The 72,089-nt window shown below is 43.9% G+C and overlaps 1 protein-coding gene across 1 annotated transcript; it reads right to left on the bottom strand.

Annotated features, from left to right (window-relative positions):
- Positions 1-42,161: 42,161 nt before the first annotated feature.
- On the bottom strand, positions 42,162-46,198 carry LOC127303348 (disease resistance protein RGA5-like). Its single transcript, XM_051334090.1, has 2 exons — positions 45,351-46,198; positions 42,162-44,154 (listed from the first exon to the last, which is right to left on the bottom strand). The coding sequence occupies exons 1-2, from the start codon at positions 46,196-46,198 to the stop codon at positions 42,162-42,164; spliced, it is 2,841 nt and encodes a 946-aa protein (XP_051190050.1).
- Between the last annotated feature and the right edge of the window lie 25,891 nt (positions 46,199-72,089).

Genomic DNA, 72,089 nt, shown 5'->3' with positions numbered 1-72,089 from the left:
TTGACAAGTTAATCCTTTGTCAATTGGCGCCGTCTGTGGGGATTAGAGGCTGCAAGGATCTGATCTCGATGGCACGTTCAAGATCTTCGACTTCATCAACAGCAAGCAACGCGATGGATCGAGGTAACAAGGGAAAAACTGATCTATTCAATTTTATTCCTCACCCGCCCTCCCGTATGGATGCATGTGCCTATCTGGAGGAGCCCATCGTCATGACGTTCGGAGAATTCCAATTTGGCGTCAACAAGGAAGGATCCTACCGTCTCGAAGTTCCGATCTCGTCGGAATTTTCAGCGGTCGACTCCAACTTTTCGTCGACTGACGAGGAGTTTTCGTCGACATACTTCGTCGACAACAAGGCAAGCGGAAAGCTCGCCAAGATCTTCAGCAACACATCCTTCGAGTCATCTGCGGACTCCTTTATAAGCAGCGACTCCGACAGCGTCGACAGCTTCAACTTCATCGACAAGTCTGCTGCCATCGGAAAGGTCTTCACCACTCTATATGATGGTGTCACCAGTATCGACAAAAACCAATGCACAAAATACCATCAGATCTATGTGGTAGAAGGGGCAGGCACATCAGACCCGCCAACATCAGAGGCTTTCGACGAATTGGGAAATCCATACGTCGATCCCGCTGATCTCAGACATGGTCTAGGCACCAAATATCCTGGATCCACAACTCGCGCAAGAGTACAGCTCCCGCAAAGTGCGTGGGATAGGGCTGCGAAAGCCATGGATGGTTCAGAACCCATGACCAACACCGCTACTGCACAAGAACTTCAAGCATATCAATATAGACTTGCTCGAGTAAGCAGAGAGTTGGAAAAACAGACAGCATCCTTGAATAGGAGAAAAGAAGCAGCTTCCGCATCAAGCAGACGCCGGGCAGATTTAAGTCGCCTTTCAGGAAATACAGGAGATAGTCACAGAGAAGCTCGGAGGAGAGCAATGTCTCGACTGCAAAACATACCTGAAGCAGAAAGAGGAAACATAATCCAAAATCTCGACATGTCCTTTATGTCGATCGACGAAAGAGGAAATATCATCCCGAAAACGCCAGAGGCAGGTTACATGGCAACACAAGCATACATCTTGGCGTCCAGACCACCTCCTGGGGACCCGAGAGAACCATTGTTCAATATGGCAATGGCTGGAGTAGGGGTTATGGGAACAGCGTTTGCAACAACGCCTCCCGAAGAAAATCCCAGACAAAATAGTCCACGACCCGCTGCAGCAGTTCAAGACCCACCAAGAGCAAGTGGAGCAAGAGACACAGCAGTCCAATTAAGGGTGGACAGAGCGCGACAAGAAAGGAGGGACCGTCAGTACTCGCCAGAGCTTGCCGACGAAGATATGTGTGGGCTCCCATGCTTTACGAGAAGAGTGCGAAAAACTCGAGTCCCAAAAGGGTTCAAGTTACCCGAGAATTTCAAGAAGTTCGACGGCCTGCAAGATCCCGAGGATTGGCTCGTGGATTATCTCGAGATGGTGAAACTGGTAGGAGGAACCAGAGCAACAGCTATGCAAAGTATCCAAGTTCACCTGAGTGGTGCCGCAAGATCTTGGATAAAGAAACTCCCCTTGAACTCCATCGACAGCTGGGAAACCTTTGAGGACATCTTCGTGAAGAACTTCCGATCCACCTGCAAAAAACCCGCGTCGTTGGAAGAATTACGAGCGTGTCGACAAAAACATGACGAGTCGATGAGAAAATATATACAGCGGTGGAACATTATCAAAAACTCGGCAGAAGACATATCTGACGAGAGGGCAATAGATGCGTTCGTGGCAGGAATCCGGCGAGCAGACTTCGTCGAGGACTTGGGGAGAACTAATCCCAAGACAATCTCAGCGTTGATGGAAATCGCTAACAAGTGGGCAGATGGAGAAGACGCAATATACAACAAACGACACAGGTCGCCAGAAGAGGATCGTAGTCGAAACTATCAAAATAGAAGGCGATTTTCTCGCCAGTTCTACAACAACGATGCTCCCGGCCACATATCAGCTGGTTTTCGAGGAAACCCTGGTGGAAACAGTCGAGATGATTATCAAAGGAGCAATGAGCAACAAGGCGACAATAGAGGTGATTTTCGCGGCAACAGACAAAATAGTGGACCAAGAATTCAGAGACCTTACGTGTCTCCCGAAGAGATGATGAATGGTCCGTGTCAAATGCACTTTTACCTCGACAACAATGGAAAGAGACAGTCAGGACATCTCCAGAAAGACTGCCGCAATTTTCAGGCAATGTTGCGAGCCGCAGGAATCGCAAATGCCCAAGCAAATAACAGAAATCCTCGGGAGCCAAGGAGCGAGATTCACCTTCCACCTCCTCCCGCAATAACCGAAGAAAATCGACACCAGCTCAGAATAGCGGCAGCACCACAACCACCCCCATATGTCGATCCCAATTCCAATGGCGCAGTTTTGATGATTCAGAAAGCTAGGCCGTCCAACAGGGCGCAGAAGGTCATATCTCGACAAGTGTTTATGGCAGAGAAGATGCCTCCACCAACAGTCGAGTATCTAAATTGGTCAGGGCAAGACATAGGCTTCACAATCGCGGATCACCCGCAGCAAGTTCCTCGACCAGGACAATCAGCACTTATTCTACCCGCAGTAATTGCTGGGTTCGACGTGTCGCGAGTTTTCATAGATGGCGGCAGCAGTCTAAACCTCATGTATGCAGACACATTGAGGAAGATGAACATATCCCTGGCAAACTTGAAACCAACTGACACACGCTTTCACGGGATCACACCAGAGAAGCCAAGTTACCCATTGGGCAAGATCAACCTCGACGTTCAGTTTGGAACCCGAGAAAACTACAGAATAGAGAACCTGGAGTTCGAAGTTGTGGATTTCCCGTCGCAATATCACGCTTTGTTGGGACGACCAGCGTACGCCAGGTTCATGGCAGTGCCGCATTATACATATCTGTTGTGGAGGCTGCCTGGGCCTAAGGGACCTATCACAATCAAAGGAAGCTTTGCACTATCCGATAAATGCGACAAGGATTTTCATCGACTGTCAGAAACTTTCGGGATGCAAGCAGAATATGCGGCACCTAGGTTCACTGATTATGATGTGCTGCCTGAGGTAGGAAGACCTTCTAAGGAGCCAACTTTCAATATAAATAAAGATTCAAAAGAGGTACAGATCCACCCGACAGATCCAAAGAAAACGACGTCCATTGCTACAAACATGGATGTCGCATAGGAAAGCGCGCTCGTCGAGTTCCTCCGTGAGCACTAGAAAATCTTCGCATGGTGTCCAGCCGACATGCCAGGAGTACCCAGGGAACTTGCCGAGCACCACCTCAATTTGGATCCTCTTGCACGACCAGTAAAGCAACCTTTGCGGCGTTTTTCAGAGCCTAGCCGCAAAGCTATGTTATCAGAAATAGATCGACTCAAAGATGCCGGGTTCATCAGAGAAATATCTACAGAAGCCACATGGGTAGCTAATCCAGTGATGGTGCCGAAGAAACACACAATAGTCCTTCGCATGTGCGTCGACTTTACGTGTCTCAATAAACATTGTCCCAAGGATCACTTTCCCCTCCCAAGGATCGATCAAATCATCGACTCCACGGCAGGATGTGAACGTCTTTCCTTCCTGGACGCATATTCTGGTTATAACCAGATCAGATTGAAAGAAGAAGATGAAGCCAAGACAGCGTTCATCACACCTTATGGCGTGTTTTGCTACAAAACAATGCCCTTTGGTCTGAAAAACGCGGGAGCAACATATCAGCGGATGATGCAGAAGTGCCTAGCAACACAGATCGGGAAAAATGTACAAGTCTACATCGACGATGTCGTAATAACATCAAAGAAAGGGTCAACGTTGATTGAAGATTTGAAGGAAACCTTCGACAACCTCGACAAGTTCTGCCTCAAGCTGAACCCGACAAAGTGCTCTTTTGGAGTACCCGCAGGAGAACTTCTCGGGTTCTTAGTATCAGCAAGGGGGATTGAAGCTAATCCCGAAAAAATACAGGCCATCGTCACTATGAGAAAGCCAACAAAGTTGAAGGAAATACAACAGTTAACGGGGCGAGTCGCAGCTTTAAGCAGATTCGTCGCCAGGCTAGGAGAAAAGGCGCTGCCGTTTTATGCATTGATCAAGCAAGGAGAAAAATTTCAATGGAACGAGGAAGCAGACAGAGCTTTCGAGAATCTCAAGCGAGCAATTTCGACACCGCCGATATTGGTGGCGCCAAAAGAGAAAGAACCTCTCCTCTTGTACATTGCAGCTACACCTCAGGTGGTCAGCACGGCCTTAGTGGTCGAAAGGGAAGAAGAAGGCAAGCTTCATGGAGTTCAAAGGCCAGTATATTTCATCAAATCTTGTCGCCGTCAAAACAGCGGTACCCGCAATATCAAAAGCTAGCATATGGAGTATTCACGACAGCAAGAAAACTGCGGCATTATTTTTCGGCTCACCCGATAATAGTGGTCAATGAAGCTCCCTTATCAAATATACTGAACAACCCAGAAGCTACGGGTCGTGTCTCCCTTTGGGGAATAGAACTTTCCCCTCGGGACATCACGTATGAAAAAAGAAAAGCAATAAAGTCACAGGTCTTACCAGATTTCATTGCAGAGTGGATGGAGCTACAAAACACGGGACCCCCAGATTTATCGAGGACTTGGACCATGAACTTCGACGGGTCCAAGAGATTGGAAGGTGCTGGAGCAGGCGTGATATTAGTTTCACCTGAAGGCGACAAGTTGAAGTATGTTCTGCGGATGACGTTCCCAAACGCATCTAACAATGAAGCAGAATATGAAGCTCTCATACATGGGATGAAGATGGCGAAAGCTTGCGGTGCAACCCGACTGAAAATTTTCGGCGACTCACAGTTGGTAGCTCAGCAAGTAATGAACCAATGCGACGCAGTCAACGAAAGTATGATAGCATACAAGGAGGTGTACAATGAGCTGGAGAAGCTATTCGATGGTTGTGAAGTAAACCACATCAGCAGGATGAGCAACGATGAAGCCGACGTTCTCGCAAACATCGGGTCACAATGCCTCGCAATCCCTCCAGGTGTGTTCTGGGAAGAGATTAGCGAGAGATCAACAAAACCAGCAAAAATAAAGGAGAAAAAAGAGAAACCTTCGAGTATCACCAAAAACATAGCAGAAGAAGAAGAGCAAGAGCTAGTCATGATGGTGCAAGTCCCTTGGATGCAGGCTTACATATCCTATATCCTAAGGAAAACGTTACCCGACGATCCAGTTGAAGCAAGGCGAATAATTAGGCGATCAAAAGCTTTCACTGTGGTAAAAGGGGAGCTGTACAAAAGCAGTATCTCGGGTGTGCTACAACGGTGTGTTACACCCGAAGAAGGAAGGATCATCCTAAAGGACGTGCATGAAGGAATATGTGGGCACCACGCGAGTAGCAGAGCTATTGCGGCTAAGGTTTTCAGAGCAGGATTTTATTGGCTAACATCAATCGAGGATGCGAAGGAAATAGTGCGAACTTGCGATGCGTGCCAAAGATTTGCGGCAAGACCTCACTCTCCTGCCGCAGAACTTATGCCAATCCCATTGTCTTGGCCCTTTGCTCAATGGGGTCTCGACATGGTAGGTAAATTACACAAAGCTTCGCCAGGAGGTTATGAGTATATGCTTGTTGCTGTCGACAAGTTTACAAAATGGATCGAAGCAAAGCCGATAAATTCACCGGACGGCGCGTCAGCGATTAAGTTCGTGAAAAGCATCGTCTTCAGATTTGGAGTTCCTCACAGTATTGTGACAGACAACGGCAGCAATTTCACGTCCAAGGAGTTCAAAGCATACTGCGCAGAAGTGGGCATCAAATTGAGTTTTGCGTCTGTCGCGCATCCTCAGACCAATGGACAAGTCGAGAAGGCCAATGGCATCATCTGCAATGGCATCAAGAAACGCCTGCTAGGCCCATTGGAAAAAGCTAGGCATACTTGGCCGGAGGAGTTACAAAGTGTGTTGTGGAGTATCCGAACAACACCAAATACGGCGACACAGGAAACACCGTTCTTTCTGGTTCATGGAGCTGAAGCAGTCTTGCCGATAGAAATAGAGCACGATTCTCCAAGAGTCACAGAATATGACGAAGAAACATCAAGAAAAGCTTTGGAGGATGATGTCGATGCACTCGATGAAGCTCGAGACGAAGTCCTGTCAAGAGTCGCCAAATATCAGCAGGACCTGAAAAACTATCACAGTCGACGATTGCGGCCAAGGTCTTTTCAAGTTGGTGACTTAGTTCTGCGGCTCAACCAGAAAAGTCACGAAAAACTAGAATCACCATGGCTTGGACCCTACATCGTCACAGAAGTAATCGAAGGAGGAGCATACAGAATCAAAGACAAGAAGACAGGGATTGACGAGCCAAATCCCTGGAATGTGGCACAGCTCAGGCGTTTCTACGCCTAGGTGTCGAAAATATAGTCCTCCTTTGTAAATCTTCAATGTACTGAAACGCCCACGAGTTTTCAGACGCACTCTTTTCCTTTTTCGGGGCACCGAGTGGGGCCGGGAAAGGTTTTTAATGAGGCGGGCTCGTGGTGCTGCAATATAATAAAGATAGTGGAATTATATATCTTCTTCTCGACAAGATCAGGGGTTTTTTCCCTACATGATACAATATATATATAAACACAGTGTCGACAAACGCAAAAGAAGCATATTGCCTTGGTAAACATACCTCGCCAAAATAAAAAGAGATACAGACAAAATAGTGATCAACAAAAGACTCGGGGGCTTACACCAACAAAAATAGTATACAGTGTATATTATCTTGCCTTGGGACAACCTCGCATGATATTAAACAAAAGACACTGCAATCAAAACGCCCGGGGGCTTGGCGATAAAAATAAAATACAATGACTTTACAATATAGCTCGTCTATACAGGATACAAAGTTCGGAATAAATGTCAAGGATTTCCCAATATATTATCTATGGTTAAGCGCTCGTTATTTACAGCGCGAGTACTATGCTCAGCATAGCTACCCTTCACGAAGAATTCGGAATCCATCCGAAGAAGTTCATCCATCATATCTTCAGCAACAGGAGTAACTATGTCATCATATTTGCCGAAGTTCCTCTTCCTCTTCGACATCTTCTCCAGGCATTTTGGGACAATTTGCCCTACATCTAACTTCGGGTAGCAAATCTTTATCATGATCATCGCAAACCTTGCACCAGCAGCTAGTTGGGCTCGTACAAAGCCGTGGATGCGAGGAGCATCTCGAAATTTGTCCATCAATGCAGGAAGGGTTTCTGGCATCTTATTGCGAGGAAACATGGTACCATACACCAGAGACAAAGTTCTTGTACAGAAGTCAAGATATTCGCGAACCTGAAGTGCACGATCTTGAAATCTCACGATTTGGCGGGTCCGCTCAGGTGTACCCCAAAAAGTCGATCCGTGCTCATGTGCAAGCCGAAGGAGAACATTGGAACGAGCCTCGACACGTTCATCTTCAGTTATAGGATCCAAAAAAGCACCTATGGTTTCATAAAACAATTCAGTGGGCAATAGGAGGCAAGCAGCAAAGGAAAACGAAGAAGCAAGATAAAGACAATGAAACTTACCCGCCATATCCAAACTAGCATCTGTTAGCAGCTGCAGCATAGAATTCTCTCGAGATGCAGCCGCGTCAGCTTCAGCAACAGCATAGTCCTTTTCAGCAATGGCAGTTTGTGCCTGTTGGAGTGCAATTTCTTCGGCTTCAGATGACTTACGAGCTTTCTCCATCAGCACAAGTGATTGCTTCTTCACGAACTGCAGTTGGTGTCGAAGTTTGTCTAACTCTTGCGGCAAGGAATCCTCGGCAGACGAAGCATCAGCAGGAGTTCTCCTTGGGGGAGAAGGCAAAATATTGGAAGAACCAGGAGCTGGCGTATAATTGTCAAAAATTAACTGGAAAAAGAAATATTTCGACATCAATCACTGAGCAAAGATAGATTTTCATTCATCTCCATAATATATACATGTCTATTACAAAAGAAGGACCTTCTAGAGGGATACTGAAATAGTTCTCGCCAATAACACTACGGCGACAAAGCCAAAAGAAAGAGGAATGCTAAAAAAGAAAAAGCAGAGGCATTCAACTAGACCTCCGGCTTTGATGAGCTAGGAGTCGAAGATGGCTTGATCCCGATATAAGCCAGGATTTTCCTCGTGTTGGGCTTAGCTGCCTTGATCAAAGTCCTCCACCTTGACTGTTCTATCTGATCAGTGTCGCCAACTTTCGACCAATCGATAGACTGCTGGCTGTGAGCAACCAAGGCGACAGTATTCTCCACGGCAATCTTCATATTCTCATGGCGCACCCTTAACCCAAGATCTTCAGACGGATTGAAACACTTGGCGAGGTCAAGGAAAGTTGCGGGTTCCTCTTTCTTTGGGAAGAAATAAGGAAAAAGCCGCGACAACCCCGCTTTAGCCTGATCAATGCCTCCGCGTGCCTCTGATCCATGAACTTCAAGGAGTGAAAGGGCGTCAAGAAGAGAATCATTGGCGGGTTCATCAAGTTGAAATTCTTGAACTGTTCTAGCTGTCAAGAAAGAAAAAATTGAGCAACAAACGAGTGCAGAGAAGAAAATACAAAAGAATAAATGAGTGGTACTTACCTACGAAGCGGCGACTTTGCGTCGTTAAACGCTTACGGATCGCCTCCTCGCGAGCAGATTGGGCGGCTATGTGATCACTCAGGGAAGTTTCAGCGGTGTGAAGCCTCTTTCTAAGGTCTTCGACACCAGCAGCGTCAGCCTTGGCTCTATCAGCCTCTGCTCGCGCATCAATAGCATCTGACTCAGCCTTTTTGCGAGCCTTTTCACTTTGCTCTAATTGCTGAGCAAGTGTATTGGCACGATCATTGGCTTCCGCCAGTTTTTCTACAATGGAAGATAAATATAGTTACAAATCTCGACAACAAAGAAGGAACAAAAGAACAGAGGCAAAAAGGAGCAGAGCATTACCTTCAGCTTTATTCGCATATTCACGGTACCCAACAAATTGGGCACCGATGCGAAGAAGATCCTTGATCACAGGCTGTTAAACCAAAAAGAGAAAACAAAGAGAAAATGGGGGTATGAGAAAAATATGGTGATGCACAGAAGCAAACAGAGAAAACATAGACACTGACAAAAAAGTAAACAACTTACATCTTCCATGAGAAGATTCGAAGAACTACTCAATTGGAGAGTAGGCTCCGAGACAATTTCCGTCCTTGCCCTTTTCGGTGAAGGGGCTCGGGGGCTCGAAGGAGGAGTAGAAGCGCCGATGTTTTGTTGAGGAGGCGAGGATTCCTCTCCTTCAACTCGTGGTTCTGAAATAACTAGGGTATGTGACATACTCGTTCGAGCAGCCACATCCAAAGTTGGCGTTTCCTCGTCATCATCACTATTGCAAAAGGGTGGCAGTGTAAAAAGCAAGGCAAGCAAAAATTCTTCGAATAGGAAAATAAAAGAGGGAACTTACGAACTGATGATACTCGCAAGATATGGGTCGTAAGCTGCCTTTTGCGGTAAAGGAGCAGCTTCTTCGGGTTTAGAAGTCCCGGAATCTCCGACATCACCCCTCTTCCTTTTGTTCTTTGGAGAATCAGCAGGAGGAGGAGATTGGGCCGATGTAGTGTCTTCAGAAGCAGCATCTTTTTCAGCAGATCCCGCAGATTTACGAGAATCTGCGGGTTCATTCACAAAAGAGGAGGCTTCTTGGTTATCATTAGAGATAACGGTCCTTTCTTCGACTTCCCCACCTTCAGGAAGAGGAGGAAGTGAAACAAGATTTGGATGATTCTGTCCAAAAAGAAGGAAGGATATCAGAACGAAGCAAACAATGCAAAAAAGCAAGGCAGTAAAAAATTGCGCGACAATGTTTACCTTAGGAAGCGCATGGGTGGCGCTGTATGGTTTTACGCGACAAGAAGAAGGGATGGCATCTTTTTTGCTGAGGGAGGTGATTTTTCGGACAAGCCTCTCCAGGTCCTTGACTTCCAAATCCACCGACAGCCGATCCACGTCTTCGTTGCCAGTATATTTCCAGAGAGGGAATTTGCGAGCTTGAAGAGGCTGAACTCTACTCTTAAGGAAATACACTATAATCTGGATACCTGACAATTCTTTGCCGCGAGTATTTTGCAACTCATGGATGCGAGCCATCAGGGATTCAGTCGAAGTTCTTTCTTCCTCGGTAGCCTCTGCATCCCAGGAACGGCGACGAAGAATTTTCTCGGCACCGTCAAAAGGAGGAATATTATCCTCGAGGCAGCCATCGTTTTCTTCGCGAATGTATAGCCACCTCTTGCGCCAACCTTGAACGGAGTCAGGGAGCTTGACGTCGAAGTAATCAGCAGTGGAGCGAATAGAAATAACAACGCCGCCTATATTATAGGCGACATTGGGAGAGCCATTGCGGCGACAGAAGAAAATGCGCTTCCAAAGCGCCCAATTGGGTGAGACGCCAAGGAAGGCTTCACAAAGCGTGATGAAAATAGAAATGTGGAGGATTGAGTTTGGCGTGAGGTGGTGAAGCTGGAGACCGTAGACATAGAGTAATCCACGAAGGAAAGGATGGATGGGGGTGGATAAACCACGGATGAGATGGTCGACAAAACTTACCCGGTACCCCATTGGAGGGGCTGGGTAGCTTTCTTCACTGGGGAAGCAAACCGCTTTGGGCTTCGTGGTGATTCCCAGTTTCTTCAGGAGGTTCAGGTCTTGGTTTGTGATCTTGGACCTCTCCCACTCCGCAGTTCCTAGATCCACGGCGGCCATGGAAGAATCAGGAGTGCTGTGCCTGGTTAAGCGACGCGGTGGCATCAACAACGGCAATGGCGAGCAGCAGCGAAGAGAAGAGCTTTGGCAGCAGTGGAGCGCAAGGGGAGATTTTGCAGAGCAGAGCAGAGAACGGCGCGAGTGGAAGTGCTCGAGGAGGAAGAAGGAGATCTTATATAGAGGTGCGGTGAAGCGACGGAACCGTTGGATGAAGAAAGAATGCAGGAGATGATTACCACGTGGCAACGAGGGCAAATTAGTATTTCAACATTGACGAGGTTACAGAACGTGCGCCAGGAAAAGCGGAGGACGTGTGTCCCCCACTTGCACGACGTGTCAACGTGGTGGGAACAGTGGACCCACAAGGCAGAAACAAAATCCCAATTATTGACAGAGATGAAGAGAATTTGACAAGGGAAAATATGTCGACAAGAAAAATAAAAAGAGAATGGCGACAGGGTCAAATATTCGAATACTCTTGGAGCCTTTGATCAAATACAAGTTTTTGCTCAAATGCTCGGGGGCTACTCTGGAAAAATAGAAAATTCCGAGTATGACAATATAGAAATGGCGAGAGCCTATGACCAAATCCAAGAATTTGTTCATAGCCTCGGGGGCTACTCCCATCGGGAACGCTGTTCGCGTGCCCGATGAATTTGATCAGAAATAGAGAAAAAGAAGTGAGTATATTTCGAGTTACGCAAATAACTCTACATATACTCCCATCGGGAAGACAAAATAAAGTCATCAAATATGACTCAATAAAATGTGCTATTCCAAAGGCGAAAAGCACTCGACAATATATTCTCAGAACGCCAAAGTTGCGATCAATTTCTGAATGCCGCAAATTTGCGAAGGTAAGACCCCAGATCCGTTCTGCTGGGCGTGGCATCGCCAAAGACTGCGCTCTGCTACTTTTATCCGTATCAACAGATACGAAGAAAAATCCTAACGGACGCGTTAGGTACCCGATAAATTTGACTGGGACTTGACAGAATGGTAAGACCTTAAGCGGCACCTGTCGAAGTTTACACCAGTATCCCGAGATCATGTCCGGGGACGTGATCTTGAAGTAGGTTTTTGCGGATTGCCACTAGAGCAGTTAACTAGTACCTGATCCGTCAGATGAACTAGCCCCAACTACCATTATCCCTGTACAACATAGAATTTCATGTGGAGTATAAATAACAGCTCTCGAACAAAAATAAACGGGAGAGATTTTCCCTGATTCTGCGATTCAAGCAAAATCTCGGGGGCTACTGACATAGGCACCCCGAATGGGCCTGCCATAGATGGTACCCGGGATTTACTGAAGGCCCACTATCCGAAGAATAAGAAGATTCGGGAGCCCAAGATGTATTAAGGAAAGCTAGAGTTGTAATAGGAAGTATTATTTGTAATCTGGCGGGACGAGTTAGAAACCGTCCCGAACTCTGTAACTTGTACGATACGAAACCCTCGGCTCCACCTCCTATATAAGGGGGAGTCGAGGGACAAAGAAAGGATCGAATCTACTGTCAACATAACCCTAGTTTTCATAATCGCCGAGTACTTTTCGCCTAAACCTTCGAGATCTACTTGCCCTCTACTTCTAGCAAAACCCTAGTCTACAATCAGTAGGCATTGACAAGTTAATCCTTTGTCACAAGCCTCCATTGCATCTCCAATGTACCTAAAACATCATTCAAGTACATCTTGGTCCCCAAACTCATTGGGTCCAACATGGTTAGACTAACCACAATATATAGGACACACTCCATATAAACATGTGCATATTTAGATGAAGTTTGAATTTCATGCACATCTTAGCCATTTAGGATTTGATGGAGTATATCCTACATAATGGATCGAAAGAAAGCAAGCATGCTACAAGTATAAACAAATTACATATAAGCATGCACCAAAACTTTTAAAGATCCAAGAACGATATACTTTGGACAAAAACACCAAAGGAATTAAATAAGGCATAGAGGTGTCACAAAACAAATTTGTTGTCCAAATTATATCTAAGAAGCAAATCACAAAAGATTTGTTCAACAAATTTCAACAAGTGAACTAAGAAGAAACCGTTGAGCATAAAGGATGAAATAAGGCAAACATGCTCAAAGATTTATCTCATTCAACAAATAAAGCATAGAAGAAGGAATGAGATAGCAAACTCCCAAAAGAGCAAGGTTCAAACAAATAAACCAAACCCTCTACACTTTTCACAATGGCACAATGTACCGCAAGGAAAAGGTTTGTCTTCCAAAACAAACACTTGATATGAATCAAGAGAATTTATCAAAAGATTTTTCAAAGGGACAAGGAAGACACATGGGAGAAACAAAGATTTCTTGGAAATAAAATAAGTAAATAGGAAGCAATCCAAGGTGAGGATGATCCATGAATTCAACCACATAAAAGGTTATCAATTGTCAAAGACAATGAGTATATTGGAAATAATTTCCGGTGGTGAATTGACAATGATAGTAAGGATCAACTTCACAATAAAAGGCATAGGATAAGTATATAGAATTAAGCACTATGCACGGATGAAGATTCTTGATAGCTTCAACTAGTCAAACAATCACGCACGGCAATGATTAGAATAACATGAAGCAAACGGTGTCCCAAATAAGATATAGAAATATGTATTTGAGGAAAAACCGTACCAAGAATTTCTTAATCAAACAAGAGTCCATAAGATGAGCCAATAAAAGCTTTTTAATAGAAGTGGAGCTTGTTTGAGCAAACATGCCACCTAAGAACAAGATAATTAAGAGCATTAACTCTAAGTGGCATAACCTCATATGTTCACATTTTCTAGGCTTGTGATATGTACAAAACATATTACTCCCCCATAATGTGATAAAACATTTCTTCTAAACAAGAGGCAACTTAAAATTCAACTAGAGATGATTAATGGATATTTTAGAATTTGAATTTCTCATGAGTATGACACACCACATAGTGACTAGATAATCTTGCAATATCAATACTAGGTGGTGGTACCCATGTACACACATTTTAAAGAAAGAGAGATGCACAAAGCATATCACTCCCCCAAAATGGGATGTTCCATTAATCACTTCAAAGAGAGCCAAATAAGATATCATCAAAATGCATTAGGCTCCAAAACAATACACAAGTATATGATGAGTCAAACAAACATACTTGAATACACAAGATAGGTAAGTAAGACACAACACATACACACAAATATTTGGTACAAAACCAAACATGCAAAGGGGCAAGTAACTTACAATAAATATGATGAGTTGAAGTATAAGTTACCGCAAAGAGGAACATTGGATATAAGATATAGATGATAATCCATATGACTTGACTTGGTCAAAATATAATATATGAAGATCCCTTAATTCTTCATGAAGTAGCCAAGTCTCCAATGACCTCCACATGCACCTATTGATTACGTTTGAGCTTGTTGGTCCCCAACCAAGTTGGGTCCTAAGAGGTTAGTCACAATAGGCTTGGCAACCCAAATGGTCCTTTTCTTGAGACCACTTTGAGTTCCAACAAACTTGGCAAACACATTGCCATCCTTATCCTTCCCTAGAGAATAATCATCATCAACAATTATAGGGTTAGATAAGGTACCATTTAAACATGAAGAAGCAAAGTGCCCCTTCACAGGACATAAGTAGCAAGTGTTCCCCTTTCTCTTCTTTATTGATTTCTTCTCTTGGGGAACAACATCTTGATTCTTCTTGGGAAGTGGCCTATCTTCAACTTGAGGTCGAGCATGAGCTTGACCTTGACCTTGTGGCCGTTTCCCTTGTTGTTTCTCACTCAAGTGCTTCTTCTTCTTCTTCGATGGGCATGATCTAACATGATGCCCTTCAACCTTGCACTTGAAGCAAACCAACTTGGCCGGATCCTTGACTTTGTCTTGGCCCTTCTTCTTGTTGTTCTTGCTCTTGGACTTGTTCTTGTTATTGGAGTTGAATCCAAGTCCACTCTTGTCATTGGGGGATTGTTGCACACTCAACATCTTGTCAAGTGCGGATTTCCCTTCATGACACTTTTCCAAATCTTTCTTCAAAGAAAGGACTTGGGCCTCAAGCTCTTTTATTTCCTCTACATGGTTAGTAGAAATACAAGTACTAGAGGAAGTAGAAGCTTCATTATTAGAGCAACAAGGCAAAGTGAGTAATCCAACACAAGGTGTATCACTAGTTTGACTAGATGGATTACAAGGACTAGCACATGGCAATATAACATTTTGGGTAGAGGTTGTGCTAATGTCCACATGAGGCTCACAAGATGTTACCTTAGTGATACTAGCCTCATGAGCTAACTTTAGCTCATCGTAGGAAGTTAGAAGATCCTCAAGAGAGTGTGAGAGTGTTTTATTGCTTTCTTCCAATTCCCTACAATTGCTAGTTAGCAACTCAAGTTGAGCCCTTAGCTCAACAGTCTCCTTTAAGGTAGATGCTTCACAAGAAGTAGAGTTAGTAGCACAAGCATCAACAATCGTTCTCTCATTTTCATGCATATAGGATTCAATTTTTTGTGTAAGCATAGAATTAGTATGCTTCTCATCTTTTAGCTCATGCTTGAGGAGAGTGAATCTCTTTTCCCCATTTTCAACATGGGACTCCAACTCCACTATGGTTTCCCTATATTTACTCAAGGTATCCATAGAGTGTTCGAGATTAGCACGAGCTTCTTTATTACCATGAAGAGAAGCATATACCATTGCCATATTATGCACCAAGATATTATATTCTTCATCATTATCATCATCATCACTCTCATCATTAGAGGAAGTGTTAGGAGTCAAAGTAGGAGATACCTTTGATCCATTTGGCATAAGGCACATGTGCATACCGGAGGATGAAGATGAAGAAATTCTTGAATCCTCATTTGAAAACATGTCTTGATCCATAGAGTGTTCGGTTTCCTCTACATTGTTAGTCAACAAGCAACTAGAGGAAATAGAAGCATTTTGATTATGGGAGCAAGACAAGACAAGCATATCATCATGGGGTTTATGTGAGCAATTTACACATGATATGCGAGGACTATCAACACAAGCATGTAGATTATTTTCAATGCTAGATGTGTTTAAGTCCAAAGAGGAAGCATCGCAATGGGATAGAGATGAAGAATCATCACTATTGAGCACAATATCAACATTGCAATTTTCCTCACCACTCACCATATCATTACCTCGTGTCTTGCTACACGTTGGTGAAGTGGAAGAAGATGAGAACTCATCACGGTAGGAGGTGGAAGCAACTTGGAGCTCTTCATGATGTGAAGGGGAAGAGAGCTCCTCGGAGACACCACCAACCAAATGAGAAGTGGATCCACCAAACATTTCCTTAAGCTTGATCCACATCTCATGAGACGATTTTCGCTTTATGTATATCAAGAACCTATGAAAATCTGGTCTCAAAGAGAGTACAAGCTCATTAGATACTTGAGCTTCAAGATGTAAGTTTTTCTCATCCTCTAAAGATAGATTTTGAGGATCCATCGGAGGAGAAAAACCTACATCTAGAAATTGCTCTATATGTGGACACAAGGTCCGAAGATTACAAAGCAAGCAATTTCGCCACAAAAGATAATTTGTGCCATTAAAGACAATTGTGTCATTGTGCACTATACTAGCCGACATCTTTACTCTCAAGGCGGTGAAGCCTAAAACAAGGAGAGACCTTGCTCTGATACCAATTGAAAGATCGAGATGTCGCCTAGAGGGGGGGGGGGGGGGTGAATAGGCAATTACAAACTCTTGCGGATTTGTCTTGTATGAATGCGGAATTAAACTATCGTTTAGTTTACAAGCGCAAACCCTAAATATGCTAAGCTCAACTAAGTGTAACAATAGCAACTAGAGCTAAGCAAGATAGGCACAAGATATATGTAGCACAAGTGATAGCAAGATATATGTACTTCAAGCACGATGGCTATCACAAGGAAAGAGAGCTCGGGTATAGAAATAACCGAGGCACGCGGAGACGAGGATGTATTCCCGTGTTCCCTTGCTTTGCAACAAGGTACGTCACGTTTGGAGGAGTGGAGGTCCCACGAAGGATTCCCCGCGCCACGAAGGCTCACCCTATTCTCCGAACCACACCCACGAAGGATAATGGCCCTTTCCTTATGGTTAGCTTTTCCTCCGCTCCGGAGATGGCAAGCTCCACAACCACATCACAAGCTCCACGAAGGAGAAGCCCGGGCCTCTTCACAATCTTCTTGAAGAGATCACCGGAGCACCAATCACCAAGCCAACTAGGAGGTCACCCTCCAAGAGTAACAAGCTCACGGTCTCTCACTCGAACAAATCGTGGTGGAGAGCTCAACACTATGCAATGATGCAAAGCAAGAACACCGGAGGTGTTCAAGTCCTTCACACTCAAATCCCACCAAAGCAACGAATGCTAGGATGAGATTGGAGAGGAAGAACAAGGGGGAAAGTCAACCAAAGACTCCAAGATCTAGATCCCAAGAGATTCCCTCACTTAGAGAAGAAACGGTTTGGTGGAAGTGTAGATCTAGATCTCCTCTCCCAAATCCTCAAATATGAGCAAGAATGGTTGGAGGAATCAAGGGGGAGAACAAGTTCTTCAAATGGTAGCAATGGAGGAGAGAGAATGGGAAGAACTAGTTGCTCAAGGTGGAAGAAGGGTCTATTTATAGCTAAGGGGGAAAAATAGCTGTTGGGGGAAAAAGACAGAAAATCGGGCAGAAAAAATAGTCAGAAAAACGGCCCAGCCGGCTGCCAGGCCGGCCGGCCGGATTTGGCGCTGATGCGGCCGGTGGCCCATCCGGCCGGACCGGCCCAGCAGCCGGGCGGCTGCACAGCGCGCGGGCGGCAGATAAGGGGAGGAGCTCAGTGTCCGGAGCAGGCCCTGGTCGGGCGGGGAGGTGGCCGGGCGGCCGGAGGCAAACCGGCAGCTGGGCCGGAGTGGACCGGCAGGCCCACTGGACCTGCCCCGGATGGCACAAGCGCCCGGGCCGGTTTCGGCCGGGTGGGCCGGCGCGGGGCCCGGCAGGCCGGCCGACCGGCCGGCTGCTCCTCCTCCTTTTTTTCTTTTTCTTTTCTTTTTATTCTTTTCTCTTTTCCCCTTTTCTTTAATAACTTTTGCTCCCGAACCCCGATTCGAATGAAACCAGTTTTGTTTGGAAGACAACAACAAATGCTATCCTATGGAAAGTGAAAACACAAGAATCTATAGGAGGGGATTTTATCATGAATATAAAAGGTAGAACCTTATATCATGAATAACCGGTAAAATCACCCAACATCGAAAACGCAATAGAAGATGCATGTGAACTCCGTTTTCGATGAACTTGGGCTTGTTGTAAAGCTAGCAACAAGCTCAAGAACCTCACACCGAGAAATACCAAGAAGCAATAAGAATATGCAACGCATGCAAGGATTGAGCTCCCTAAGACGATGTGATCAAGTTACCCAACCGAAAGCCCCTCTTAATAGTGCGGCTATCTATCCTATAATCCGGTCTCCCAACATCCACCTTGAGACCGGTAAAAAAGGAAAACCTAGCAAGGCCATACCTTTGCCTTGGGCATCCCGCTTGATCTTGATGATAACTCTTCAAGCTTCACTCAAGCCGGAATGCCTCTCTTGATCAATGTTGCTTTGTGAAGACTCACAAATGCTCCCCCATACACTATGATGGGAAAGCTCCATTGATACACATCTTCACATGTCCATTATCACCGAATGGACGACAAGCTTCAAGCATGTGATCCACTCAAGATGCTCATCTTGAACTTGCCCAACTCAACCTTGTATCTTCTCATACTCACTTAAGATAGAGCATGGCTAATATTGAGTTCCACATAAGAACTCCATCTTCATTTCTTCTTCTTGATCATATCACATATATATCTTCATACCGATGATCTTGATGCCAATACACAAGGTATACCTTTATCTTCATGGCATCCATACTTGAATCCAACACATGGAGTACAAGTAGTACCTATGGAATATTCCTTCATATAAACTCAATGAAAACATTAGTCCATAGGGGTTGTCATTAATTACCAAAACCACACATAGGGGCAATGTACCCTTACAATGCGTATAGAAGCAAGTTTCCCTCAATATGAAACCAAGGTTTAATCGAACCAGTAGGAGCCAAGAAGCACGTTGAAGGTTGATGGTCGCGAAATGTGATGCGGCGCAACACCAGGGATTCCGGCGCCAACGCGGAACCTGCACAACACAACCAAAGTACTTTGTCCCAACGAAACAGTGAGGTTGTCAATCTCACCGGCTTGCTGTAACAAAGGATTAAACGTATCGAGTGGAAGATGTTTGCAAAGAAAATAGTAAAACACAATTGCAGTAGATTGTATGCTATGTAAAGAATAGGACCGGGGTCCACAGTTCACTAGAGGTGTCTCTCCCATAAGATAAAAGCATGTTGGGTGAACAAATTACACTCGAGCAATTGACAAATAGAGAAAGGCATAACAATGCATATACATGATATGATAAATATAGTGAGATTTAATTGGGCATTACGACAAAGTACATAGACCGCCATCCAACTGCATCTATGCCTAAAAAGTCCACCTTCAGGTTATCATCCGAACCCCATTCAGTATTAAGTTGCTAAGCAACAGACAATTGCATTAAGTATGGTGCGTAATGTAATCGACAACTACATCCTTAGACATAGAATCAATGTTTTATCCCTAGTGGCAACATCACATCCACAACCTTAGAACTTTCATCACTTGTCCTGCATTTAATGGAGGCATGAACCCACTATCGAGCATAAATACTCCCTCTTGGAGTTAAGAGTAAAAACTTGGCCAGAGCCTCTACTAATAACGGAGAGCATGCAAGATCATAAACAACACATAAACAATAGATTGATAATCACCATAATCATAGTACTCTCTATCCATCGGATCCCGACAAACACAACATATAGAATTACAGATAGATGATCTTGATCATGTTAGGCAGCTCACAAGATCCAACAATGAAGCACAACAAGGAGAAGACGACCATCTAGCTACTGCTATGGACCCATGGTCCAGGGGTGAACTACTCACTCATCACTCCGGAGGCGACCATGGCGGTGTAGAGTCCTCCGGGAGATGAATCCCCTCTCCGGCAGGGTGCCGGAGGCGATCTCTGAATCCCCGAGATGGGATTCGCGGCGGCGGCGTCTCTGGAAGGTTTTCCGTATCGTGGCTCTCGGTACTGGGGGTTTCGCGACGGAGACTTTAAGTAGGCGGAAGGGCAACGCGGGGGGCCTCACGAGGTGCCCAGGGGGTAGGGCCGCGCGGCCAGGGCCTAGGCCGCGCCGCCCTGTCCCCTGGCTGCCTCGTGGCCCCACTTCGTTATCTCTTCGGTCTTCTGGAAGCTTCGTGCAAAAATAGGACCCTGGGCGAAAGTTTCGTCCAATTCCGAGAATATTTCCTTACTAGGATTTCTGAAACCAAAAACAGCAGAAACAAAGAATGGCTCTTCGGCATCTTGTTAATAGGTTAGTTCCAGAAAATGCATAAATATGACATATAATGTGCATAAAACATGTAGGTATCATCAATAAAGTAGCATGGAACATAAGAAATTATCGATACGTTGGAGACGTATCAGCATCCCCAAGCTTAGTTCTGCTCGTCCCGAGCAGGTAAAACGATAACAAAGATAATTTCTGAAGTGACATGCCATCATAATCTTGATCATACTATTTGTAAACATATGTAATGAATGCAGCGATCAAAACAAAGGTAATGACATGAGTAAACAACTGAATCATATGACAAAGACTTTTCATGAATAGTACTTCAAGACAAGCATCAATAAGTCTTGCATAAGAGTTAACTCATAAAGCAATAAATCAAAGTAAAGGTGTTGAAGCAACACAAAGGAAGATGAAGTTTCAGCAGTTGCTTTCAACTTATAACATGTATATCTCATGGATATTGTCAACATAAAGTAATATAACAAGTGCAATATGCAAGTATGTAGGAATCAATGCACAGTTCACACAAGTGTTTGCTTCTTAAGGTGGAAGGAGATAGGTAAACTAACTCAACAATAAATGTAAAAGAATGGTCCTTCAAAGAGGAAAGCATCGATTGCTGTATTTGTGCTAGAGCTTTTATTTTGAAAACATGAAACAATTTTGTCAACGGTAGTAATAAAGCATATGAGTTATGTAAATTATATCTTACAAGTTGCAAGCCTCATGCATAGTATACTAATAGTGCCCGCACCTCGTCCTACTTAACTTGGACTACCGGATCTTCGCATGCCATGTTTCAACCAAGTGTCACAAAGGGGTACCTCCATGCCGCCTGTACAAAGGTCTAAGGAGAATGCTCGCATTTTGGATTTCTCGCTTTTGATTATTCTCAACTTAGACATCCATACCGGGACAACATGGACAACAGATAATGGACTCCTCTTTAATGCATAAGCATGTAGCAACAATTATTATTCTCATATGAGATTGAGGATATATGTCCAAAACTGAAACTTCAACCATGATTCATGGCTTTAGTTAGCGGCCCAATGTTCTTCTCTAACAATTTTGCATGCTCCAACCACTAAAATGATAGATCCTTCAGACAAGACGGACATGCATAGCAACTCACATGATATTCAACAATAGTTGATGGCGTTCCCCAGAAGCATGGTTATCGCACAACAAGCAACTTAATAAAATATAAAGTGCATAAGTACATATTCAATACTACGATAGTTTTTAAGGCTATTTTGTCCCATGAGCTATATATTGCAAAGGTGAATGATGGAATTTTAAAGGTAGCACTCAAGCAATTTACTTTGGAATGGCGGAGAAATACCATGTAGTAGGTAGGTATGGTGGACAAAAATGGCATAGTAGTTGGCTCAAGGATTTTGGATGCATGAGAAGTATTCCCTCTTGATACAAGGTTTAGGCTAGCAAGGTTATTTGAAGCAAACTCAAGGATGAACCGGTGCAACAAAACTCACATAAAAGACATATTTAAACATTATAAGACTCTACACCGTCTTCCTTGTTGTTCAAAACTCAATACTAGATATTATCTAGACCTTAGAGAGACCAAATATGCAAATCAAATTTTAGCAAGCTCTATGTATTTCTTCATTAATGGGTGCAAAGCATATGATGCAAGAGCTTAACCATGAGCACAACAATTTCCAAGTATCATATTATCCAAGACATTTTAGAATTACTACATGTAGCATTTTCCAATTCCAACCATATAACAATTTAACGAAGAAGAAACTTCGCCATGAACATTATGAGTAAAGCCTAAGGACATATTTGTCCATATGCAACAGCGGAGCGTGTCTCTCTCCCACAAAGTGAATGCTAGGATCCATTTTATTCAAACAAAAACAAAAACAAACCGACGCTCCAAGCAAAGAACACAAGATGTGACTGAATAAAAATATAGTTTCAGGGGAGGAACCTGATGATGTTGTCGATGAAGAAGGGGATGCCTTGGGCATCCCCAAGCTTAGACGCTTGAGTCTTCTTAAAATATGCAGGGGTGAACCACGGGGGCATCCCCAAGCTTAGAGCTTTCACTCCTCTTGATCATAGTATATCATTCTCCTCTCTTGACCCTTGAAAACTTCCTTCACACCAAACTTCAAGCAAACTCATTAGAGGGTTAGTGCACAATTAATAATTCACTCATTCAGAGGTGACACAATCATTATTTTCACTTCTGGACATTGCATAATGCTACTGGACATTAATGAATCAAAGAAATAAATCCAACATAGCAAAAGAGGCAATGCGAAATAAAAGGCAGAATCTGTCAAAAACAGAACAGTCCGTAAAGACGAATTTAAAGCTGGCACCAGACTTGCTCAAATGGAAAAACTCAAAACTAATGAAAGTTGCGTACATATCTGGGGATCACGCTCGTAAATTGGCAGATTTTTTTGAATTTTCTACAGAGGCCTGTGCCCAGATTCGTGACAGACAGCAATGCTGTTTCTGCGCAGCGATCCCAAATATAACATCAACTTTGACATAGGAACTTTACTTGGCACAAAAACATGATAAGGAGAGGTTGCTACAGTAGTAAACAACTTCCAAGACTCAACAATACAGTAACAAAATAAAGCATGGGTTATCTCCCAAGAAGTTCTTTCTTTATAGCCATTAAGATGGGCTCAGTGATTTTAATGATACTCTCGCAATAAATAAGAGTTGAAGCAAAAGAGAGCATCAAGAAGCAAATTCAAAACACATTTAAACCTAACCCACTTCCTATGAAAAGGGATCTTGTACACAAATAAATTCATGAAGAACAAAGTGACAAGCATAGAAAAGCAACACAAGTGCAATTTCAAGATTCTCAACATAAAGAGGGGAAACTTAATATTATTAAGATGCATATAACCATGTTTCCCTCTCTCATAATAATTTTCAGTAGCATCATGAACAAACTCAACAATATAACTATCACATAAAACATTCTTGTCATGAGCCAAATGCATAAAATTATTACTCTCCACATAAGCATAATCAATTTTATTAGTTGTAGTGGGAGAAAATTCAACAAAATAGCTATCACTATTATTCTCATCACCATAATCATCATATATAGGAGGCATATTGTAATCATTCTCCTCAATAGTAGGTGGACTGAAAATATCATATTCATCATTGCAAGCATCATATATAGGAGGTAAAGTATCATCAAAGTAAATTTTCTCCTCCATGCTTGGGGGACTAAAAATATCACAACCAGCTTCCCCAAGCTTAAATTCTTCCATAGCTTTAGCAATAATGGTGTTCAAAGAGTTCATGCTAATAACATTGCTACAACTATTTTGCAAACAAAGTTCCATGGGTTTTTTAATTTTCTCTTCAAACACATCATGTCCTAATTCAAGATAAAGTTCATAAAGATCTCTAATTTTTTTGTTGTTTTCCATTATGCCTAACTAGTAAAAATAAAAACAAATACAGGACTAGACATGATAACAAAATAAATTAAATGCAAGTAACTAATTTTTTTGTGTTTTTGATATAGAGAGCAAGACAATAAATAAAGTAAAACTAGCAACTAATTTTTTTGTGTTTTGTTTTGGTGGAGCAAACAAAGTAGTAAATAAAATAAAGCAAGACAAAAACAAAGTAAAGAGATTGAGAAGTGGAGACTCCCTTGCAGCGTGTCTTGATCTCCCCGGCAACGGCGCCAGAAATTTATGCTTGATACGCGTAGATGTACACGTCCGTTGGGAACCCCAAGAGGAAGGTATGATGCGTATAGAAGCAAGTTTCCCTCAGTATGAAACCAAGGTTTAATCGAACCAGTAGGAGCCAAGAAGCACGTTGAAGGTTGATGGTCGCGAAATGTGATGCGGCGCAACACCAGGGATTCCGGCGCCAACGCGGAACCTGCACAACACAACCAAAGTACTTTGTCCCAACGAAACAGTGAGGTTGTCAATCTCACCAGCTTGCTGTAACAAAGGATTAAACATATCGAGTGGAAGATGTTTGCAAAGAAAATAGTAAAACACAATTGCAGTAGATTGTATGCTATGTAAAGAATAGGACCGGGGTCCACAGTTCACTAGAGGTGTCTCTCCCATAAGATAAAAGCATGTTGGGTGAACAAATTACAGTCGGGCAATTGACAAATAGAGAAAGGCATAACAATGCATATACATGATATGATAAATATAGTGAGATTTAATTGGGCATTACGACAAAGTACATAGACCGCCATCCAACTGCATCTATGCCTAAAAAGTCCACCTTCAGGTTATCATCCGAACCCCATTCAGTATTAAGTTGCTAAGCAACAGACAATTGCATTAAGTATGGTGCGTAATGTAATCGACAACTACATCCTTAGACATAGAATCAATGTTTTATCCCTAGTGGCAACAGCACATCCACAACCTTAGAACTTTCTGTCACTGTCCCAGATTTAATGGAGGCATGAACCCACTATCGAGCATAAATACTCCCTCTTGGAGTTAAGAGTAAAAACTTGGCCAGAGCCTCTACTAATAACGGAGAGCATGCAAGATCATAAACAACACATAAACAATAGATTGATAATCACCATAATCATAGTACTCTCTATCCATCGGATCCCGACAAACACAACATATAGAATTACAGATAGATGATCTTGATCATGTTAGGCAGCTCACAAGATCCAACAATGAAGCACAACAAGGAGAAGACGACCATCTAGCTACTGCTATGGACCCATGGTCCAGGGGTGAACTACTCACTCATCACTCCGGAGGCAACCATGGCGGTGTAGAGTCCTCCGGGAGATGAATCCCCTCTCCGGCAGGGTGCCGGAGGCGATCTCCTGAATCCCCCGAGATGGGATTCGCGGCGGCGGCGTCTCTGGAAGGTTTTCCGTATCGTGGCTCTCGGTACTGGGGGTTTCGCGACGGAGACTTTAAGTAGGCGGAAGGGCAACGCGGGGGGCCTCACGAGGTGCCCAGGGGGTAGGGCCGCGCGGCCAGGGCCTGGGCCGCGCCGCCCTGTCCCCTGGCTGCCTCGTGGCCCCACTTCGTTATCTCTTCGGTCTTCTGGAAGCTTCATGCAAAAATAGGACCCTGGGCGAAAGTTTCGTCCAATTCCGAGAATATTTCCTTACTAGGATTTCTGAAACCAAAAACAGCAGAACAAAGAATCTGGCTCTTCGGCATCTTGTTAATAGGTTAGTTCCAGAAAATGCATAAATATGACATATAATGTGCATAAAACATGTAGGTATCATCAATAAAGTAGCATGGAACATAAGAAATTATCGATACGTTGGAGACGTATCAGGCACTAACCAAAGCCATGCCTAATCATGGTGTAAGTTTCAGCACGAGCATCCTCAATAGGAAGAGAGAAAATAGTGAGAGAGAGCTTTTAGAGAGGATGCTCACAAAACTATTGTTCATGTTGTCTCGGTATGGATGGCCTATAAAGTTAAGACTCAAAATCTGCTAAGGTCCTTTGTACATGCGGCATGGAGGTACCCCTTTGCGTTATTCTTGGTTAAAACAATATGTGAAAGATCTATAGTAATCTAAATTTGAGTAATGTGATGTGTGGTTATCTATGTGCTGGGGCGTGAGGCAATACTTACTTATAAGGGGTCAAACACATGAATCATAGGTGTCTCTATAACTAGGAGATACATGGTACCCCATCCTTATGAGTATTGTTTACATGAATTGCATATCCCAAAATCTTGTTTTATGCTTGATAACGCGTGAAGCACACGTCCGTTGGGAACCCCGAGTGGAAGGTGTGATGCGTATAGAAGCAAGTTTCCCTCAGTATGAAACCAAGGTTTATCGAACCAGTAGGAGATGAAGGTCACGTGAAGGTTGTTGGTGAAGGAGTGTAGTGCGGCGCAACACCAGGGATTCCGGCGCCAACGTGGAACCTGCACAACACAATCAAGATACTTTGCCCCAACGTAACAGTGAGGTTGTCAATCTCACCGGCTTGCTGAAAACAAAGGATTAAACGTATGGTGTGGAGAATGATGTTTGTTTGCGAAGAACAACAAAGAACGGAGATTGGGTAGATTGTATTTCAGATGTAAAAGAATGGACCGGGGTCCACAATTCACTAGTGGTGTCTCTCCAATAAGATAAATAACATGCTGGGTGAACAAATTACAGGTGGGCAATTGACAAATAATGATTCATATACATATCATGATGATCACTATGAGATTTAATCAAGGCATTACGACAAAGAACATAGACCGCCATCCAACATGCATCTATGCCTAAAAAGTCCACCTTCGGGTTAGCATCCGCACCCCTTCCAGTATTAAGTTGCAAACAACAGACAATTGCATTAAGTATGGTGCGTAATGTAATCAACACAAATATCATTAGACAAAGCATTGATGTTTTATCCCTAGTGGCAACAGCACATCCACAACCTTAGAACTTTCTGTCACTGTCCCAGATTCAGTGGAGGCATGAACCCACTATCGAGCATAAATACTCCCTCTTGGAGTTACAAGTATCAACTTGGCCAGAACCTCTACTAGCAACGGAGAGCATGCAAGAACATAAACAACACATATATGATAGATCAATAATCAACTTGACATAGTATTCCATATTCATCGGATCCCACCAAACACAACATGTAGCATTACAAATAGATGATCTTGATCATGTTAGGCAGCTCACAAGATCTAAACATGATAGCACAAGAGGAGAACACAACCATCTAGCTACTGCTATGGACCCATAGTCCAAGGATGAACTACTCACACATCAGTCCGGAGGCGGGCATGGTGATGTAGAGCCCTCCGGTGATGATTCCCCTCTCCGGCAGGGTGCCGGAGGCGATCTCCAGAATCCCCCGAGATGGGATTGGCGGCGGCGGCGTCTCAGTAACTTTTCTCGTATCGTGGCTCTCGGTACTAGGGTTTTCGCGACAGAGAGTTTAAGTAGGCGGAAGGGCAGAGCCGGAGGGGGCTCGAGGGGCCCACCCCATAGGGTGGCGCGGGCCCCTCCTTGGCCGCGCCGCCCTATGGTGGCGGCTCCTCGTGGCCCCACTTCGTATCCTCTTCGGTCTTCTGGAAACTCCGTGGAAAAATAAGACCGTGGGCTTTTGTTTCGTCCAATTCCGAGAATATTTCCTGTGTAGGATTTCTGAAACCGAAAACAGCAGAAAACATGAACTGGCGCTTCGGCATCTTGTTAATAGGTTAGTGCCGGAAAATGCATCAAAACATCATAAAGTGTGAACAAAACATGTAGGTATTGTCATAAAACTAGCATGGAACATAAGAAATTATAGATACGTTGGAGACGTATCAATGCTCTCTTTACATTTTATTTTTTTGGAGGACTAGGACATATATTCCCTACTTACTTTCTTATGTTCAAGAGTCAAGATGATCAATAGATCAAAAGAGAGGACAATGAGTCTCCAAACAATTTCTATAGGATTATCTAACCATGCTTTATGATTCATAATACTTACCATTCATTTCCTTACAATACTATTTGCTATCATGCATGCTTTGTAGAATGTAAAAGTTATCACTTCATGAGTTCATATTGCTTTCTATAACATTCTTTATTGAATGAACCTTGTAATATATACTTTGAATGATCACAAAGAAGCAACATAATAAACTCCAAAATTCATGTTAGTTTTATCATCTTTATGCTAGAGGACAAGCATAGGTTAAGCTTGGGGATGTTGATGCATGTAAAATGCATACATGAACATTGTACTTTATTAACATATATATCCACATATTTGCAACATATATGATGTTATTTCAATGTTTTACATTGATTTATGGGGATTTGCCAATGATCCTCTTTATTTGGGTTATAACTCTGCAGAACAAGAAACCCATCTTTTGTGTATTTTTTCACTTTCATAGACCTATACATAGTCAAACTGAGCTAGGAATTCGGGGACGTCATTTTTTCATCGAGAGAAGCAACATGGACACTTGGACCAGACCTGGAGGGCCCTGATCGTCCGATTCGCTTTATTCTTTCGCAAACCGACTTCTTTTGACCTAAAACCCTATTTATATGACCCACGAGGGTTCTCTGGAGGAGTGCGCCGCAAAAACACAGAAAAACAAAAACGAAGGCTACAACAGCGGAGATTGGAGGGGGAAACTCAGACGGAGCCGCCGCCGGAGGAATCTCCACCTTCTACAATGTCTTCCTCATCAACACCATGAACAAGGGGGAGTAGTCCACCTCTGGACTACAGGTTTGTGGCAGTAGGTTGATCTATTTCTCTCATGTTCTTCATAGATCTTAGTCCCATATGAGCTGCCCAACAAGATTATGGCCATATATGTAATTCCTATGTGGTTGATCTTTATTCTATGATATTGTGCTATGAGATTTGACTCTACTTTGTGAACGATGTATTGATAGATGCAGACCCCATTATTAAATATTGGTTCTGATCCAACTTGTATGCAAGAACATGTGTGGGGAGATGTTGTGTTAGATGGAGTAGCATGGTTATAGTGATCGAATAGTGACAACAAATTCATGATTTATTATGGCTTTGCCTTTCTTTTGCTACCTCACTAGGGATAAAGTGAATGCATGTGCTATGTTCGTCATTTGATAAAAGTGATGATCTTGTTTGGTCATGGTAGCATATTTCATATTCGAATATCATGTCAAAATATTTATGGCTATTCTTTGTTAATTATTAATATAAGATTGTATGGAGTTTTCCCTTTTTTGTGCAGTATAAGAGAGATGTGTTGCATCACCTCCTTGTTAGGAGGTGATGCCCATTAGCCCATATGAATGCGTATCTTACACATATTGAAGTTGTATTCTTATTATCTCATGATGAATTGCTATTATCCACTACAACTTTAAAGAGAGAGTAGACCAGTGAATCTAATTTTAATCAGAAGAAATACATTTTCATTGCATTTATCTTACTTTCTATTTTCAGCACTATTTTAATCCGAAAATACAAAATATTTTGTTATCTTAATGGCACACAAAACCCAAAAATAATCAATCATTTACTATTTTTTACTTAGTTTACTTTACTTGTCTATTTTACTTTACTTGTGTTACTACTATTATTTACTATTACTAATACAAAACTTTGTGCCTGACAACCACATCGTGGAGTTGCAGACAAAAGGCTTTAATTTGCTTTGCAGGATTGCTAGAATAAGAGAAAGTGAGATAACTCTTTACTCAGTTCCCGAGAGTTCGATATAACCCTCGAGTCACTCTTGTGGGAAAAATATTCCGCTGACATAACACTCTGTACTTGAAGTCCCAACGTCATCAACGCTCGATCACCGCCTCATCTGTGGTCTTCTAGCCAAGCGAGCAGATCTCACCAACGAGGGAGGTTAGCTTCTGAGAGAAGGCTGTGACGGTTTCGCTGTGAAGGTTTCGGCGTCATCCATCGCAACCTCTCGAGCTGCCTTTTGAGCTGCTTCACACGAGCTTTTTTTCACGCGATCTTCTCCAACGCGCATGCGCCGGATCCCTTCCTAGGCTTCTGTCGCGGTGTTGTGTTCTGTGAGTGCCATCACCATTGAATCCGGCACGGACTGAGATAGGGCCGCGAACGCGTCCTCGTCCTTCGCCGGATCGTGCTCACCCTTTCCCTCAATTGCTCTCCAGCAACGAAGGGATCGGAGGATGATCTTCATCTTGACAGGCCACATGCCATAGTTCGTGTCCGTCAATTGCGGGCAGTGAATTGGAACACCTCCCCTTGACGGCGACGATTGCACCACCACGACACCCTCGCTAGCAGAGGTATCAGTGCACAACTGCTTTCCCGGTGGCGACTGCTTTCCACCGCCTTCATCGCCGCCCTTCGAAGAGGATTTGTCGCCCATCGTCAGTCATCGCTATCATCTACGCCAACAACAATGATGTCGCTGTACCGCCAACAACAATGATGTCGCTGTACCACCACCAAGACCTGATACCAAATGTTAGATCTTTTGCCTTATACAGTACGCGATAGGGTGGATTTTTGAATGGACTAGATGGACCTAGCGCGTCTTGCCGCGCTCGTTTTTTTTTTGTTATTGTTCCTATTTTCGTTTAAATCTCTTTCTTTTTTCAAAATGGAAGCATCATCCCGGCCTCTGCATCAATAGATGCACAATGCACACACAGCCTTTTACTACAAATTTTCATTTAAATCTGCCAAATTCCAGGGCTTTCTATGGATTTAGCTGATACATCTTTTAACAACAACCTGTGTTATTCAGTGATCAGACCCTGCCATAAGGCATAACAAAAGATATCAAACACTTCCTGACTTATGCTAAACTTACATGGAGAAGAAATTATGATTTATCAATACATAGATCCAAAAATGACTTTATTAGTAGAAACAGTAAATAATCCTGAGACACCATGATTTACAGAATGGCCATGAGGAAAAAAGCACCACTCACTCTTAAGTTGGCACACTCACTCTTAAGTTCTTCATAAATGTTAAATAGCTTTACCCAAAAAAAATTATCCAGTTACTTCTTCTAGCGAGTCTTCTTAATAAAATACTGATGTTATTTCAGAATTTCTGACATAATATTGATTCCCATGCAGAACATGCCTTAACTAAACTTCACGTTGTTATTGAAAATAGTCTAGATGCTGAACCTTTCCGTCCAACTACTTTATAGGCACACATAGAAAACAGAGGGTATAGTGTTTATGTATCAGATAGGCGTATGACATATATATTGCAGTTGCAGCTAGTGATGTTGGCGGTAATGAGAAATCCTGCAAAAAGGTTTAGATGTTGGCAGTAATGAGAAATCCGACAAAAAGGTATATTGCAGTTGCAGCTAGTGATGTATAGTTTATTTTGCGATAGATAGTAAGAAATAACTTGCTGATGGAATTAGTAGGGAGCGTACCTTCCATCGCATCACAAATCCAGAAAAAAGGTATATTGCTGTTGCAGCTAGTGATGTATAGTTTATTTTGCGATGGATAGTAAGAAATTAGAGCACTCAAGAAATAATTTGTTGATGGAATTAGTAGGGAGCTTACCTTCCATCGCATCACAAGTTATTTTGATTGAAAGCATTGATTTATTTTGAGTGATTATAAGTGCATTTAATGAAATTGTTAAGTCTTAAAATTTAGATTGGAGTAGTTTGACCGAGTTTTAATCTGTATGATACAAACCTAGTCAAGCTATAAATTTTTTGTGAGGAGATCATACGAAGTAAGTGCACAAGGTCAGCAAGATGCATTAGTGCGAAATAAGGGACATAATCAAAGGTTTGAAATTGGAGGCAGCCTTTGGCTGTTAAAGTAAACAATAATATTGGCTAAAACCAAGCATCAATGCAGACCGAAAGATTAACCTTTGTCAAGTAAACACCAGAGATCATTAAATTATCAAGAAGTGTTTGCAAAGCACATCTTATCAGTGAGGAGAAATTTTAGTCGTGTATTGTGTTTTCCCCAATTCTAGAATCTTAGTAAGACGAACGGTGTAAGATTATGTATTTATATATGCCCTATATAGATCATGCACATATGGAAGATCGAACAAGATTTTTTCAAGGAAAGGCTCCTCAGGGGTGATATGATTAACATGATTGATAGTTTGCATCTTGTATTGAGATGTCAAATGGCATACTACAATACACATAAAGAGAGGGGCAATGATCATCATACTATCATATCATAGCAAGATGTCAAATGGGGCATCTTTCTTTAAAGCTTATCTAGATGGGTAATCAGCTTGCTAGTTTTGTTCTCTACTAATGTATTTGAAGGTAGTTCCAATGATGTAACCTTTTTTGACCAAGAACCATTGTGGGTCTTATCCTCCCATCAATTGAAAGAATCATCATATCTTCAGAGCGGATACCTTGTGCCATATAAATATTATATCAGATAGAATCAGGCAAAATCTTGATCTGTGTTGCTTCAAGACTTGATTGCTAAGAGTAGTTCTTGTGTTTTAGCATCTATTAAATTCAGTTTGTGATAAGGAATATTGATTAACGCAGAAAAAGATGGCAAGGCTACTGCGATGAATTGAATGATGAACATGAAAAATAGAAGTCTGCTATTTTCTCTTTGATAATTGCATTCAGGTGAATTAAAAAAACTCCAGCTTAGTGAGAACTAAATCGAACTCATACCTTAAAAAATGACAGATTGTTGTCTTCTCAACATACTTTATTTGATATGAGCAATTAGTGTTGATCCATGGTTTATGCAATCACAACTATAGACGGAAAATAAACATGAATGTACCAGGCTGTTATATGGATTCATGGATGCAGTGGCTTGTGCCATGGTGTCTCCATGTCTGCATTCCTCAAGGCAGAAATATGCAGCTCCCATCCCTCTATGACAGAGCTGAGCACATACAAGGGACAACAATAGTAGTGCTCCTAATGAGCACCCTCCCGTGGTGGTGATCGTTCTTCCATTACCCATCACTCCCTGTGATTGATAAAGGTGGAAGCTTTCATGACAAAGGGAGTCACAAGGGAACTCGCAAATACTTTAAGAACATGTCGTCAGTTCTGAAATACTTGTGCCTCCTCAACAACATTTTTCATCATATTACCTAATATGTGATATGATGAATAAATAAAAAATAAATACTGATTATATTTAACAATATGAGAATCTAAAAGGAAAAGCATATGATAATTACCTAACATAGAGCATATAGAGCGAGAGCTCCAAGCTGATCCTCTTGCGCTCAGCAAATCCGTCAAAGCATAGTTATTGTATCATGAGGAAATGGCATAATAGTTATACATACATCTTATAACTGCAATTTGGCAAAATGACTCCACATTCCATACTTCAGAGAGAACTGGACTATTGGAGTCCGTGGTTGCATTCAACAGATGTTACAAATCTGATTCAGAGAGTAGTAATAGTCTATGATTGGTTCTGTGATTACTGTAATTAGATGCATGGAAATTATGTTGGTGAGAGCATCTCAGGAAATCCATCGAATACCTTGGGATCTTGAAACAAATCTTTGTCATGCATCTCATGTAACCACACATTGATTGATATTTGATACAAAAGGTAGGACATATCGCTTCTGCAAGCAAAGACCATACCAAACCCCAAAAACGATTAATTGGAGCAGACACTTGATCCGGAGAGGAAAAGAGGAGAGAACTCACCTGGAGCTACAGCAGGAGCAACGCCGCCAGTGGAGAGGGCGGCGTACTATGATGGATTTCTTCGTGTCGCTCCCGCACGGTTGCCGTTGGAGACATCATTCTAGACCTCTCACTCTCTCATCGTCTATGCATCAGGGCAGCAACAGGGCTCGCTCGCTGGGGCGGCCGGTGGGCAGCCAGAGGCGGACGGACGGGCGAGCAAGCGCGCGCGGGGCGCGCGACCGGCAGGCAGGGCTCACGGCGCGGGCCGCCTTGCTCTTTTCAACTGCTACGGATGTGGACGCCGCGGGGCACAAGTCGCAGGACTGTGGCTCTGCCGCTCTGGGCAAAGCCGCGGAGGCTAGGGTCGGTTAACCCAAGATCCGCCCGCACCGACGCAGCTTAGACGGCGCTGATGCGGGAGGTCACCGAGCGAACCCACCGCGGGCACTCCACTGCTGCTACCTCCTGTCGCGGCTCCTACTTCACCACGGGCACCAGGCCTGCGCCCTCACCTTTTTGGCGTTGCGCTCGCCGTTGCCCATCCGGGTCCGGCGTTGGCGGTGACAACCGCTTTGCCATGCTGCCGCCTCGACCCAATCGCACGGCCGGCACAGCAAGAAAACAAGAAACCGAGACCCGGTCAAAACGGCAACGAACCGACCCGCTACTCAAGGCTCACAAGGCGAAGCAAGCGCCGACTATGGATCGGTAGCCAAAACGGTGCTGGTAGGCCCAGCGATAGCGACTCCCAGATCAACCAGGAGCTCTCCCAACCCTGGGAGCTTAGAGCTCTTAGGGATTCGTGAGTTCATTGCTCTGAAACTACCCTGCACACGACAGAGAGAGATAGGAGAGTTTTGCGACCCGTTAAACTTTGCGTCATTTTCTTTCCTTCCTTTTATTCAAGGTTCACGATGTCGTAGAGATCGTGACCGATTCCTAAGCTGTCTACGATCCATTTTTTACGCCATCCCACGGAGTTGATCGTGTCCAGGCACAACTGAGCAAACGAAAGACTGGGGCATCTACGTGAACAAGCACGTGTCAGGCTTATTACATAAACTATGACACAAACAAACGTGTCAAACTATGACAAGAAATTCAAAGGAAACTTGACAACTTGATCAACATAACACGACGATGCGGACGCGGAGATGCATGTTTTTGGCCGCCCCGTGTAGGGTCGCCGGCAGGATGCAGCTCACGCCGGCGCCCCCGCAGGGGCCTGACGAGTTCGACACGGGTGCATCCATCGTCACTTCGCCGTCGGTGGAGAGCTCTGTCTTGTACTTTGGCCGCGTCTCGGCGGACGCGCTGAGGCACACCACGGAGACCTTCTTGATCGCACGCTGTGGCCCGTCTGCCGAGCCGGCATCGGCATCGTCCACGGACGGGCCCCAGCCTTCCGCCGCACCGGCCGCGGTCATCATCGCTGCAAAGCCAGCAAAATCATCATCACCTACGGTCAGGAGGAACACGCGCTCGTCCTTCTCCCCCAGCAGAAGGAGCTGCCGCTCCGACGCGGACACGACCAGCTGGTACTGCGCGCCGTAGGTGATCCTGACCGCGCGCAGGGAGTGCACGGCGACGAGGTGGTCCAGGAGCGCCCGCGGCGGGGCCAGGAAGCCGCACCCAGGCTCGATGCAGGCGCAGTCGTCGGGGCTAAGCGTCGTGGCGCTGGGAATGGTGGTGGCCATTGGGGCTAGCTAAAGATCAGATGGTGCTTCTGCTTAGCCTCGTCGGTGAGCAAGCCGGTCTGCAACTCTGGTCTCTGGTTTCTGCTTTGGTGGCCGAGGTGTCTTTGTAGTAGTTCTGAAAGCATATCGATCTTGTCTAGCTCGGTGCATGCTACGACACCGTGGATAAAAGAAAGCGGAGCTCGAGATTGGACGGGTCATGGCTGCCAGCCTCCCGTGCCGAGCTAGGGCAGTCTCCAACGCCGGCGACCATTCCGCACCCGCGCATTCGGATGGGTCTAGCTGGATAAAAACGCGGTCCACGCGGCGACGCACCGCAAATGCGGATGGCCGCGGTGTCCGGAACGAATCTGGGCCCGGTTTGCGTGGCCGCGGATGGCACGCGGCGTCCTCGCGTGTCCGTCTGGTCCGCATGGCTGGCCCAGCTGTCGGTGCCCTAGTCTTATTAAATGTGGAATGGGGAGGGGGACTATCCATATCTAGCCCCCACTCTCCACTCCGACCACACGCACGCACGACCTCGAGCTTCCGCGCCGCCATGGCCCCGAAGCGGGAGTTCCTCCCGTCCGCGAACGACCACGAGGTCGGCAGCAGCCGGCGAATCGCGCCGGCGGCGTTCGACATGTGGCCGCCGGCTCCTCTCAGCCGCGACCGGATCTACGTCACCGTAGCGGTGGTGCAGATGTTCTGGGACGCCGGCGCCCCAATGCCGTGGGGGACGTGCACCTCCCCCACGGCTGACACCTGAGCCCAGATCGGGTTCCGGTGCCGCTCATCCCGGGCCCTGGCCGCGCCCGCATCGCGGAGATCCGAAGGCGCCGCGCGCAGCTGCCGGCGGACCTCCGCGAGCACCCCGCATACGGCGACACAAATCCCAACTGGGACTTGTGGTTCGAGGTGGAGCACGATGCGTGTCGGCGCACGTGCTTCACGTCCGCAACAGCGCGGCCTCGCGCGCAGCCGCGCACGCCTGATAGGCGGGCTTGCCGCTGCCCCGGCGGCCTCTACATCGACGAGGCCGCGGCGGAGCCACAGGCCCAGCCCCAACCCTAGCCCCAGCCGCAGCCCGAGCCCTAGGAGGAGGACGACCCCGAGCTGCAGGCGGCGCTCGCGGCGTCCCGCGAGCAAAGCGACCTCGAGGAGCTGGCCAAATGGCCGCACCTCGCCGAGACGTTGCGCGCCTCCGTGCTGGAGGAGATGGCCAGAAAGGCCAGGAGGCCGCCCAGGCGGAGGCGTGGGCCTTCCTCGAGATGGCTCGCCAGGAGGAGGAGGCCACGCGCCAAGCGGCGCTCCGGGAGGAGGAGGAGCGTCGGGCCGAGCTCCTGGTGGAGGAGGAGCGCCGGGCCGCACTCCGGCAGGAGGCGGAGCTGCAGGCCGCAGCGGCGGAGCAGCTTCGGAAGGAGACCGCGCGGAGGGCACGGATGCGCAGGCCGGCGAGCCCTCCGGACCCGCACTCCGCCTGGGAAAGGGCGCAGTGGTCGCCCTGGCCGGAGTCCCCGGCACCCTCCGACGTGTCCAGCCAGAACAGCGCGTCGCCGCCGGGGGGCGTCGTCCTCATCGACGGCGATGACGAGGAGTACTACTGGGAGTAGTACTGCCGCCGCCGTGCTCGAAACCCTGGCTAGGTTTTTTTTTATAGTTTAAATCCCATATAAGATTTTCTTTTGTGTAAAAATTGCCAAAATAGGGCTAAGTTTAATGAACCACTAGTTTCAATTTATTTTTTATTGTTTTCCTTTTTCATTTTAATTTTCTTTTATTTTGTTACATTTGTGCTGCATCCGCGCGTTGGGCGCAGCGTGCGACCCAAACGGACACGCGGACGCGGAGCTCTCTCCGGATGTCTGCGCGGTCACCCAAACGACGTAAAACAGACGGCCCAGCACGTCTCGTTTGGATCGCATGGTTGGAGATGCCGTAGCATCTATGTGATGCGATAGAACTTGACCCGAGGATCAGAGGGGGCGTGAGACGTCACTGGGCTGCGACGTGCTGAGCTAGTCCCCAAGATTAAACGGGTCAGAGCATCTCCAGTCGCGTCCCCCAAAGCGTCCCCCAAAGCGATTTGGGGCGCGCCGGACAAAAAAAGCGTTCCAGCCGCGTCCCCCAAAGCCCATTTTTGTCCGGCGCGGCCCGATACGGTGTCCGGCGCCCCGAGCCCGTCCCCGTCCCACAGGGGACGCTCCCGGGACGCCGGACACAACGAAAAGCGAGGCCAACCGACGCGGGCCCGACGCGTCAGCGGCACAGGGAAAAATCGTCGCACACTCCCGCCAAATCCCGCCGCTCCCGCCAAATCGCGCCTATACCGGCGCGCACAGGCCTCCCAAAACATATCCCGCCGATTTCTTTCTCCTATCCCGCCGATTTCTTTCTCCCTCCCGCCGTCCACCCGCCGCCGCTACCCTCTCCCCATTCCATGGCGCCGCCGACAGGCCCCAAAAAGATGGAGAAGAAAGCGGCCAAGAAGCCGCCGGGCAATGCGAAAGCGCCGTTCGCGAAGCCGCGGAAGGCGCCGGCTCCGAAGAAGAAGCCTGAAGGAATGACCGACGATCAATGGCAGCAAGATTGCCTGCGCCGGAAGCTGTCGACGGCGGAGCGGAAAGGACGGAGGGCGGTGGAGCTGGAGAAGAAGGCTCAGGCGGCGCGCCAGCACCAGCACGTAATGGCCGGGTGTATCGCCGCCACCAACGCGAGCCCATGGAGTACGTCCATGCCGGTGTACGTTCCGGGACTGAACTCTCCGTCGCAAGCCGCCTTCTACAACGACGGCCCCTCCGCCACTCCCGGGTGCGTGACGCCTAACTTGTCGCCGCACTACCAGGATGCGCTGCCGCACGGCGGCTTCAACCCCAACAACCTCTACTCCCCGGCGTACGAGCAGCGCGAGCCAGGACCCGGTCCGGACGGCGACCCTTTCATCGGCCGCAGGGGTCCGCTCGAATACGACGGCGCCGGTGCTGAGGAGGACGACGGGGTTGAGGAGGAGGACGTCGAGGAAGAGGAGGGGGTGGAGGACAACGAGGAGGACGACGATGAGGACGAAGAGGGCGGCGAGGAAGAGGACGACGAGGGTGCCGGTGACGATGATCTCGTGGAGGTAGACGCGGACGGCGTGAGGACGAAGAAGAAGAAGAAGAAGAAGAAGCCGTCGGGCACACGAGGCCCGAAGTGGACGCCTCTGGAAGATTGTTGTCTGTGCGAGTCGTGGGCGACGGTGAGCCATGACTCCATCATCGGCGCCAACCAAAAAGGCGGGAAGTACTGGGCGAGGATCAAGGCCGAGTTCGATGAGCGCAAGCTCATCAACAGCGACTACAGGAAGGTGTCAATGAAGAGGAGCCAAAAGGCAATGTCGACGCGATGGGCCATCATCCAGGCGTCGGTGAACGCCTTCCATGGGTACCATCTCGACTTAGAGACCAGAGGCGAGAGCGGCGCCGACGCCGCCAAACTGGTACGACTGTTTCTTCCATAATCCGTAGCGCCTACATTGTGTTCGATGAAATGACTCTGCCTCCTTTGGTTAGTTTGATCGGGCCATGGATTTGTACGCGAAGAACTCGGAAGGTCACAAGTCTTTCGTGCTCATGCATTGCTATGGCAAGCTCAAAATGAATGAGAAATGGCGGCTGACGCGCTTGTCGATGTCCAAGGGGAAGGACGCCATTGATCTGGACGCGCCGCTGGCAACTTCGACAGGGCGTCCTACTGGCAACAAGGCTGCCAAGGCCGCCTTGGCCGACGCTGCGTCGTCTGAGAAGACGCAGGCGTCGATCACGAAATGCCTCGCCGACGTCTCCTCGACCTTTCTCTCCCGCGACAAAAAGACCGACCAAAGGTGGGCCGAGCTGCTCAAGAGGCAAGAGGAGAAGCTGGAGCTCAAGAAACGCAGGGACGACATGTCCCTGCTGAGAACGTCGACAGAGGGAATGTCTCCCCGGACGCGAGCGGCGCACAACTTCTTCAAAGGCCAGATCCTCGACGACATCGAAGCCAAAATGGCGGCGGCGGACGCGGCGGCCCTGGCAGCGGCATCGGCATCGGCGGCAGCGGCAGCGCAGCAAGAGCAGGCTGACGCGTCTTCTACTGCTACACCTGCGTCGGCCTCTGCGTCGGCGACGGAGCAGACGCACCATGCACAGGAACAGGCGGATCGCGACGAGGTCGTCGTGCTCGACGGGCCTGCGTCGACTCAGGATACGACGCCGTCGCCCAACCCCTTCCCCTTCTTCTAATTTGCATGCACCACCGGTCTGTAATATGATCGCGCGCCCAGTACTTTGATCGATCGCCGCTACTCTGATCGCGACGAATCGGCGGGAACGATCTCTTTTGAATGCATCTATTTGAATTTCTGATTGGGGCGGCGTTTGGGGGACGCGGCTGGGGAGCGACGTCCCCCAAACGCGGCACGAACAAAACACGTCCCCCAAACGCTCGATCCGGCGCGGTTTGGGGGACGGTTTGGGGGACGCGACTGGAGATGCAGGCTAGGATTGTGGGAATACTAGCAAAACCTTATATAAATTAGCCAACCGAATTCTCATTTCCAATTTCGGACATAAAAAGTAGCCGGTTTAGTTTGTTGGTCCGGACAGAAACAGACCGTTGCGGATGGGTGATGGATGATCCCTATTTCAAAAAAAAAAAGTGTCAATTTTCTATTTTCACTAGTTCAATGAAACAAAGTTTCGAGTGAACTAAATCTTGTAGGCTATCTTTGATTTGCAGGGTCCTAAATTGAAGGAATATGAAATCATATGTTTGGATATTTTTTCATTAAATGGATTTCCATTGAAATTTTGGTGATTCGGAATCCTTCGAAAAATTTATAGCAGGTTATTCGATTTGTAGGACTAACTACTATATGAACTTTTTCGGAAGATTTATTTTATTACATGTCATAGAATTTTTTGATCCACCCAAAACCTCCTACTAGTTAAAATTCTTCTTTCTCCAGTGTTATAGTTAGACAAGCTTTGGTAAAAAAAAATATCATGTAGGATTCAATATGGAATGACATTGCAATCCTGTATTTTTCATAATTCAATGATTTTGAAATCCGATGAATCAAAAGAGAATGGCATATAATCTTGAACCCTGTAGGTTTGAGAGACTATATGAATTAGCATTAACATTTTTTTACACAACAAATGAAAAATGATGAAAATGTATAAAGAGGTTAGAGGCCCTCTCTGGTTTTGAAGAATTTTACATGAGATTTGGTGGCTTCCTTTTCGTATATCTTTTTTCCTACAAACCTAGTATTCCCACAATCCTAGCGTGCCCTGACCTGTTTAATCTTGGGGACTAGCTCAGCACGTCGCAGCCCAGTGACGCCCCGTCTGATCCTCGGGTCAAGTTTTATCAGATCACATAGATGCTAGCTCGGCACACGGGCCACGGCGTGCGACGAAGGAGGTCTCCGTGGTGTGCCTCAGCGCGTCCGCCGCGGCTCGGCCAAAGTACGCGGCCGAGTTCTCCGCCGACGGCGGAGCGACGATGGGTGCACCCGTGTCGAACTCGTCAGGCCCCTGCGGGGGCGCCGGCGTGAGCTGCATTCTGACGGCGACCCTACACGGGGCGGCCAAGAACATGCATCTCCGCATCCGCATCGTCGTCCGTCGCCGCTCTTGGAAGACCAGATGTTTCGCGAGGTTCCGTCGTTCTTTCCGGCCATCTCGGCCGGGGACATATGTCAGGAGGTTCGGTTGCATCTGGTGCGCTGTGTGAGGTGTAGGGCTGTTAAACCTGCTATAACCCTCGAGTAGTAGTAGTTAAGTCGTCCCTGACGAGAAGTGCTAATTCAGATTATGTGAGCTCCGTTTGGTGTTGTACGTCTAGGGGTGGAAACGGATCGAATGCGGATCGAATTGTGTCCTTCCCATATCCGTTTCCATATTTCCAAAACGAATACGGATGCGGATACGAATGTTGTCGAATACAAATTCGGAGCGGATGTTACTCGAATACGAATACGGATCGGATGTTTTCTCCATTCAGAGCGGATACGAATATAATTATAAGAAAAACGATAGATTCATTTCTTATAATGAGCCAACTATATAATGGCAGAGAGATAAATATACTCATATAATGCATAGTAGTTTCAAATGAAATGACATAAAAGAACATTTGGCCGATTTGTTAGTTTCTCTACCTTAGATAATTGGTGTATTGGGGTTAAATTACTAAAATTGGCTGACATAATCTTATTCGGATATGGATATATCCATTTCCATATCCACATTTGCTTCAAAATTCAAAACCATATTTGTATTTGCTTTTTGTAAAACGGATTCGGATATTTACCATATCCATTTCCACAGACGTCCGGATTCAGATATTACCATTTCCATTTTTAATTTCTCGAATACAAATGTCGGATAATATGGACTATCCACTACCAATTTCCACCCCTATGTACGTCGATGTGCTTCATGTGTATATATATGTACGTATCCTAGGCCATTGCAAATGCAATAATCCAGCCTCGGTGTTTACTCTTGTTGATGTGCACTGCTGTTCATGGCTTACGGGCGGTTAAAACGATCGAGGGTTCGAGGTGCGTGCAAATCCGAAACTGTTAGTGCTCGCAACGGTTGAGGTCTCAGTTCCTTCCTTGGCTTCTTGTGTTTTCCTGAAGAAGGAAACATGCTGTGGGGTATGAACTTCCACTTCGATGTCCAACCTTTTTCTGTCTGCTTTTGGCGTTCCGTGACGCCGAACGATTTTTGTATAATAGATAACTATCTTTTTTTTCTTCTAATGAGGCCATCTTCACAGTCCCTAATGATATGCTTAGCCGCATGAGTGTGTAGCGAAAATGCCCACTAAAACATGAACCTGAATTAACGTTTCAGGAAAAACAAATGAAAATAATTTTGTACAAGGAAGGCCAGTGTTTTCTACAGTAGAATAGAAAATTCATTATATATATACTCTCTAGATTATGAGAAACACGCGTGGGTGTAACTACACCCGGATGAATGTAGTAAGTATCATTTAAAGGAATGGATTCCAGTATTCCACGAACACCAAGAAATCAGACCTGGCGCCGCATTACGGATAGATTCCACGAACGAGCACAGTAGGGCGGTTGGGATGTGTGCTGACCACACTCTTCATAGAAGCCTCAAAACTGCAGGGATCGCCGTTTACTCTACAAACGAGAGTAACGAGTTTGGGGAGATTTTTTATCCCAAAATCAAAACCAACTGTCTCAGTTTCATCCATACATGGCATGCCCATAAAAATCACGAGCATTTCTAGCTTGGGCATGGAACCTGCTGCAAACTTCATATCCATTCCTCGACTCTTTGTACCATACTGAAACTTCGTCAAGTATGGGAACCCAACTTCACCACTAACTGTCAACATTCTAGTTCTACCTTGAGTAGAGCGGGTAAGCTTCCAAGAACTAAGGTATCCCTCGTTTAGTTCTAGCTTGAGCAGAGCGGGTAAGCTTCCAAGAATGCAGAGATCATTCTGCATGATTCCCTCCACTTCAATATTTATCTCTTGGAGATTGACAAGTGAGGATATCCATTCAGGAACCTTCGAGAATGGCGAATCATGTACCACAAGTTTATGGAGGCTAAGTGGAACAGGGCACAAAGTTCCCAAAGGCAAGCTGGTCCCATTTCTAATTTTTAAACAACAAAGGTTGATCATAGAAATAAGGCCATGAATAAAAGAAGCAATAGCTTCCTCCCACTCTGTAGCATCACGTGTACCTCCATATGGAATATGTTCTTGGAAATCAATAGACAACATCCTTAGATTCAGAAATTGGCCAAGTTCTTGCATGAACTTAAACGTCTGCCTGAAGAAGCCAACCTGTTGCAACACCTCAAGTGACTGCAGCTTCACAATTCCATCAGGAAATGCAACTTCCCGATCAGTAAAGAGTTGCACCAAATTCCCTAGATTCACTATGCTTGCTGGCAGTTTCCTTACGAATGTGTCTCTTAGATCCAATATCTGTAGGCATCGTAGACACCCGATATGTGCTGGGAGCTCAGTTATTTCTGTTCCCCTGAGGTTAAGGTATCTTAGATAAAGCAACCTCCCTATATTATTAATATGGTGGCTTTTCAATTTGCTGCTTCCAGGGTAAGGGGAACCCGGACCCCCAAAATCCAGACTACGTGCACGAGTGAACTCATCCAATCGTGGAATTTCTGAATTTCCAAAAATATTGAGTGATCGGGCATGGGACAATACAAGGCCCCTTGTTGGCACGATAGAACTTTCCTCTCTACCAACTTGGAGAGACAGCCGCCGAGCTTTCCTTTCGCCATTAATTGGTACAAAGGGAACACCTACCAAAGTAACAAAGTTACTCTCAGTGGACTTGGATATGATGAAATCAAGAATTGTGTCATGAACTCTAATAGTATTCAGCTTATGGTCTTCATCAATCACCAGTTGGACCAAACTCCTATTGACGAGCTCATTGAAACACATCTCTCCTAACTCGTCTACCGTATATCTGCCTTCTTTATGAAAGAATCCTTCAGCAATCCAACTCCTTATTAGACGTTTCTTCTTGATTATAGCATCTTCTGGAAATATACCCAGGTACAAGATGCATGTTTTTAGAAGAGAAGGCAGATCAAAGTAACTAAGTGACAATATCTTCATCATACTTTCAACACTACGATTTCTCTCAAGTGCATAACCAATTGAATCTTTGACTTCATTCCATATAAGCACTGTTTTTTGTTTGCTAGCTAGCAGGCCAGATATAGCAGTGATTGCTAAAGGCATGCCATCACATTTCTGCAAGATTTGATCAGAAACTTCTTCAAGGTGAGAAGGGCAATGCTCTTCGGAGTCGAATAGTCTTCTGTAGAATAATTTTCTAGAGTTCACAATACCAAGAGGCCTTATAGCAAAAATATGGCCATTGAATGATGAACTGCATGCTTCTGCAATACTGTTTATACGAGTAGTGATGATTATTCTACTACCAGTACTGGTCATGGGGAATACACACTTAATAACATCCCATGCATCCATGTCCCATATATCATCAACAACAATAAAGTACCTACACATGGATTTTTGAAATATTAGTGGGGCCAAAATAATATTAAGGGTGTTCAACAAGATATTCCCTCCGTCCTCAAATAAGTGGACGTATATGTAAAATTTATCCACAAAAGAGTGTACTTCTTTTCTTTCAATGCACTTTAAAGTAGAAAATTTGTTTCTCTCTCATCGCACGGGAATTAAGACCAATGACATCCAGCGCATGGTCTCTTTGTTTTCTAGATGCACTTAGCTCATTGGATATGCAGAGAGGTAAGAGATGATGATTAATACTTTCCAATGCAAAATCCTTAATATGCCTTAAAAACCAAGAAGTACACTCTTTTGAGGACAAAGGGAGTAGACTTTAACTGAACATGTTTTTCACACTGGCAACATAAAAATACAACTAATAGTCAATGTTGTTGAAATTGCAAATGTTGCCGACGTAATTAATTTTTGTTTGTAATTGTTTATTCTGTATATCACGAAAGTGCACCTAGTATCCTAGACTTGTGTTATTTTGTTATGGTGATTAATGACAAGTAGGTTTTATGTGTTAATTATTTTTCCGTGAGTTGGGATAACGTGCATGCATGTGTGGTAAATTAAAAACATATCTATTTGTTTTGAATTTTGGTAAAGTATTTCCTATAATTTTGTTTACCTGGCGACTAACTGCTAATTAGCAACCATTCACGGGCATTCCTTGGTTTTGTTGCATCATTTGTGGAACTTCATGGAAGATGAATAATAATCCACGGGAGGAATCTTAGAGATGAAGGATTCTTCCACCTAAAGAAAAGCCTAGGGACCTCCTTCCTCCACATACTTCGTCTCCAATACTAATTTACTTCCGCATGTGAAGCAGCAGAAAGCTCGTATATGTATGAATGAATCAAGGGCAGAAGGGACATCCAAGCTGCTGAAGGATATTATTAGATGCAATCTAAATTAATCTTCTTTTGCATTTATAATGTTCAACGTGATTTTGTATGATTTTAATTAATATAAGAGTTAGACTAAGGCGCGACTAGTTCACCATGTGACTCAAGCACTAAGCAACACAAAAACTTCATCAGCTCTACAGGCCACTGAAGAGAGCAGCATGCGCAAAAATCCTATGAATGAAATATTGACTGTGTTTTAACTTAAAAGCTGGCGATTGCGTTTTAGCGAGTCCAAAAAACCATATACATAGTAGTAAGTATGTACCTTTTGTCTTTCAGGAACTCGTTGATGTTGATAGCAAGCTGCTGAATGCTCCCTTCTTCAGTAACAGCATAATTTTTCTTGCTAATCTTACTAAGGATGGTTCTCAGGATGTTCGTCATGTTTGGACTACGTGACACAGATACGAAAGCAAAACTGTGGAATTCTCGTCTAAGCTTTTGGTACACTTGATTTGCAAGAGTCGTTTTGCCCATTCCTCCAGACCCAACGATGGATACTATCTTTGGTTGTCGTGTTGACACATGTCCTTCCTCTTCAGTCAACAAATTTATAATTTCAGTCCTCGATTCATCAATTCCGACAATCTTTGACACATGGTCAAAGATAACAAGAGCTCTAGTGTCAACGGCTCCATTGATGGTTTCCGAGAATGCTTTGACGGGATTGTGCCTTGCATTTCTCTTTCCCAGCTCAGTCTTGTATCTTGTGTTCTTCTCGCCCACCTGAGTGATCTGCTTCTTCAAATCATTGATCTCATTGCCAATCCGACGGCGCGCCTTCATCTTTCCCAGCAAGTGATTGATCTTATCCATGAATCCTGGCTTAGAGTCCTTATCATTGATGCTTTGCATGAAGTCGTCGATGCAGTCCTCCATGTCATAGGACAGCTCACGCACCTCGTTCATCCAAACTTTATCCTGCACATCGGGATCCTCCTCCTCCGAAATCTTCATGAGAAACACATCCATGGCAGCAAGCTCACGAGTAAGGAACTCGATCTCGCCATGCACACCTTTAAAACGCTTGTACTTGTCGCCCAGCAAAGTACCAAGCTTCCCCATGACAGGTTTCAGGGCTGCTGTCGCTACACTCACGAGAGCCGCTTCCATGGTTAGCTTAGTTCTTGCAAAGCTAACTCTGTGTGGATTGCTTGCAGTAACAGTTTAATTAGGTCCAATGGGTACTCCTTGTGGCCTCAAATTATAGCTGCAATACGAATTAGTCCTGCATCTTCGTCATTCTATCTGAATTACTAATTAATCCCCTGCTTAGCAGTTCCAAGGCTGTCATTTTCCTACAGCACAAGTTGTACTTTTCTATTGATATATTACAACAAGTTGTGCAATAATTGTCCGGTAAACTAAGATAGGGCACGTCAGCACTGGAAAACTGTGTCATGGGCAAAAGGAATAAGCCAGGAAGTTTCTTGGTTACTTGTTTGGTGATGGTCTTGTGCTCCTGAATTGCAATATGGTATTCCACAACACAATTGTTCTCTACTTTATACAGATAAAAGTGAAGTAGTAGTAAAAATTATGGCAAAGCTATCATGGAGTCAACTTTTGGTCATTAATCTAACTTGTATTAGCCTTGCATTGCATGAGGAACTTTGGGTGACAAATATTGACTTGGCTCGCCCCTTCACCATGGAGCACTTTTCACAATTTGCTGAGCTTTGGTCGCTTATTGGAAACGTCAGTCTTCGCGACGACGAAGACGATGATATTATTTGGAGGCTTACGCCTAATGGAGAATACTCCGCTAAGTCGGCCTATGAGGTGCAATTTATTGGGTCCATCGCTTCGCCCATGAACAAGTACATTTGGAAAGCTCGAGCTCCTCTCAAAGTCAAGTTCATCACGTGGCTTGCAAACCAAAATAGAATTTGGACGGCAGATTGTTTACAAAAGCGGGGGTGGCCAAATTCTAGCATTTGCCCCCTTTGCAAGCAATGTACGGAATCAGTTGACCACCTATTTATCCATTGCCTTTACTCCACTCGCATTTCGGGCGAATCAAGGATTGGTTGGGCATCGTCGAGCTTCATCCTACCAATTTTTTCGATAAAGAGAATATATTAATATCAAAATATACCAATCACACCTAGCCTCTGCAACAACGCTCCACCCTAATGGCTGTACAGATGCACACAACCAAAAAAGAGTAAAGAAAACTAAGAAATAAAAGTCCCTCTACAACCTTCTAGACCTAGCAACAGCAATACAACCACCACCATGACAACACCTGAAGTACAGACTGTCCAAAAGCGACGCCTCCAAGAAGGGAACAGTGCACCAGCGCCGTCGTCGCCCAACCAAAGTTCTTAGGTTTTCACCCTGAAGATAGTCCCCACTCTCAAAACAATGCCTCCAAGAAGAACATTGCCAGGCACAACCAGTTAAGGCCAGACCTTGGGTTTTCACCCTGAGAGGTAAGACTCTGAACTTCCCCTGTGCTGCCGCCCCCACAGGCATATCACTGCTGCAGGCCCGAAGTGGGTTAGGCTTAAATGTGTTTTGAATTTGCTTCTTGACGTTCTCTTTTGCTTCAACTCTTATTTCTTGCGAGAGTATCATTAAAATTACTGAGCCCATCTTAATGGCTATAAAGAAAGAACTTCTTGGGAGATAACCTATGTGTTTATTTTGCTACTTTTTTGTTGTGTCTTGGAAGTTGTTTACTACTGTAGCAACTCTCATTATCATGTTTTTGTGCCAAGTAAAGTCTCTATGGTAAAGTTGATGCTAGATTTGGATTGCTGCACAGAAACAGCATTGCTGTCTGTCACGAATTCGCGCAGATCTCTCTGTAGAAGAGTCAAAAAAATCTGAAAATTTACGTGCGTGATCCTCAGATATCTACGCAACTTTCATTAGTTTTGAGTTTTTCCGTTTGAGCAAGTTAAGTGCCCCTGCAAAATTCGTCTTTACGGACTGTTTTGTTTTTGACAGATTCTACCTTTTATTTCGCATTGCCGCTTTTGCTATGTTGAATGAGTTTCTTTGTTCCATTAACTTTCAGAAGCTTTGTGCAATGTACAGAAGTGTTAAGAATGATTGTGTCACCTCTGAACATGTGAATTTTTATTATGCACTAACCCTCTAATGAGTTTGCTTGAAGTTTGGTGTGGAGGAAGTTTTCAAGGGTCAAGAGAAGAAAATGATATACTATGATCAAGAAGAGTGAAAGGTCTAAGCTTGGGGATGCCCCGGTGGTTCATCCCTGCATATTTTAAGAAGACTCAAGCATCTAAGCTTGGGAATGCCCAAGGCATCCCCTTCTTCATCGACAACTTATCAGGTCACTTCTAGTGAAACTATATTTTTATTCGGTCACATCTTATGTACTTTACTTGGAACGTCTGTGTGCTTTTATTTTCGCTTTGTTATTTTCATTCTCTAAATAAATTCATGCTCATGTGGGAGAGAGACACGCTCCGCTTTTTCATATGGAACACTTGTGTTCTTAGTTGTGGTTTTAATGTTCAATGGCGAAAGTTGATCGCTTCACTTATTGTTATTTTGTTGGAATCAGAAAATGCTTCATATGGTTTTGAATAACTTGATACTTGGCAATTGTTTTGAGCTCTCATAAATCATGTTTTAGCTCTTGCATCATGTAGTTTAAATCTAGTAGTGGAGAACTACTGTAGAGCTTGTTGAAATTTGGTTTGCATGATTGGTCTCTCTAAGATCTAGATATTTTCTGGTAAAAGTGTTTGAGCAACAAGGAAAACAGTGTAGAGTCTTATAATGCTTGCAATATGTTCTTATGTAAGTTTTGCTGTATCGGTTCATACTTGTGTTTGCTTCAAATAACCTTGCTAGCCAAAGCCTTGTACTGAGAGGGAATACTTCTCGTGCATCCAAAACCTTGAGCCAAAACCCATGCCATTTGTGTCCACCATATCTACCAACTATGTGGTATTTCCTGCCATTCCAAGTAAATACTTCATGTGCTACCTTTAAACAATTCAAAAGTTATTATCTCTTATTTGTGTCAATGTTTTATATCTCATGAGGAAGTATGTGGTGTTTTATCTTTCGATCTTGTTATTTACTTCTGACAGACTTTCACAATGGACTAGTGGCTCATCCGCTTATCCAATAATTTTGCAAAAGGAGCTGGCAATGGGGTTCCCAGCCCCAATTAATTAACTTGCATTAATAATTCTCTTCACATGTGTTGCCTTGATCTATCAGTAAGCAACTTAAATTTGCAAATAGACACTCCTCCATGGTATGTGAATGTTGGAAGGCACCCGAGGATTCGGTTAGCCATGGCTTGTGTAAGCAAAGGTTGGGGGGAGTGTCATCTAATAAATAAAACTAAAGTACATGTGTAAACAAAAGAGAAGAGGGATGATCTACCTTGCTGGTAGAGATAACGTCCTTCATGGGAGCCGCTCTTGAAAGTCTGGTTGATAAGGTAGTTAGAGTACCCGCTACCATTCGTTGACAACAACAAACACCTCTTAAAATTTTACTTTTATGCTCTCTATATGATTTCAAAACTTGAAAAGCTCTAACACATGATTTAATCCCTGCTTCCCTCTGCGAAGGGCCTATCTTTTACTTTATGTTGAGTCAGTTTACCCATTTCCTTCCATCTTAGAAGCAAACACTTGTGTCAACTGTGCATTGATTCTTACATACTTGCTTATTTGCATTCATCATATTACTCTATGTTGACAATTATCCATGAGATATGCATGTTGAAAGTTGAAAGCAACTGCTGAAACTTATATCTTCCTTTGTGTTGCTTCGATGCCTTTACTTAGAATTTATTGCTTATGAGTTAGTTCTTATGCAAGTCTTGTTGATGCTTGTCTTGAAAGTACTATTCATGAAAAGTTTTTCTATATGATTCATTTGTTTAGTCATTATCTTTTGTTAGCAAACTATAGATCATTGCTTTGAATCACTCCATTCATGTCATATGCTTTACAATAATGTTGATCAAGATTATGATGGTAGCATGTCACTTCAGAAATTATTCTTGTTATCGTTTACCTACTCGAGGGCGAGTAGGAACTACGCTTGGGGATGCTGATACGTCTCCAATGTATCTATAATTTCTGATGTTCCACGCTTGTTTTATGACAATACCTACATGTTTTGTTCACACTTTATATCGTTTTGATGCATTTTCCGGAACTAACCTATTGCCGAGATGCCGAAGTGCCTGTTCCTGTTTTCTGTTGTTTTTGGTTTCAGAAATTCTAGTAAGGAAATATTCTCGGAATTTGACGAAATCAACGCCCAACATCTTATTTTTCCCGGGAGCTTCCAGCATCGAAAAGGGACCAGAGGGGAGCCAGGGGGCCCCACACCACCTGGCGGCGCGGCCAGGGGGTGGGCGCGCCCCCATATGGTCTGGCTCCACCAGGCCCCCTCCGAGGCTGCCCTTCCGCCTATATAAAGCCCCTGACCGAAATCTTCGATACGAATAAACCACGGTACGAGAAAAGTTCCAGAGCCGCCGCCATCGCGAAGCCAAGATCTGGGGGACAGGAGTCTCTGTTCCGGCACGCCGCCGGGACGGGGAAGTGCCCCCGGAATGCTTCTCCATCGACACCACCGCCATCTTCACCGCCATCTTCATCAACGCTGCTGCTCCCATGATGAGGAGGGAGTAGTTCTCCCTCGAGGCTAAGGGCTGTACCGGTAGCTATGTGGTTAATCTCTCTCTCTATACTCCAATACAATGATCTCATGAATTGCCATGCATGATTGAGATCCATATGATGAGCTTGTATCGCTACTAGTCTATGTGCTACTCATGTGATGTTATTAAAGTAGTCTATTCCTCCTGCATGGTGTAATGGTGACAGTGTGTGCATCGTGTGGTTCTTGTCGTAGGTTATGATCATGATCTCTTGTAGGTTATGGAGTTAATTATCATTATGATACTATTGATGTGATCTATTCCTCCTTTCATAGTGTAATGTGGACAGTGTGTATGCTATGTTAGTTCTCGGTTTATTTTGCAAAGATCTATTATGCTCTAAGGTTACTTAAATATGAATGCCGAATGTTGTGGCGCTTGTTAACTCCGGCTTGAGGGAGCTCTTGTAGTCCTACACAACGAATGGTGTTTGTCATCCAACAAAAGAGTGTATGTAGCACAAATGAGAGAAGTTATTATTTATTATGTGATCAATGTTGAGAGTGTCCACTAGTGAAAGTATGATCCCTAGGCCTTGTTTCCAAACATCGAATCACCGCTTATTTACTGTTCTACTGCATGTTTACTCGCTGCCATATTTTATTCAGATTACTATTACCACTCATATACATCCATACTACTTGTATTTCACTATCTCTTCGCCGAACTAGTGCACCTATACATCTGACAAGTGTATTAGGTGTGTTGGGGACACAAGAGACTTCTTGTATCGTGATTTCAGGGTTGCTTGAGAGGGATATCTTTGACCTCTTCCTCCCTGAGTTCGATAAACCTTGGGTGATCCACTTAAGGGAAAACTTGCAGCTGTTCTACAAACCTCTGCTCTTGGAGGCCCAACACTGTCTACAGGAAAAGAAGCGTGAGTAGATGATACGTCTCCAACGTATCGATAATTTCTTATGTTCCATGCCACTTTATTGATGATACCTACATGTTTTATGCACATTATATGTCATATTTATGCATTTTCTGGAACTAACCTATTAACAAGATGCCGAAGAGCCGATTCTTGTTTTCTGCTGTTTTTGGTTTCAGAAATCCTAGTAAGGAAATATTCTCGGAATTGGACGAAATCTTCGCCCAGGGTCCTATTTTTGCACGGAGCTTCCAGAAGACCGAAGGAGAGTCGAAGTGGGGCCACGAGGTGGCCAGGGGATAGGGCGGCGCGGCCCAGGCCCTGGCCGCGCCGGCCTGCCCCCTGGGCCCCTCGTGCCGCCTCTTGACCTGCCCTTCCGCCTACTTATAGCCTCCGTCGCGAAAACCCCAGTACCGAGAGCCACGATACGGAAAACCTTCCAGAGACGCCGCCGCCGCGAATCCCATCTCGGGGGATTCAGGAGATCGCCTCCGGCACCCTGCCGGAGAGGGGATTCATCTCCCGGAGGACTCTTCATCGCCATGATCGCTCCGGAGTGATGAGTGAGTAGTTTCACCCTGGACCATGGGTCCATAGCAGTAGCTAGATGGTCGTCTTCTCCTTGTTGTGCTTCATTGTTGGATCTTGTGAGCTGCCTAACATGATCAAGATCATCTATATGTAATTCTATATGTTGTGTTTGTCGGGATTCGATGGATAGAGAATACTATGTTATGGTGATTATCAATCTATTGTTTATGTGTTGTTTATGATCTTGCATGCTCTCCGTTATTAGTAGAGGCTCTGGCCAAGTTTTTACTCTTAACTCCAAGAGGGAGTATTTATGCTCGATAGTGGGTTCATGCCTTCATTGACACCTGGGACGTGTGAGAAAGTTCTAAGGTTGTGATGTGCTGTTGCCACTAGGGATAAAACATTGATTCTATGTCTAAGGATGTAGTTGTCGATTACATTACGCACCATACTTAATGCAATTGTCTGTTGCTTAGCAACTTAATACTGAATGGGGTTCGGATGATAACCTGAAGGTGGACTTTTTAGGCATAGATGCAGTTGGATGGCGGTCTATGTACTTTGTCGTAATGCCCAATTAAATCTCACTATATTTATCATATCATGTATATGCATTGTTATGCCTTTCTCTATTTGTCAATTGCCCGACTGTAATTTGTTCACCCAACATGCTTTTATCTTATGGGAGAGACACCTCTAGTGAACTGTGGACCCCGGTCCTATTCTTTACATAGCATACAATCTACTGCAATTGTGTTTTACTATTTTCTTGCAAACATCTTCCACTCGATACGTTTAATCCTTTGTTACAGCAAGCCGGTGAGATTGACAACCTCACTGTTTCGTTGGGGCAAAGTACTTTGGTTTTGTTGTGCAGATTCCACGTTGGCGCCGGAATCCCTGTTGTTGCGCCGCATCACATTTCGCCACCATCAACCTTCAACGTGCTTCTTGGCTCCTACTGGTTCGATTAAACCTTGGTTTCATACTGAGGGAAACTTGCTTCTATACGCATCATACCTTCCACTTGGGGTTCCCAACGGACGTGTGCATCTACGCGTATCAAGCTAAATTTCTGGCGCCGTTGCCGGGGAGATCAAGACACGCTGCAAGGGGAGTCTCCACATCCAATCTCTTTACTTTGTTTTTGTCTTGCTTTACTTTATTTACTGTCTTGTTTGCTTTATTATTAAAAACACAAAAAATTAGTTGCTTTACTTTCTGTATTGTTTACTTGTTCTATATCAAAACACAAAAAAATAGTTACTTGCATTTAATTTATTTTGTTATCATGTCTAGTCCTGTACTTGCTTTTATTTTTCACTAGTTAGGTTTAATGGAAAACAACAAAAAAATTAGAGATCTTTATAGTATTTATCTTGAGTTAGGACATGATGTGTTTGAAGAGAAAATTAAAAAACCCATGGAACTTTGTTTGCAAAATAGTTGTAGCAATGTTGTTAGCATGAACTCTTTGAACACCATTATTGCTAAAGCTATGGAAGAATTTAAGCTTGGGGAAGCTGGTTGTGATATTTTTAGTCCCCCAAGCTTGGAGGAGAAAATTTACTTGGATGATACTTTACCTCCTATATATGATGTTTGCAATGATGAATATGATATTTTCAGTCCACCTACTATTGAGGAGAAAGTTAATTATGATTACAATATGCCTCCTATATATGATGATAATGGTGATGAGAATAATAATGATAGTTATTTTATTGAATTTGCTCCCACTACAACTAATAAAATTGATTATGCTTATGTGGAGAGTAATAATTTTATGCATGTAGCTCATGACAAGAATGCTTTATGTGATAGTTATATTGTTGAGTTTGTTTATGATGCTACTGAAAGTTATTATGAGAGAGGGAAACATGGTTATATGCATCTTAATAATATTAAGTTTCCCCTCTTTATGTTGAGAATCTTGAAATTGCGCTTGTGTTGCTTTTCTATGCTTGCCACTTTGTTCTTCATGAATTTATTTGTGTACAAGATTCCTTTTCATAGGAAGTGGATTAGGCTTAAATGTGTTTTGAATTTGCTTCTTGATGCTCCTTTTGCTCCATGTTCTATTTTCATGAGAACATCATTAAAATTACTGAGCCCATCTTAATGGCTATAAAGAAAGCACTTTTTGGGAGATAACCCATGTGTTTATTTTGCTACTGTTTTGTTGAGTCTTGGAAGTTGTTTACTACTGTAGCAACCTCCCCTTATCATGTTTTTGTGCCAAGTAAAGTTTCTATGTCAAAGTTGATGTTATATTTGGGATCGCTGCGCAGAAACAGCATTGCTGTCTGTCACGAATCTGGGCACAAGTATCTGTAGAAAATTCGAAAAAATCTGCCAATTTACGAGCATGATCCTCAGATATGTACGCAACTTTCATTAGTTTTGAGTTTTTCCATTTGAGCAAGTCTGGTGCCAGCTTTAAATTCGTCTTTACGGACTGTTCTGTTTTTGACAGATTCTGCCTTTTATTTCGCATTGCCTCTTTTGCAATGTTGGATTTATTTCTTTGATCCATTAATGTCCAGTAGCTTTATGCAATGTCCAGAAGTGTAAAGAATGATTGTGTCACCTCTGAATGTGTGAATTATCAATTGTGCACTAACCCTCTAATGAGTTTGCTTGAAGTTTGGTGTGAAGGAAGTTTTCAAGGGTCAAGAGAGGAGAATGATATACTATGATCAAGAGGAGTGAAAGCTCTAAGCTTGGGGATGCCCCCGTGGTTCACCCCTGCATATTTTAAGAAGACTCAAGCGTCTAAGCTTGGGGATGCCCAAGGCATCCCCTTCTTCATCGACAACATCATCAGGTTCCTCCCCTGAAACTATATTTTTATTCAATCACATCTTGTGTTCTTTACTTGGAGCGTCGGTTTGTTTTTGTTTTTGTTTTTGTTTGAATAAAATGGATCCTAGCATTCACTTTGTGGGAGAGAGACACGCTCCGCTGTTGCATATGGACAAATATGTCCTTAGGCTTTACTCATAATGTTCAAGGCGAAGTTTCTTCTTCGTTAAATTGTTATATGGTTGGAAATGGAAAATGCTACATGTAGTAATTCTAAAATGTCTTGGATAATGTGATACTTGGCAATTGTTGTGCTCATGTTTAAGCTCTTGCATCATATACTTTGCACCCATTAATGAAGAAATACATAGAGCTTGCTAAAATTTGATTTGCATATTTGGTCTCTCTAAGGTCTAGATAATATCTAGTATTGAGTTTTGAACAACAAGGAAGACGGTGTAGAGTCTTATAATGTTTAAAATATGTCTTTTATGTGAGTTTTGCTGCACCGGTTCATCCTTGAGTTTGCTTCAAATAACCTTGCTAGCCTAAACCTTGTATCGAGAGGGAATACTTCTCATGCATCCAAAATCCTTGAGCCAACTACTATGCCATTTGTGTCCACCATACCTACCTACTACATGGTATTTCTCCGCCATTCCAAAGTAAATTGCTTGAGTGCTACCTTTAAAATTCCATTATTCGCCTTTGCAATATATAGCTCATGGGACAAAATAGCCTTAAAAACTATCGTAGTATTGAATATGTACTTATGCACTTTATATTTTATTAAGTTGCTTGTTGTGCGATAACCATGCTTCTGGGGAACGCCATCAACTATTGTTGAATATCATGTGAGTTGCTATGCATGTCCGTCTTGTCTGAAGGATCTATCATTTTAGTGGTTGGAGCATGCAAAATTGTTAGAGAAGAACATTGGGCCGCTAACTAAAGCCATGAATCATGGTGGAAGTTTCAGTTTGGACATATATCCTCAATCTCATATGAGAATAATAATCATTGCTACATGCTGATGCATTTAAGAGGAGTCCATTATCTGTTGTCCATGTTGTCCCGGTATGGATGTCTAAGTTGAGAATAATCAAAAGCGAGAAATCCAAAATGCGAGCTTTCTCCTTAGACCTTTGTACAGGCGGCATGGAAGTACCCCTTTGTGACACTTGGTTGAAACATGGCATGCAAAGATCCGGTAGTCCAAGCTAAGTAGGACGAGGTGCGGGCACTATTAGTATACTATGCATGAGGCTTGCAACTTGTAAGATATAATTTACATAACTCATATGCTTTATTACTACCGTTGACAAAATTGTTTCATGTTTTCAAAATAAAAAGCTCTAGCACAAATACAGCAATCGATGCTTTCCTCTTTGAAGGACCATTCTTTTACTTTTATTGTTGAGTCAGTTTACCTATCTCCCTCCACCTTAAGAAGCAAACACTTGTGTGAACTGTGCATTGATTCCTACATACTTGCATATTGCACTTGTTATATTACTTTATGTTGACAATATCCATGAGATATACATGTTATAAGTTGAAAGCAACCGCTGAAACTTAATCTTCCTTTGTGTTGCTTCAATACCTTTACTTTGATTTATTGCTTTATGAGTTAACTCTTATGCAAGACTTATTGATGCTTGTCTTGAAGTACTATTCATGAAAAGTCTTTGCTATATGATTCACTTGTTTACTCATGTCATTACCTTTGTTTTGGTCGCTGCATTCATTACATATGTTTACAAATAGTATGATCGAGATTATGATGGCATGTCACTTCAGAAATTATCTTTGTTATCGTTTTACCTGCTCGGGACGAGCAGAACTAAGCTTGGGGATGCTGATACGTCTCCAACGTATCGATAATTTCTTATGTTCCATGCCACTTTATTGATGATACCTACATGTTTTATGCACATTATATGTCATATTTATGCATTTTCTGGAACTAACCTATTAACAAGATGCCGAAGAGCCAGTTGCTGTTTTCTGCTGTTTTTGGTTTCAGAAATCCTAGTAAGGAAATATTCTCGGAATTGGACGAAATCTTCGCCCAGGGTCCTATTTTTGCACGGAGCTTCCAGAAGACCGAAGGAGAGTCGAAGTGGGGCCACGAGGTGGCCAGGGGATAGGGCGGCGCGGCCCAGGCCCTGGCCGCGCCGGCCTGCCCCCTGGGCCCCTCGTGCCGCCTCTTGACCTGCCCTTCCGCCTACTTATAGCCTCCGTCGCGAAAACCCCAGTACCGAGAGCCACGATACGGAAAACCTTCCAGAGACGCCGCCGCCACGAATCCCATCTCGGGGGATTCAGGAGATCGCCTCCGGCACCCTGCCGGAGAGGGGATTCATCTCCCGGAGGACTCTTCATCGCCATGATCGCCTCCGGAGTGATGAGTGAGTAGTTCACCCCTGGACCATGGGTCCATAGCAGTAGCTAGATGGTCGTCTTCTCCTTGTTGTGCTTCATTGTTGGATCTTGTGAGCTGCCTAACATGATCAAGATAATCTATATGTAATTCTATATGTTGTGTTTGTCGGGATCCGATGGATAGAGAATACTATGTTATGGTGATTATCAATCTATTGTTTATGTGTTGTTTATGATCTTGCATGCTCTCCGTTATTAGTAGAGGCTCTGGCCAAGTTTTTACTCTTAACTCCAAGAGGGAGTATTTATGCTCGATAGTGGGTTCATGCCTTCATTGACACCTGGGACAGTGACAGAAAGTTCTAAGTTTGTGATGTGCTGTTGCCACTAGGGATAAAACATTGATTCTATGTCTAAGGATGTAGTTGTCGATTACATTACGCACCATACTTAATGAAATTGTCTGTTGCTTAGCAACTTAATACTGAATGGGGTTCGGATGATAACCTGAAGGTGGACTTTTTAGGCATAGATGCAGTTGGATGGCGGTCTATGTACTTTGTCGTAATGCCCAATTAAATCTCACTATATTTATCATATCATGTATATGCATTGTTATGCCTTTCTCTATTTGTCAATTGCCCGACTGTAATTTGTTCACCCAACATGCTTTTATCTTATGGGAGAGACACCTCTAGTGAACTGTGGACCCCGGTCCTATTCTTTACATAGCATACAATCTACTGCAATTGTGTTTTACTATTTTCTTGCAAACATCTTCCACTCGATACGTTTAATCCTTTGTTACAGCAAGCCGGTGAGATTGACAACCTCACTGTTTCGTTGGGGCAAAGTTCTTTGGTTTTGTTGTGCAGATTCCACGTTGGCGCCCGAATCCCTGTTGTTGCGCCGCATCACATTTCGCCACCATCAACCTTCAACGTGCTTCTTGGCTCCTACTGGTTCGATTAAACCTTGGTTTCATACTGAGGGAAACTTGCTTCTATACGCATCATACCTTCCACTTGGGGTTCCCAACGGACGTGTGCATCTACGCGTATCAGTAGACATCAGTATGTGAATGTTGGAAGGCACCCGAGGATTCGGTTAGCCATGGCTTGTGTAAGCAAAGGTTTGGGGGAGTGTCATCTAATAAATAAAACTAAAGTACATGTGTAAACAAAAGAGAAGAGGGATGATCTACCTTGCTGGTAGAGATAACGTCCTTCATGGGAGCCGCTCTTGAAAGTCTGGTTGATAAGGTAGTTAGAGTGCCCATTACCATTCGTTGACAACAACAAACACCTCTCAAAATTTCACTTTTATGCTCTCTATATGATTTCAAAACTTGAAAAGCTCTAGCACATGATTTAATCCCTGCTTCCCTCTGCGAAGGGACTATCTTTTACTTTATTGTTGAGTCAGTTTACCTACTTCCTTCCATCTTAGAAGCAAACACTTGTGTCAACTTTGCATTGATTCTTACATACTTGCTTATTTGCATTCATCATATTACTCTATGTTGACAATTATCCATGAGATATGCATGTTGAAAGTTGAAAGCAACTGCTGAAACCTATATCTTTCTTTGTGTTGCTTCGATGCCTTTACTTTGAATTTATTGATTTATGAGTTAACTCTTATGCAAGACTTTTTGATGCTTGTCTTGAAAGTACTATTCATGAAAAGTTTTGCTATATGTTATCTATTTGTTAGCAAACTATAGATCATTGCTTTGAATCACTTCATTCATGTCATATGCTTTACAATAATGTTGATCAAGATTATGATGGTAGCATGTCACCTCAGAAATTATTTGTGTTATCGTTTACCTACTCGAGGGCGAGTAGGAACTAAGCTTGGGGATGCTTGATACGTCTCCAACGTATCTATAATTTCTGATGTTCCATGCTTGTTTTATGACAATACCTACATGTTTTGTTCACACTTTATATCGTTTTGATGCGTTTTCCGGAACTAACCTATTGACGAGATGCCGAAGTGCCAGTTCCTGTTTTCTGCTGTTTTTGGTTTCAGAAATCCTAGTAAGGAAATATTCTCGGAATTGGACGAAATCAACACCCAGCATCTTATAATTGCACGAAGCTTCCAGAACACCGGAGAGGCACCAGAGGGGAGCCTGGGGGGGCCACACGCCAGGGCGGCGCGGCCTGGGCCCTGGGCGCTCCCCCTATGGTGTGGCCCCACCAGGGCTCCACTGACATCGCCCCTTCGCCTATAAGAAGCCCCCTGACCTAAATCTTCGAGACGGAAAAGCCACGGTACGAGAAACCTTCCAGAGACGCCGCCATCGCGAAGCCAAGATCTGGGGGACAGGAGTCTCTGTTCCGGCACGCCGCCGGGACGGGGAAGTGCCCCCGGAAGGCTTCTCTATCGACACCACCGCCATCTTCACCGCCATCGCTGCTGCTCCCATGATGAGGATGGAGTAGTTCTCCTTCGAGGCTAAGGACTGTACCGGTAGCTATGTGGTTAATCTCTCTCTCTCTGTACTCCAATACAATGATCTCATGAATTTCTTTGCATAATTGAGATCCATATGATGAGCTTTGTATCGTTACTAGTCTATGTGCTACTCATGTGATGTTATTAAAGTAGTCTATTCCTCCTGCATGGTGTAAAGGTGACAGTGTGTGCATCGTGTGGTTCTTGTCATAGGTTATGATCATAATCTCTTGTAGGTTATGGAGTTAATTATCGCTATGATAGTATTGATGTGATCTATTCCCCCTTTCATAGTGTAATGGTGACAGTGTGTATGCTATGTTAGTACTCGGTTTATTTTGCAAAGATCTATTATGCTCTAAGGTTACTTAAATATGAATGCTGAATGTTGTGGCGCTTGTTAACTCCGGCTTGAGGGAGCTCTTGTAGCCCTACACAACGAATGGTGTTTGTCATTCAACAAAAGAGTGTATGTAGCACAAATGAGAGAAGTTATTATTTATTATGCGATCAATGTTGAGAGTGTCCACTAGTGAAAGTATGATCCCTAGGCCTTGTTTCCAATACTGCAAACACCGTTTACTTACTGTTCTACTGCATGTTTACTCGCTGCCATATTTTATTCAGATTGCCATTAACACTCATATACATCCATACTACTTGTATTTCACTATCTCTTCGCCGAACTAGTGCACCTATACATCTGACAAGTGTATTAGGTGTGTTGGGGACACAAGAGACTTCTTGTATTGTGATTGCAGGGTTGCTTGAGAGGGATATCTTTGACCTCTTCCTCCCTGAGTTCGATAAACCTTGGGTGATCCACTTAAGAAAAACTTGCTGCTGTTCTACAAACCTCTGCTCTTGGAGGCCCAACACTGTCTACAGGAAAAGAAGCGTGAGTAGACATCAAGGTGCTGCCCGACTGTGGCACCGTCAAGTTCTTCTACGCGCTTTTGCAAGCGGTCAAGATCTTCTATGCGCTTTTGCAAGCGGCAAGTGATCGACTACATCCACCACGAGATCTAATCTCGTTAGGCTTTGGAAATCTTCAAGGGTTAGTCTCATGATCTTCTCGTTGCTACCATCTACTAGATTAGATCTTGGCTTGTGTTTTCGTTCTTGCGGTAGGAAATTTTTTGTTTTCTATGCTATGAATCCCATCAAGGACGATGATGACGGTGCGCGTGCGTGCTCTGGCGAGCTCCAGGCGTGTCCACACGCGTCCTGGCGCGTCTGGGCGTGTCGGGGCACGTCGCGTTCTGGGTGTCGTCGTGCTCTCCTGGGCCAGGGCATGCGCCAGTGGGGTCAGTGGGTCAAGGTCAACTGTTTTGACAAGGTCAGAGAGATAGAGAAGAAGAGGGAGCAGGTTTGGGCATGGTGGTGATTATACCTGGGCATGTGTCGGGCCGGGCCAGGCCTCGGGCCGGCCCGAGGTAGGCTCGACGCGAAATAATCCGGCCCAAGCCCGGCCCGGCCCGACCAAAATCCCACCAAGCCCGTCGGGCCGTCGGGCCGTGGGCCGGGCCGTAGTGTTAAACTGAGTTTTCGGGCTGCCCAGGCCCGGCCCGGCCCGTCAGTCGGGCCAACATTTCTGGCCCAGGCTCGAGTTTTTCGGGCCGGGCCCGGGCCGGGCCGTCGGGCCGGGCTGCCCATGGCCAGATATAGTGGTGATCAAGTGGCCGGCATGGTGGTGGCATTGGATCTTGTGTGCACTTTTCTTGTGCAAAAAGGGTGCTGCAAGCTTCTGTGAGGTGAGACAAGGTGAGCATGATTGGGAAGGGCTAGGGCTTGCACATTGGATTAATGCCCAAAAACATGCAATGTCCTTGGCATGGTTTGGGCATGGTGATCATGGCAAAACTATGTCATCACTTTAAGGAGTTGTTGTGGTACATGGTGCACTATAGATGAGCCAAAGAGAGAGGGTGAGGGGTACATAGTGGTTGGAATAGTGGTTGTACCCTAATTTTACTCTATGTGATCAACATATGTGACAAGCAATGGTCACACTTGTTTTTGATTTTTGGCCAAATTTCTTCATAGGAGTGATCTAAACAATGTTGGGCAGCCATTGGTGGCATTGGTTTGAATTTTGGAATTGTTTTGTGAAAATTCTAAAAATTTGGGTAATCTAGAATCTGTTTCAAAGTGGCATCTTGGCATGCTTATATTTAGAGTTTGACTTTGAACCAGCAAGGTTGACTTTGACCAAGTTGTTCACTTTCATGAGGTCTTGGATGAGGTGCAAATAGTTGGGAGAGTTTGGTTTAAGAATCTCTTAATACAAGGGCTCAAAGTGGGTATCATGATAAAAATGGCAGTTTTGACCATTATCATATGTGAGTAGAATTTGCTATTTCTTTTGATTTGCTTTGGGTTTCTTTGATTCAAAAGTGGTTCTTAGTTGTTTAGTAACAATACCCAACCATTGGCACAAGTCAAATTGGCCTAGGTTCAAGATTTGCAAAAATGGCCATAAGCCCACATATGCCTCACCCTTTTATTTTATTTTCTTTTTATTTGTTCTTCTTTGGTTCTATTTGATCACAACCATCATGGTTTAGGGTTTTAGCAATTTGTCAAGGATTGTAAACACACACCATGGCAATAACACAAGGATCAAGCATGAGCACTATGCATAGCACATTAATCAATAAAAGTTTTTGTTGGTTCTCATTTTTGAAAATAGGGAAATTCATTTTCTCTTTGTTTTAAAATTTGGGATGTTACATTGGCCAATTCAGAATTGAAGAAGCAAAAACATGCAAAGCAGGGTATCAGATGCCTCATACAATGAGGACATATGTAGGAGATGTTTGAACAGAACCAATGACATGGTCATGTTAAGTCATGCATAGGTTCTGATCAATCATCTCCTCATACTATAATCTCAGGTTATAATCATTGGCCTAGTTCAATCAAGAAACAACACAATTAGCACTTCAAATTGAGTACATTACAAGTGGTACTTAGCGTACATTACGAACTGTACTTAGGCCACATTACAAATTCTCATACAGTACATCTACATCACATTCATCACTCGTCACAAGTAGCCATGATCCACTTGAGCTTGTCCTTGATTGCAAAGTTCACTTGAAGCAGCTCATATATGTCAAACTCTAGCTTTCTCTTCTCAGCCTCCAAAGCCTGTTTTTTTGTCTCCCATTCCTGTTTCTTAGCCCTCATCACTTGTGCTTGTGTTCTCTGCATATTTTTTTGAGCATTGCAACTTCCTTCTTCAAGTCCTCCCACTCCTCTTGCATCTGAACAAACTAGCGCGACTCAGCTCAACCTTTCGCACAACATTGATAACATGGTAAACCCGAACACAAAAAAACCTTCGCCTCTATGCATGCACAGTAAGATCTGCCAGTTTCAGCAATCTAAAGTCTGGTCTAGGAAGGATATACTGTAATCCGACACTATAGTAACAGATCTAAGCAAATCGAGACCGTGAAATGCAAGAACCGGACAAGAACAGCAAGAAATGGGGACGAACACCTTGCAAAACGTCAATCCGACCGCTATCCTAATGGAAACCCTAGCAGATCTAATGTGCATGTCGTCGGAAATGCCTGAAAATGGCATATTCTGCCAGAACGAGTACGAAGGTGAGAAGGAGAGGTCTTACCGCCATTGTTTCGGCCGAGGACGAGCTCGAGGTCGCGGGCGAAGTCGAGATGCCGATGAAGACTGCGGAGCAGATTGCGGCCGATGTCGAGGTGCTGGTCGCTGAGGTCTCCTCCTCCGGTAGCGGTGCTCCTCTGTGCGTCGGTCCGGCGGATTGGTCGGCGGGAGGGGACCCCTCGGGTGATGTGACAGTTTGGGGGAGGTGAGAGTGCGGTCGCGAGTGAGAGGAAGGAGAGGGGAGCGGTGAGGCTAATTCTGGCGCGTGTTCCCGAAGGGACGCGGCGTCTCCGCCTCCCTTCCCCACGCGTGCAGCCTTCTGACCGCAACGGGTCTGGTCCCGGAGAAACTGCCATTCCGGGCGTTCCTCCAGGACCTGTCCCAGGGGTGTTTTGAGAACCGGGATGCAAGAACGCGGCTCGGCCCAGACATCCAAACGGGCCAAAAATTATGCGCCTGATGCAAGCCAAAAGACAAAACGGCCCCAAGAACATGCATCTCCGCATCCGCATCGTCGTCCGTCGCCGCTATTGGAAGACCAGATGTTTCGCGAGGTTCCGTCGACGTTCTTTCCGGCCATCTCGGCCGGAGACATATGTCAGGAGGTTCGGTTGCATCTGGTGCGCTGTGTGATGCTGGTGTAGGGCTGTTAAACCTGCTATAACCCTCGAGTAGTAGTAGTTAAGTCGTCCCTGACGGGAAGTTCTAATTCTGATTAAGTGAGCTTCGTTTGGTGTCGTACGTGGATGTTGCTGGAATTTGTGGGCATTTGGCCTTTGGCCCATGGCCCATTATCAAATTCTGAAACTCACATGGCCCATTCCAATAATCAGTGGCAGCACTAGTGGGGGCTAAAGTTTAGTCCCACATTGCTAGTTGGGAGAGAGTTGGAGTGGTATATAAGGTGGGCTGTTCTAGTCCTAGTAAGTGAGTGAGAAGAGAGAGAGAGCCCTCGCGCACTCCTCCTCCGCCGCCCGCCTCGCCACGCCTCGCCTCGTCACGACACGTCCCGACGCGCCGCGGGTTGCGGGAATCTCGCCGAGCCGAGCTTATCTTTTTGATGTTTGGGAAATTAATTGTGTAATCAATTCTGAGTCATTAACGGACGCGTTACTCAGCCGTTTTGCCTTCCGGATTTTCTGGATTGTGGCTGTGCCGACTCGGACGTGGGCTGCGTCCCACGACCTTCCCGAACCGCACTATATAAGCGCGGACGAGAACCCTAACCTGTACATACCACATATGCGACTACCTGTTTCCAGTTCATTGCGCCGCCGCCTTCGTCTTCCTCATCCCGTCCGTCGACGTGCACCGACTGCCGGGACAGTAGGCCTCCGGAACCCTGCCTCTCGTGAACCTGTACGGGTGAGGGGCAATCAGGTTTTTGGGGAGCGCTCCGGCGCGACTACTGGCAGCACGACGTCGTCTTCGGACGACAAGTTTCTCCACACCGACAACTTCTTCCCGGACCTCAGCGACTTCTTCGACAACCTCAACATGGGCGACAACGACGCTGTTGTGAAGTATGTCATCTTGTCGTTTCTCTTTCAGTTTCTGTTAGAGCTTCTTGTTCTAGTTTCTGTGGTAGATGCGATCGGTTTGTCTTGTTTAGATGTGATCTGTTCATCTACCTTACTAGTCTGCACGATTAGTTTACTTATTGTTTTCATAGTGATACGTCTCCGACGTATCGATAATTTCTTATGTTCCATGTTACTTTATTGATGATACCTACATGTTTTATGCACACTTTATGTCATATTCGTGCATTTTCTGGAACTAACCTATTAACAAGATGCCGAAGTGCCAGTTCCTGTTTTCTGCTGTTTTTGGTTTCAGAAATCCTAGTAACGAAATATTCTCGAAATCGGATGAAATCACCGCCCAGGTTCCTATTTTTCCCGGAAGCTTCCAGATCACCGAAGAGGGGCCAGATATGGGCCAGGGGGGCCCCACACCACACTTGGGCGCGGGCCAGGGCCTGGCCGCGCCACCTGGTGGTGAGGGCACCCTGGTGCCCCTCCGAGGCTCCCCTTTCGCCTATATAAAGCCCCTGCATCGAAAACCCTTACAGAGGAAGCCACGGTACACGAAACCTTCCAGAGCCGCCGCCATCGCGAAGCCAAGATCTGGGGGACAGGAGTCTCTGTTCCGGCACCCTGCCGGACGGGGAAGTGCCCCCGGAAGGCTCCTCCATCGACACCGCTGCCATCTCCACCGCCATCTTCATCACCGCTGCTGCTCCCATGAAGAGGGAGTAGTTCTCCATCGAGGCTCGGGGCTGTACCGGTAGCTATGTGGTTAATCTCTCTCCTATGTACTTCAATACAATGATCTCATGAGCTGCCTTACATGATTGAGATTCATATGAGTTTTGTATCACTATTCATCTATGTGCTACTCTAGTGATGTTATTAAAGTACTCTATTCCTCCTCCACGTGTGTAAAGGTGACAGTGTGTGCACCGTGTGAGTACTTGGCGTAGGCTATGATTGTGATCTCTTGTAGATTATGAAGTTAACTATTGCTATGATGGTATTGATGTGATCTATTCCTCCTACATAAGCATGAAGGTGACAGTGTGCATGCTATGCTAGTACTTGGTTTAGTCGTATCGATCTTTCTTACACTCTAAGGTTATTTAAATATGAACATCTAATTGTGGAGCTTGTTAACTCCGGCATCGAGGGTTCGTGTAATCCTACGCACTGTGTTCATCATCCAACAAGAGAGTGTAGAGTATGCATTTATCTATTCTGTTATGTGATCAATGTTGAGAGTGTCCACTAGTGAAAGTCTAATCCCTAGGCCTTGTTCCTAAATACTGCTATCGCTGCTTGTTACTGTTTTACTGCGTTACTACTGCTGAGTTACTACTGCTTGTTTACTTCCTGCAATATTACTACCATCAACTGCACGCCAGCGAGCTATTTTCTGGCACCGTACTACTGCTCATATTCATTCATACCACTTGTATTTCACTATCTCTTCGCCGAACTAGTGCACCTATTAGGTGTGTTGGGGACACAAGAGACTTCTTGCTTTGTGGTTGCAGGGTTGCATGAGAGGGATATCTTTGACCTCTTCCTCCCTGAGTTCGATAAACCTTGGGTAATCCACTTAAGGGAAACTTGCTGCTGTTCTACAAACCTCTGCTCTTGGAGGCCCAACACTGTCTACAAGAATAGAAGCTCCCGTAGACATCAAGCACTTTTCTGGCGCCGTTGCCGGGGAGGAAAGGTAAAAGGCACTCATACTTCGGTTCTAGGTAACAGTACTTTTCTGGCGCCATTGTGTGTGTGCTCGAAGCTATTTCCTTTAGACTCTGCAATTACATCTTTTTGTTTCTTGTTTTTATTTTCACTAGTTAGGCATAATGGAAAACAAAAAAAAAATTAGTGAGCTCTTTAATCTTTTTCCTGATTTAGAATTGTTTGATACGAAAATTAAAAAACCTATGGAACCTTATTTACATGATAATAGCAATGTTATTAGTATGAATGCAATTACTGCTAATACTATGAAGAAGTCTAAGCTTGGGGAAGCTAGTTTACATAAAAATAATCTTTTTTGCTCCTCCGCTTTAGAAGAAATATTTTGCTCTGATGATGCTTTATCTCCCATATGCGATAACTCTAATGATGCTTCTGATATTTTAAATCCACCTGCTGAAAGTATTCCGTATAAAATACCTATGGAAATTATTGAACGTGTTATGGATAACCGCTATGAAGGGGATGGAACTGTCCATCCTAGGAATCATTTACTGTTTTTGCATGAATTATGCGGGTTATTCAAGTGTGCAGGTATTTCAATGGATGAAGTTAGAAAGAAATTATTTGTTATGTCGCTATCTGGTGAAGCGGCGCATTGGTATAAACTATTGAAGAACGGGCGCTCTCTTGATTGGAAGGATATTGTGCCTCTATTTTATTCCAAGTTCTATCCTCCAAGTGAAATTCACAAAGATCGAAACCGTATGTATAATTTCTGGCCTCATGATGGAGAGAGTATTGCCCAAGCATGGGAGAGATTGAAGACTTTAATGCTCAAATGCCCCAATCATGAGCTTCCAGGTAATATCATCATTGATAATTTCTATGCAAGACTTTCTTTTCAAGATAAGACCTTGCTGGATACTACTTGTTCTGGATCATTCACGAGCAATAAAGAAGAGTTTAAAAGGGACCTTCTTGATCGGATTAAGGAGAATGCTGAAGATTGGGAGAACGACAAAGGTAAAGAGTCAGGTATAAATTATGATTATGAATGCATTGAAACTTTCATGGATAGTGGTAAATTTCGAAATATGAGTGCTACTTATGGTCTTGACTCTCAAGTTGCTGCAAATCTTTATAAAGCTTTTGCTTCTCACATTGAATTGCCTAGGAAGAATTTTGATAAGTATCATGAACCTTTTAAAGACGCTTGCATGAAGAATGAAATTGTTGTTAATGATTGCAATAAGCGTGCTCAAACTCCTAAGAATGCTATTTCCTATAAGCATGTTAATTTTTGTGGAATACATAGACCTTGTGGAATTAATCAAATAGAAGATGAATATTGTATCCATCACAGAAATGAAAAAACTAGAAAGTGGTCTAGAGCTCTAGATTATCTTGGAGAAAAAGTGTGTGCCCTCTATCCTTTTATTTGTGAACTTTGCCATAGAGTTGGTCATTTTAATTTTCAATGCTCCTCCAATGATAATTCAAACCCCATGAGTGCTGCAAATTTGTATTGTGATGATGAAATTATTCCTAATCAGCATGATGAACTTACCTTATTTTTGAAATGTGAAGAGTTATCAAGAAAAATTTCTTTGTTAAATATTAACGATCTTGATATTGATGATGTCCTGCATGGGTGTTTTTCTTACTGCATTAATAATTGCCATACAAATACTTACATACAGAATATTTTAGAAGATGACACCTTGCCAAAATATGATAGGACCGCTGTGTGTTTTCAATTAATTAATGAAAAGGAGGGATCCTCCCAAGTTTCTTCTATTGTTTCTAAAAGTAAATCAGGTTATGCGGACAAGCCACCCTTCAAGCCTCTTCCTCCTAAAGAAGGAAGCGAGGATAGGGAAGAAGAGAAGAAGAAGAAGAAGGGAACGAAGAAGAAGAAGAAGAAGAAGGAGAATAAAAAGAAAGAGGTAACGGCGTATCCCCGCGTGAATGAGATAACGCTAGGTAACCGTAAGTATGTTGCTCCTAATGATTATTGTGATAATGAATCTGAATACGATGATCTTCCTATGCCCTTTACATACATTAGCGATCATGATTTGAATGAGCACACTACTTTTGATATTACAAATCTCTGGGAAACTAATTCTGAAAATGATAATAATTGCCATAGTGTCAGTGCTATCCATGCTTCCTCCCATAATGATATAGAAAGCTCTAAGCTTGGGGAAGAGGTGTTTGAAAATCCTTTTGCTACTGGTCATTATGTTCTTGATACATCTCCTTCTAATAACAATGATGGTATGGTCATATATAAATCGACTGTGAAAGATAACTATTCTATTTCTTATGATGACACTGTGCCTCCGATCTTTGATGATTATTATAAAGAATGCTATGATATAGGTTATAACTATCCTTATGAAACTTGTCATAGTCATGATTGGATTACCAAAAACAATTCTTTTAATATGCAACTTGTTTACCATGTTCAAATTCTTGATAATAATCTTGCTCCAATTACTATTAATGAGAATAACTCTTCTTATGCCAAAATTAATGATACTTCTATGCATATGAACCATGATAAGAATGTTTTAAGTGACGGGTATATTGTGGATTTCATCAATGATGCTACTGAAAGTTATTATGAGAAAGGGAAATATGGTTATATGCATCTTAATAATATTAAGTTTCCCCTCTTTATGTTGAGAATCTTTAAGTTACTCGTGTTTTATCCTCTTATGCTTGTCACTTTGCTCTTCATGAATTCATTTGTGTATAAGATTCTTCTGCATAGGAAGCATGTTAGGCTTAAATGTGTTTTGAATTGCCTCTTGAAGCTCTCTTTTGCTTCAAATACTATTTCTTGCGGGTGCATCACCAAAATTGCTGAGCCCATCTTAATGGCTATAAAGAAAGAACTTCTTGGGAGATAACCCATGTGTTATTTTGCTACAGTACTTTGTTTTATATTTGTGTCTTGGAAGTTGTTTACTACTGTAGCAACCTCTCCTTATCATGTTTTTGTGCCAAGTAAAGTTTCTATGTCAAAGTTGATATTATATTTGGGATCGCTGCGCAGAAACAGCATTGCTGTCTGTCACGAATCTGGGCACAGGCCTCTGTAGAAAATTCGAAAAAATCTGCCAATTTACGAGCGTGATCCTCAGATATGTACGCAACTTTCATTAGTTTTGAGTTTTTCCATTTGAGCAAGTCTGGTGCCATCTTAAAATTCGTCTTTACGGACTGTTCTGTTTTTGACAGATTCTGCCTTTTATTTCGCATTGCCTCTTTTGCTATGTTGGATTCATTTCTTTGATTCATTAATGTCCAGTAGCTTTATGCAATGTCCAGAAGTGAAAAGAATGTTTGTTTCACCTCTGAACATGTGAATTTTTGATTATGCACTAACCCTCTAATGAGTTTGCTTGAAGTTTGGTGTGAAGGAAGTTTTCAAGGGTCAAGAGAGGAGTATGATATACTATGATCAAGAGGAGTGAAAGCTCTAAGCTTGGGGATGCCCCCGTGGTTCATCCCTGCATATTCTAAGAAGACTCAAGCGTCTAAGCTTGGGGATGCCCAAGGCATCCCCTTCTTCATCGACAAAGTATCAGGTTCCTCCCCTGAAACTATATTTTTATTCGGTCACATCTTATGTACTTTACTTGGAGCGTCTGTTTGTTTTATTTTTGTTTTCTTTGAATAAGTTCATCCTTGTGTGGGAGAGAGACACGCTCCGCTGGTTCATATGAACACATGTGTTCTTAGCTCATAATATTCATGGCGAAGTTTCCTCTTCGTTAAATTGTTATATGGTTGGAATTGAAAAATGCTACATGTAGTAATTGGTAAAATGTCTTGGATAATGTGATACTTGGCAATTGTTGTGCTCATGTTTAAGCTCTTGCATCATATACTTTGCACCTATTAATGAAGAAATACATAGAGCTTGCTAAAATTTGGTTTGCATAATTGGTCTCTCTAAGGTCTAGATAATATCTAGTATTGAGTTTTGAACAACAAGGAAGACGGTGTAGAGTCTTATAATGTTTACAATATGTATTTTATGTGAGTTTTGCTGCACCGGTTCATCCTTGAGTTTGCTTCAAATAACCTTGCTAGCCTAAACCTTGTATCGAGAGGGAATACTTCTCATGCATCCAAATCGTTGAGCCAACCACTATGCCATTTGTGTCCACCATACCTACCTACTACATGGTATTTCTCCGCCATTCCAAAGTAAATTGCTTGAGTGCTACCTTTAAACCATTCAAAATTTATCACCTCTTATTTGTGTCAATGTTTTATAGCTCATGAGGAAGTATGTGGTGTTTATCTTTCAATCTTGTTGGGCAACTTTCACCAATGGACTAGTGGCTTCATCCGCTTATCCAATAACTTTGCAAAAAGAGCTGGCAATGGGATTCCCAGTCCCAAATTAATTAACAAAAATAGACACTCCTCCATGGTATGTGATTGTTGGACGGCACCCGAAGGATTCGGTTAGCCATGGCTTGAGAAAGCAAAGGTGGGGAGGAGTGTCATCATAATAAAACTAAAATAAAAAGGCACTCCTTCATGGTATGAGATTGTTGGCAGGCACCCGAGGATTCAGTTAGCCATGGTTTGTGAAAGAAAGGTTGGAAGGAGTGCCACACAAAAATAAAATAAAATGGGAGCCGCTCTTTGAAGGTTTGTCTAGCAAGGGGGTTAGAGTACCCGCTACCATTCGTTGACAACAACAAACACCTCTCAAAACTTTATGCTCTCTTCATGTTTTCAAAATAAAAGCTCTAGCACAAATATAGCAATCGATGCTTTCCTCTTTGAAGGACCTTTCTTTTACTTTTATTGTTGAGTCAGTTTACCTATCTCTCTCCACCTTAAGAAGCAAACACTTGTGTGAACTGTGCATTGATTCCTACATACTTGCATATTGCACTTGTTATATTACTTTATGTTGACAATATCCATGAGATATACATGTTATAAGTTGAAAGCAACCGCTGAAACTTAATCTTCCTTTGTGTTGCTTCAATACCTTTACTTTGATTTATTGCTTTATGAGTTAACTCTTATGCAAGACTTATTGATGCCTGTCTTGAAAGTGCTATTCATGAAAAGTCATTGCTTTATGATTCACTTGTTTACTCATGTCATTACCATTGTTTTGATCGCTGCATTCATTACATATGTTTACAAATAGTATGATCAAGATTATGATGGCATGTCACTTCAGAAATTATCTTTGTTATCGTTTTACCTGCTCGGGACGAGCAGAACTAAGCTTGGGGATGCTGATACGTCTCCGACGTATCGATAATTTCTTATGTTCCATGTTACTTTATTGATGATACCTACATGTTTTATGCACACTTTATGTCATATTCGTGCATTTTCTGGAACTAACCTATTAACAAGATGCCGAAGTGC

The sequence above is a fragment of the Lolium perenne genome, chromosome 5 (assembly GCF_019359855.2).
Source record: "Lolium perenne isolate Kyuss_39 chromosome 5, Kyuss_2.0, whole genome shotgun sequence".
Lineage (NCBI taxonomy): Eukaryota > Viridiplantae > Streptophyta > Magnoliopsida > Poales > Poaceae > Lolium > Lolium perenne.
Note: the sequence above shows the minus strand (reverse complement) of the source record. Positions and strands in the feature narration are given on the sequence as shown.

What these genes read in the sequence shown, in the direction of transcription:
- LOC127303348 (XM_051334090.1), bottom strand. Translation starts at nt 46,198, where the DNA reads ATGGAAGCGGCTCTCGTGAGTGTAGCGACAGCAGCCCTGAAACCTGTC. An exon ending in GAGTTCCTGAAAGACAAAAG is followed by an intron (nt 44,155 to 45,350) that starts GTACATACTTAC and finishes ATCCATGTGTAG; the next exon opens with GTACTTTATTGTTGTTGATG.